The sequence below is a fragment of the Ixodes scapularis genome, unplaced genomic scaffold (assembly GCF_016920785.2).
Source record: "Ixodes scapularis isolate PalLabHiFi unplaced genomic scaffold, ASM1692078v2 PGA_scaffold10__122_contigs__length_95168666, whole genome shotgun sequence".
In the NCBI taxonomy this organism is placed as follows: Eukaryota; Metazoa; Arthropoda; class Arachnida; order Ixodida; family Ixodidae; genus Ixodes; species Ixodes scapularis.
In genome coordinates this window covers 14,849,156-14,921,244 of record NW_024609836.1, presented here as the reverse complement: position 1 = coordinate 14,921,244, position 72,089 = coordinate 14,849,156, and the positions used below count along the sequence as shown (strand labels likewise).

Below are 72,089 nucleotides of genomic sequence, written 5' to 3'. Positions count from 1 at the left end.
AACCATTTTCGCGAAATTTGATCGCCTTTCCCCTCCATACATTCAAGAAATGGAATAGCGCGTATTTCGTATCACCTTATCCCAGACACTGTTGCGTGGCTAGTGCACGTCACGTGCGTATTGCAAGACGCGTAATGCCGCGCATATCACTGTCTCATTATGATGGGTAAAGTTCTTAAAAATTGAATTCCAAAAAAAGAAAATAACCATTTTCGCGAATTTTGATCGCCTTTCCCCTCCATACATGCAAGCAATGGAATAGCGCGTATTTCGTATCACCTTATCCCAGACACTGTTGCGTGGCTAGTGCACGTCGCGTGCGTATTGCAAGACGCGTAATGCCGCGCATATCACTGTCTCATTATGATGGGTAAAGTTCTTAAAAATTGAATTCCAAAAAAAGAAAATAACCATTTTCGCGAATTTTGATCGCCTTTCCCCTCCATACATGCAAGAAATGGAATAGCGCGTATTTCGTATCACCTTATCCCAAACACTGTTGCGTGGCTAGTGCACGTCACGTGCGTATTGCAAGACGCGTAATGCCGCGCATATCACTGTCTCATTATGATGGGTAAAGTTCTTAAAAATTGAATTCCAAAAAAAGAAAATAACCATTTTCGCGAATTTTGATCGCCTTTCCCCTCCATACATGCAAGAAATGGAATAGCGCGTATTTCGTATCACCTTATCCCAGACACTGTTGCGTGGCTAGTGCACGTCACGTGCGTATTGCAAGACGCGTAATGCCGCGCATATCACTGTCTCATTATGATGGGTAAAGTTCTTAAAAATTGAATTCCAAAAAAATAAAATAACCATTTTCGCGAAATTTGATCGCCTTTCCCCTCCATACATTCAAGAAATGAAATAGAGCGTATTTCGTATCACCTTATCCCAGACACTGTTGCGTGGCTAGTGCACGTCACGTGCGTATTGCAAGACGCGTAATGCCGCGCATATCACTGTCTCATTATGATGGGTAAAGTTCTTAAAAATTGAATTCCAAAAAAAGAAAATAACCATTTTCGCGAATTTTGATCGCCTTTCCCCTCCATACATGCAAGAAATGGAATAGCGCGTATTTCGTATCACCTTATCCCAAACACTGTTGCGTGGCTAGTGCACGTCACGTGCGTATTGCAAGACGCGTAATGCCGCGCATATCACTGTCTCATTATGATGGGTAAAGTTCTTAAAAATTGAATTCCAAAAAAAGAAAATAACCATTTTCGCGAAATTTGATCGCCTTTCCCCTCCATACATTCAAGAAATGGAATAGCGCGTATTTCGTATCACCTTATCCCAGACACTGTTGCGTGGCTAGTGCACGTCACGTGCGTATTGCAAGACGCGTAATGCCGCGCATATCACTGTCTCATTATGATGGGTAAAGTTCTTAAAAATTGAATTCCAAAAAAAGAAAATAACCATTTTCGCGAATTTTGATCGCCTTTCCCCTCCATACATGCAAGCAATGGAATAGCGCGTATTTCGTATCACCTTATCCCAGACACTGTTGCGTGGCTAGTGCACGTCGCGTGCGTATTGCAAGACGCGTAATGCCGCGCATATCACTGTCTCATTATGATGGGTAAAGTTCTTAAAAATTGAATTCCAAAAAAAGAAAATAACCATTTTCGCGAAATTTGATCGCCCTTCCCCTCCATACATGCAAGAAATGGAATAGCGCGTATTTCGTATCACCTTATCCCAAACACTGTTGCGTGGCTAGTGCACGTCACGTGCGTATTGCAAGACGCGTAATGCCGCGCATATCACTGTCTCATTATGATGGGTAAAGTTCTTAAAAATTGAATTCCAAAAAAAGAAAATAACCATTTTCGCGAAATTTGATCGCCTTTCCGCTCCATACATTCAAGAAATGGAATAGAGCGTATTTCGTATCACCTTATCCCAGACACTGTTGCGTGGCTAGTGCACGTCACGTGCGTATTGCAAGACGCGTAATGCCGCGCATATCACTGTCTCATTATGATGGGTAAAGTTCTTAAAAATTGAATTCCAAAAAAAGAAAATAACCATTTTCGCGAAATTTGATCGCCTTTCCCCTCCATACATTCAAGAAATGGAATAGCGCGTATTTCGTATCACCTTATTCCAGACACTGTTGCGTGGCTAGTGCACGTCACGTGCGTATTGCAAGACGCGTAATGCCGCGCATATCACTGTCTCATTATGATGGGTAAAGTTCTTAAAAATTGAATTCCAAAAAAAGAAAATAACCATTTTCGCGAAATTTGATCGCCTTTCCCCTCCATGCATGCAAGAAATGGAATAGCGCGTATTTCGTATCACCTTATCCCAGACACTGTTGCGTGGCTAGTGCACGTCACGTGCGTATTGCAAGACGCGTAATGCCGCGCATATCTCTGTCTCATTATGATGGGTAAAGTTCTTAAAAATTGAATTCCAAAAAAAGAAAATAACCATTTTCGCAAAATTTGATCGCCTTTCCCCTCCATACATTCAAGAAATGGAATAGTGCGTATTTCGTATCACCTTATCCCAGACACTGTTGCGTGGCTAGTGCACGTCACGTGCGTATTGCAAGACGCGTAATGCCGCGCATATCACTGTCTCATTATGATGGGTAAAGTTCTTAAAAATTGAATTCCAAAAAAAGAAAATAACCATTTTCGCGAATTTTGATCGCCTTTCCCCTCCATACATGCAAGAAATGGAATAGCGCGTATTTCGTATCACCTTATCCCAAACACTGTTGCGTGGCTAGTGCACGTCACGTGCGTATTGCAAGACGCGTAATGCCGCGCATATCACTGTCTCATTATGATGGGTAAAGTTCTTAAAAATTGAATTCCAAAAAAAGAAAATAACCATTTTCGCGAAATTTGATCGCCTTTCCCCTCCATACATTCAAGAAATGGAATAGAGCGTATTTCGTATCACCTTATCCCAGACACTGTTGCGTGGCTAGTGCACGTCACGTGCGTATTGCAAGACGCGTAATGCCGCGCATATCACTGTCTCATTATGATGGGTAAAGTTCTTAAAAATTGAATTCCAAAAAAAGAAAATAACCATTTTCGCGAATTTTGATCGCCTTTCCTCTCCATACATGCAAGAAATGGAATAGCGCGTATTTCGTATCACCTTATCCCAAACACTGTTGCGTGGCTAGTGCACGTCACGTGCGTATTGCAAGACGCGTAATGCCGCGCATATCACTGTCTCATTATGATGGGTAAAGTTCTTAAAAATTGAATTCCAAAAAAAGAAAATAACCATTTTCGCGAAATTTGATCGCCTTTCCCCTCCATACATGCAAGAAATGGAATAGCGCGTATTTCGTATCACCTTATCCCAAACACTGTTGCGTGGCTAGTGCACGTCACGTGCGTATTGCAAGACGCGTAATGCCGCGCATATCACTGTCTCATTATGATGGGTAAAGTTCTTAAAAATTGAATTCCAAAAAAAGAAAATAACCATTTTTCGCGAAATTTGATCGCCTTTCCCCTCCATACATTCAAGAAATGGAATAGAGCGTATTTCGTATCACCTTATCCCAGACACTGTTGCGTGGCTAGTGCACGTCACGTGCGTATTGCAAGACGCGTAATGCCGCGCATATCACTGTCTCATTATGATGGGTAAAGTTCTTAAAAATTGAATTCCAAAAAAAGAAAATAACCATTTTCGCAAAATTTGATCGCCTTTCCCCTCCATACATTCAAGAAATGGAATAGAGCGTATTTCGTATCACCTTATCCCAGACACTGTTGCGTGGCTAGTGCACGTCACGTGCGTATTGCAAGACGCGTAATGCCGCGCATATCAGTGTCTCATTATGATGGGTAAATTTCTTAAAAATTGAATTCCAAAAAAAGAAAATAACCATTTTTGCGAATTTTGATCGCCTTTCCCCTCCATACATGCAAGAAATGGAATAGCGCGTATTTCGTATCACCTTATCCCAAACACTGTTGCGTGGCTAGTGCACGTCACGTGCGTATTGCAAGACGCGTAATGCCGCGCATATCACTGTCTCATTATGATGGGTAAAGTTCTTAAAAATTGAATTCCAAAAAAAGAAAATAACCATTTTCGCGAAATTTGATCGCCTTTCCCCTCCATACATGCAAGAAATAGAATAGCGCGTATTTCGTATCACCTTATCCCAGACACTGTTGCGTGGCTAGTGCACGTCACGTGCGTATTGCAAGACGCGTAATGCCGCGCATATCACTGTCCCATTACGATGGGTAAAGTTCTTAAAAATTAAATTCCAAAAAAAGAAAATAACCATTTTCGCGAATTTTGATCGCCTTTCCCCTCCATACATGCAAGAAATGGAATAGCGCGTATTTCGTATCACCTTATCCCAAACACTGTTGCGTGGCTAGTGCACGTCACGTGCGTATTGCAAGACGCGTAATGCCGCGCATATCACTGTCTCATTATGATGGGTAAAGTTCTTAAAAATTGAATTCCAAAAAAAGAAAATAACCATTTTCGCGAAATTTGATCGCCTTTCCCCTCCATACATGCAAGAAATAGAATAGCGCGTATTTCGTATCACCTTATCCCAGACACTGTTGCGTGGCTAGTGCACGTCACGTGCGTATTCCAAGACGCGTAATGCCGCGCATATCACTGTCTCATTATGATGGGTAAAGTTCTTAAAAATTGAATTCCAAAAAAAGAAAATAACCATTTTCGCGAAATTTGATCGCCTTTCCCCTCCATACATTCAAGAAATGGAATAGAGCGTATTTCGTATCACCTTATCCCAGACACTGTTGCGTGGCTAGTGCACGTCACGTGCGTATTGCAAGACGCGTAATGCCGCGCATATCACTGTCTCATTATGATGGGTAAAGTTCTTAAAAATTGAATTCCAAAAAAAGAAAATATCCATTTTCGCGAAATTTGATCGCCTTTCCCCTCCATACATTCAAGAAATGGAATAGAGCGTATTTCGTATCACCTTATCCCAGACACTGTTGCGTGGCTAGTGCACGTCACGTGCGTATTGCAAGACGCGTAATGCCGCGCATATCACTGTCTCATTATGATGGGTAAAGTTCTTAAAAATTGAATTCCAAAAAAAGAAAATATCCATTTTCGCGAAATTTGATCGCCTTTCCCCTCCATACATTCAAGAAATGGAATAGAGCGTATTTCGTATCACCTTATCCCAGACACTGTTGCGTGGCTAGTGCACGTCACGTGCGTATTGCAAGACGCGTAATGCCGCGCATATCACTGTCTCATTATGATGGGTAAAGTTCTTAAAAATTGAATTCCAAAAAAAGAAAATAACCATTTTCGCGAATTTTGATCGCCTTTCCCCTCCATACATGCAAGAAATGGAATAGCGCGTATTTCGTATCACCTTATCCCAAACACTGTTGCGTGGCTAGTGCACGTCACGTGCGTATTGCAAGACGCGTAATGCCGCGCATATCACTGTCTCATTATGATGGGTAAAGTTCTTAAAAATTGAATTCCAAAAAAAGAAAATAACCATTTTCGCGAATTTTGATCGCCTTTCCCCTCCATACATGCAAGAAATGGAATAGCGCGTATTTCGTATCACCTTATCCCAGACACTGTTGCGTGGCTAGTGCACGTCACGTGCGTATTGCAAGACGCGTAATGCCGCGCATATCACTGTCTCATTATGATGGGTAAAGTTCTTAAAAATTAAATTCCAAAAAAAGAAAATAACCATTTTCGCGAAATTTGATCGCCTTTCCCCTCCATACATTCAAGAAATGGAATAGAGCGTATTTCGTATCACCTTATCCCAGACACTGTTGCGTGGCTAGTGCACGTCACGTGCGTATTGCAAGACGCGTAATGCCGCGCATATCACTGTCTCATTATGATGGGTAAAGTTCTTAAAAATTGAATTCCAAAAAAAGAAAATAACCATTTTCGCGAAATTTGATCGCCTTTCCCCTCCATACATTCAAGAAATGGAATAGAGCGTATTTCGTATCACCTTATCCCAGACACTGTTGCGTGGCTAGTGCACGTCACGTGCGTATTGCAAGACGCGTAATGCCGCGCATATCACTGTCTCATTATGATGGGTAAAGTTCTTAAAAATTGAATTCCAAAAAAAGAAAATAACCATTTTCGCGAATTTTGATCGCCTTTCCCCTCCATACATGCAAGAAATGGAATAGCGCGTATTTCGTATCACCTTATCCCAAACACTGTTGCGTGGCTAGTGCACGTCACGTGCGTATTGCAAGACGCGTAATGCCGCGCATATCACTGTCTCATTATGATGGGTAAAGTTCTTAAAAATTGAATTCCAAAAAAAGAAAATAACCATTTTCGCGAATTTTGATCGCCTTTCCCCTCCATACATGCAAGAAATGGAATAGCGCGTATTTCGTATCACCTTATCCCAAACACTGTTGCGTGGCTAGTGCACGTCACGTGCGTATTGCAAGACGCGTAATGCCGCGCATATCACTGTCTCATTATGATGGGTAAAGTTCTTAAAAATTGAATTCCAAAAAAAGAAAATAACCATTTTCGCGAAATTTGATCGCCTTTCCCCTCCATACATGCAAGAAATAGAATAGCGCGTATTTCGTATCACCTTATCCCAGACACTGTTGCGTGGCTAGTGCACGTCACGTGCGTATTCCAAGACGCGTAATGCCGCGAATATCACTGTCTCATTATGATGGGTAAAGTTCTTAAAAATTGAATTCCAAAAAAAGAAAATAACCATTTTCGCGAAATTTGATCGCCTTTCCCCTCCATACATTCAAGAAATGGAATAGAGCGTATTTCGTATCACCTTATCCCAGACACTGTTGCGTGGCTAGTGCACGTCACGTGCGTATTGCAAGACGCGTAATGCCGCGCATATCACTGTCTCATTATGATGGGTAAAGTTCTTAAAAATTGAATTCCAAAAAAAGAAAATAACCATTTTCGCGAAATTTGATCGCCTTTCCCCTCCATAATTCAAGAAATGGAATAGAGCGTATTTCGTATCACCTTATCCCAGACACTGTTGCGTGGCTAGTGCACGTCACGTGCGTATTGCAAGACGCGTAATGCCGCGCATATCACTGTCTCATTATGATGGGTAAAGTTCTTAAAAATTGAATTCCAAAAAAAGAAAATAACCATTTTCGCGAATTTTGATCGCCTTTCCCCTCCATACATGCAAGAAATGGAATAGCGCGTATTTCGTATCACCTTATCCCAAACACTGTTGCGTGGCTAGTGCACGTCACGTGCGTATTGCAAGACGCGTAATGCCGCGCATATCACTGTCTCATTATGATGGGTAAAGTTCTTAAAAATTGAATTCCAAAAAAAGAAAATAACCATTTTCGCGAATTTTGATCGCCTTTCCCCTCCATATATGCAAGAAATGGAATAGCGCGTATTTCGTATCACCTTATCCCAGACACTGTTGCGTGGCTAGTGCACGTCACGTGCGTATTGCAAGACGCGTAATGCCGCGCATATCACTGTCTCATTATGATGGGTAAAGTTCTTAAAAATTGAATTCCAAAAAAAGAAAATAACCATTTTCGCGAAATTTGATCGCCTTTCCCCTCCATACATTCAAGAAATGGAATAGAGCGTATTTCGTATCACCTTATCCCAGACACTGTTGCGTGGCTAGTGCACGTCACGTGCGTATTGCAAGACGCGTAATGCCGCGCATATCACTGTCTCATTATGATGGGTAAAGTTCTTAAAAATTGAATTCCAAAAAAAGAAAATAACCATTTTCGCGAAATTTGATCGCTTTCCCCTCCATACATTCAAGAAATGGAATAGAGCGTATTTCGTATCACCTTATCCCAGACACTGTTGCGTGGCTAGTGCACGTCACGTGCGTATTGCAAGACGCGTAATGCCGCGCATATTACTCTCTCATTATGATGGGTAAAGTTCTTAAAAATTGAATTCCAAAAAAAGAAAATAACTATTTTCGCGAATTTTGATCGCCTTTCCCCTCCATACATTCAAGAAATGGAATAGAGCGTATTTCGTATCACCTTATCCCAGACACTGTTGCGTGGCTAGTGCACGTCACGTGCGTATTGCAAGACGCGTAATGCCGCGCATATCACTGTCTCATTATGATGGGTAAAGTTCTTAAAAATTGAATTCCAAAAAAAGAAAATAACCATTTTCGCGAATTTTGATCGCCTTTCCCCTCCATACATGCAAGAAATGGAATAGCGCGTATTTCGTATCACCTTATCCCAAACACTGTTGCGTGGCTAGTGCACGTCACGTGCGTATTGCAAGACGCGTAATGCCGCGCATATCACTGTCTCATTATGATGGGTAAAGTTCTTAAAAATTGAATTCCAAAAAAAGAAAATAACCATTTTCGCGAATTTTGATCGCCTTTCCCCTCCATACATGCAAGAAATGGAATAGCGCGTATTTCGTATCACCTTATCCCAGACACTGTTGCGTGGCTAGTGCACGTCACGTGCGTATTGCAAGACGCGTAATGCCGCGCATATCACTGTCTCATTATGATGGGTAAAGTTCTTAAAAATTGAATTCCAAAAAAATAAAATAACCATTTTCGCGAAATTTGATCGCCTTTCCCCTCCATACATTCAAGAAATGAAATAGAGCGTATTTCGTATCACCTTATCCCAGACACTGTTGCGTGGCTAGTGCACGTCACGTGCGTATTGCAAGACGCGTAATGCCGCGCATATCACTGTCTCATTATGATGGGTAAAGTTCTTAAAAATTGAATTCCAAAAAAAGAAAATAACCATTTTCGCGAATTTTGATCGCCTTTCCACTCCATACATGCAAGAAATGGAATAGCGCGTATTTCGTATCACCTTATCCCAAACACTGTTGCGTGGCTAGTGCACGTCACGTGCGTATTGCAAGACGCGTAATGCCGCGCATATCACTGTCTCATTGTGATGGGTAAAGTTCTTAAAAATTGAATTCCAAAAAAAGAAAATAACCATTTTCGCGAAATTTGATCGCCTTTCCCCTCCATACATGCAAGCAATGGAATAGCGCGTATTTCGTATCACCTTATCCCAGACACTGTTGCGTGGCTAGTGCACGTCGCGTGCGTATTGCAAGACGCGTAATGCCGCGCATATCACTGTCTCATTATGATGGGTAAAGTTCTTAAAAATTGAATTCCAAAAAAAGAAAATAACCATTTTCGCGAAATTTGATCGCCTTTCCCCTCCATACATGCAAGAAATGGAATAGCGCGTATTTCGTATCACCTTATCCCAAACACTGTTGCGTGGCTAGTGCACGTCACGTGCGTATTGCAAGACGCGTAATGCCGCGCATATCACTGTCTCATTATGATGGGTAAAGTTCTTAAAAATTGAATTCCAAAAAAAGAAAATAACCATTTTCGCGAAATTTGATCGCCTTTCCCCTCCATACATTCAAGGAATGGAATAGAGCGTATTTCGTATCACCTTATCCCAGACACTGTTGCGTGGCTAGTGCACGTCACGTGCGTATTGCAAGACGCGTAATGCCGCGCATATCACTGTCTCATTATGATGGGTAAAGTTCTTAAAAATTGAATTCCAAAAAAAGAAAATAACCATTTTCGCGAAATTTGATCGCCTTTCCCCTCCATACATGCAAGAAATGGAATAGCGCGTATTTCGTATCACCTTATCCCAGACACTGTTGCGTGGCTAGTGCACGTCACGTGCGTATTGCAAGACGCGTAATGCCGCGCATATCTCTGTCTCATTATGATTGGTAAAGTTCTTAAAAATTGAATTCCAAAAAAAGAAAATAACCATTTTCGCGAAATTTGATCGCCTTTCCCCTCCATACATTCAAGAAATGGAATAGCGCGTATTTCGTATCACCTTATCCCAGACACTGTTGCGTGGCTAGTGCACGTCACGTGCGTATTGCAAGACGCGTAATGCCGTGCACATCACTGTCTCATTATGATGGGTAAAGTTCTTAAAAATTGAATTCCAAAAAAAGAAAATAACCATTTTCGCGAAATTTGATTGCCTTTCCCCTCCATACATTCAAGAAATGGAATAGCGCGTATTTCGTATCACCTTATCCCAGACACTGTTGCGTGGCAAGTGCACGTCACGCGCGTATTGCAAGACGCGTAATGCTGCGCATATCACTGTCTCATTATGATGGGTAAAGTTCTTAAAAATTGAATTCCAATAAAAGAAAATATCCATTTTCGCGAAATTCGATCGCCTTTCCCCTCCATACATGCAAGAAATGGAATAGCGCGTATTTCGTATCACCTTATCCCAGACACTGTTGCGTGGCTAGTGCACGTCACGTGCGTATTGCAAGACGCGTAATGCCGCGCATATCTCTGTCTCATTATGATGGGTAAAGTTCTTAAAAATTGAATTCCAATAAAAGAAAATATCCATTTTCACGAAATTTGATCGCCTTTCCCCTCCATACATGCAAGAAATGGAATAGCGCGTATTTCGTATCACCTTATCCCAGACACTGTTGCGTGGCTAGTGCACGTCACGTGCGTATTGCAAGACGCGTAATGCCGCGCATATCTCTGTCTCATTATGATGGGTAAAGTTCTTAAAAATTGAATTCCAAAAAAAGAAAATAAGCATTTTCGCGAAATTTGATCGCCTTTTCCCTCCATACATGCAAAAAATGGAATAGCGCGTATTTCGTATCACCTTATCCCAGACACTGTTGCGTGGCTAGTGCACGTCACGTGCGTATTGCAAGACGCGTAATGCCGCGCACATCATTGTCTCATTATGATGGGTAAAGTTCTTAAAAATTGAATTCCAAAAAAAGAAAATAACCATTTTCGCGAAATTTGATAGCCTTTCCCCTCCATACATTCAAGAAATGGAATAGCGCGTATTTCGTATCACCTTATCCCAGACACTGTTGCGTGGCTAGTGCACGTCACGTGCGTATTGCAAGACGCGTAATGCCGCGCACATCACTGTCTCATTATGATGGGTAAAGTTCTTAAAAATTGAATTCCAAAAAAAGAAAATAACCATTTTCGCGAAATTTGATCGCCTTTCCCCTCCATACATTCAAGAAATGGAATAGCGCGTATTTCGTATCACCTTATCCCAGACACTGTTGCGTGGCTAGTGCACGTCACGTGCGTATTGCAAGACGCGTAATGCCGCGCACATCACTGTCTCATTATGATGGGTAAAGTTCTTAAAAATTAAATTCCAATAAAAGAAAATATCCATTTTCGCGAAATTTGATCGCCTTTCCCCTCCATACATGCAAGAAATCGAATAGCGCGTATTTCGTATCACGTTATCCCAGACACTGTTGCGTGGCTAGTGCACGTCACGTGCGTATTGCAAGACGCGTAATGCCGCGCATATCTCTGTCTCATTATGATGGGTAAAGTTCTTAAAAATTGAATTCCAATAAAAGAAAATATCCATTTTCGCGAAATTTGATCGCCTTTCCCCTCCATACATGCAAGAAATGGAATAGCGCGTATTTCGTATCACCTTATCCCAGACACTGTTGCGTGGCTAGTGCACGTCACGTGCGTATTGCAAGACGCGTAATGCCGCGCATATCTCTGTCTCATTATGATGGGTAAAGTTCTTAAAAATTGAATTCCAATAAAAGAAAATATCCATTTTCGCGAAATTTGATCGCCTTTCCCCTCCATACATGCAAGAAATGGAATAGCGCGTATTTCGTATCACCTTATCCCAGACACTGTTGCGTGGCTAGTGCACGTCACGTGCGTATTGCAAGACGCGTAATGCCGCGCATATCTCTGTCTCATTATGATGGGTAAAGTTCTTAAAAATTGAATTCCAAAAAAAAGAAAATAACCATTTTCGCGAAATTTGATCGCCTTTCCCCTCCATACATGCAAAAAATGGAATAGCGCGTATTTAGTATCACCTTATCCCTGACACTGTTGCGTGGCTAGTGCACGTCACGTGCGTATTGCAAGACGCGTAATGCCGCGCATATCTCTGTCTCATTATGATGGGTAAAGTTCTTAAAAATTGAATTCCAATAAAAGAAAATATCCATTTTCGCGATATTTGATCGCCTTTCCCCTCCATACATGCAAAAAATGGAATAGCGCGTATTTCGTATCACCTTATCCCAGACACTGTTGCGTGGCTAGTGCACGTCACGTGCGTATTGCAAGACGCGTAATGCCGCGCATATCTCTGTCTCATTATGATGGGTAAAGTTCTTAAAAATTGAATTGCAAAAAAAGAAAATAACCATTTTCGCGAAATTTGATCGCCTTTCCCCTCCATACATGCAAAAAATGGAATAGCGCGTATTTCGTATCACCTTATCCCAGACACTGTTGCGTGGCTAGTGCACGTCACGTGCGTATTGCAAGACGCGTAATGCCGCGCACATCACTGTCTCATTATGATGGGTAAAGTTCTTAAAAATTGAATTCCAAAAAAAAGAAAATAACCATTTTCGCGAAATTTGATCGCCTTTCCCCTCCATACATTCAAGAAATGGAATAGCGCGTATTTCGTATCACCTTATCCCAGACACTGTTGCGTGGCTAGTGCACGTCACGTGCGTATTGCAAGACGCGTAATGCCGCGCACATCACTGTCTCATTATGATGAGTAAAGTTCTTAAAAATTGAATTCCAAAAAAAGAAAATAACCATTTTCGCGAAATTTGATCGCCTTTCCCCTCCATACATTCAAGAAATGGAATAGCGCGTATTTCGTATCACCTTATCCCAGACACTGTTGCGTGGCTAGTGCACGTCACGTGCGTATTGCAAGACGCGTAATGCCGCGCATATCTCTGTCTCATTATGATGGGTAAAGTTCTTAAAAATTGAATTCCAAAAAAAGAAAATAACCATTTTCGCGAAATTTGATCGCCTTTCCCCTCCATACATGCAAAAAATGGAATAGCGCGTATTTCGTATCACCTTATCCCAGACACTGTTGCGTGGCTAGTGCACGTCACGTGCGTATTGCAAGACGCGTAATGCCGCGCACATCACTGTCTCATTATGATGGGTAAAGTTCTTAAAAAATGAATTCCAAAAAAAGAAAATAACCATTTTCGCGAAATTTGATCGCATTTCCCCTCCATACATGCAAAAAATGGAATAGCGCGTATTTCGTATCACCTTATCCCAGACACTGTTGCGTGGCTAGTGCACGTCACGTGCGTATTACAAGACGCGTAATGCCGCGCACATCACTGTCTCATTATGATGGGTAAATTTATTAAAACTTGAATTCCAAAAAAAGAAAATAACCATTTTCGCGAAATTTGATCGCCTTTCCCCTCCATACATGCAAAAATGGAATAGCGCGTAATTCGTATCACCTTATCCCAGACACTGTTGCGTGGCTAGTGCACGTCACGTGCGTATTGCAAGACGCGTAATGCCGCGCACATCACTGTCTCATTATGATGGGTAAAGTTCTTAAAAATTGAATTCCAAAAAAAGAAAATAACCATTTTCGCGAAATTTAATCGCCTTTCCCCTCCATACATGCAAAAAATGGAATAGCGCGTATTTCGTATCACCTTATCCCAGACACTGTTGCGTGGCTAGTGCACGTCACGTGCGTATTGCAAGACGCGTAATGCCGCGCATATCTCTGTCTCATTATGATGGGTAAAGTTCTTAAAAATTGAATTCCAAAAAAAGAAAATAACCATTTTCGCGAAATTTGATCGCCTTTCCCCTCCATACATTCAAGAAATGGAATAGCGCGTATTTCGTATCACCTTATCCCAGACACTGTTGCGTGGCTAGTGCACGTCACGTGCGTATTGCAAGACGCGTAATGCCGCGCATATCTCTGTCTCATTATGATGGGTAAAGTTCTTAAAAATTGAATTCCAATAAAAGAAAATAACCATTTTCGTGAAATTTGATCGCCTTTCCCCTCCATACATTCAAGAAATGGAATAGCGCGTATTTCGTATCACCTTATCCCAGACACTGTTGCGTGGCTAGTGCACGTCACGTGCGTATTGCAAGACGCGTAATGCCGCGCACATCACTGTTTAATATGATGGGTAAAGTTCTTAAAAATTGAATTCCAAAAAAAGAAAATAACCATTTTCGCGAAATGTGATCGCCTTTCCCCTCCATACATGCAAAAAATGGAATAGCGCGTATTTCGTATCACCTTATCCCAGACACTGTTGCGTGGCTAGTGCACGTCACGTGCGTATTGCAAGACGCGTAATGCCGCGCATATCTCTGTCTCATTATGATGGGTAAAGTTCTTAAAAATTGAATTCCAAAAAAAGAAAATAACCATTTTCGCGAAATTTGATCGCCTTTCCCCTCCATACATGCAAAAAATGGAATAGCGCGTATTTCGTATCACCTTATCCCAGACACTGTTGCGTGGCTAGTGCAGGTCACGTGCGTATTGCAAGACGCGTAATGCCGCGCACATCCCTGTCTCATTATGATGGGTAAAGTTCTTAAAAATTGAATTCCAAAAAAAGAAAATAACCATTTTCGCGAAATTTGATCGCCTTTCCCCTCCATACATGCAAAAAATGGAATAGCGCGTATTTCGTATCACCTCATCCCAGACACTGTTCCGTGGCTAGTGCACGTCACGTGCGTATTGCAAGACGCGTAATGCCGCGCATATCTCTGTCTCATTATGATGGGTAAAGTTCTTAAAAATTGAATTCCAAAAAAAGAAAATAACCATTTTCGCGAAATTTGATCGCCTTTCCCCTCCATACATTCAAGAAATGGAATAGCGCGTATTTCGTATCACCTTATCCCAGACACTGTTGCGTGGCTAGTGCACGTCACGTACGTATTGCAAGACGCGTAATGCCGCGCATATCTCTGTCTCATTATGATGGGTAAAGTTCTTAAAAATTGAATTCCAAAAAAAGAAAATAACCATTTTCGCGAAATTTGATCGCCTTTCCCCTCCATACATGCAAAAAATGAAATAGCGCGTATTTCGTATCACCTTATCCCAGACACTGTTGCGTGGCTAGTGCACGTCACGTGCGTATTGCAAGACGCGTAATGCCGCGCACATCACTATCTCATTATGATGGGTAAAGTTCTTAAAAATTGAATTCCAAAAAAAGAAAATAACCATTTTCGCGAAATTTGATCGCCTTTCCCCTCCATACATGCAAAAAATGGAATAGCGCGTATTTCGTATCACCTTATCCCAGACACTGTTGCGTGGCTAGTGCACGTCACGTGCGTATTGCAAGACGCGTAATGCCGCGCATATCTCTGTCTCATTATGATGGGTAAAGTTCTTAAAAATTGAATTCCAAAAAAAAGAAAATAACCATTTTCGCGAAATTTGATCGCCTTTCCCCTCCATACATTCAAGAAATGGAATAGCGCGTATTTCGTATCACCTTATCCCAGACACTGTTGCGTGGCTAGTGCACGTCACGTGCGTATTGCAAGACGCGTAATGCCGCGCATATCTCTGTCTCATTATGATGGGTAAAGTTCTTAAAAATTGAATTCCAAAAAAAGAAAATAACCATTTTCGCGAAATTTGATCGCCTTTCCCCTCCATACATTCAAGAAATGGAATAGCGCGTATTTCGTATCACCTTATCCCAGACACTGTTGCGTGGCTAGTGCACGTCACGTGCGTATTGCAAGACGCGTAATGCCGCGCATATCTCTGTCTCATTATGATGGGTAAAGTTCTTAAAAATTGAATTCCAAAAAAAGAAAATAACCATTTTCGCGAAATTTGATCGCCTTTCCCCTCCATACATGCAAAAAATGGAATAGCGCGTATTTCGTATCACCTTATCCCAGACACTGTTGCGTGGCTAGTGCACGTCACGTGCGTATTGCAAGACGCGTAATGCCGCGCATATCTCTGTCTCATTATGATGGGTAAAGTTCTTAAAAATTGAATTCCAAAAAAAGAAAATAACCATTTTCGCGAAATTTGATCGCCTTTCCCCTCCATACATTCAAGAAATGGAATAGCGCGTATTTCGGATCACCTTATCCCAGACACTGTTGCGTGGCTAGTGCACGTCACGTGCGTATTGCAAGACGCGTAATGCCGTGCATATCTCTGTCTCATTATGATGGGTAAAGTTCTTAAAAATTGAATTCCAAAAAAAGAAAATAACCATTTTCGCGAAATTTGATCCCCTTTCCCCTCCATACATTCAAGAAATGGAATAGCGCGTATTTCGTATCACCTTATCCCAGACACTGTTGCGTGGCTAGTGCACGTCACGTGCGTATTGCAAGACGCGTAATGCCGCGCATATCTCTGTCTCATTATGATGGGTAAAGTTCTTAAAAATTGAATTCCAAAAAAAGAAAATAACCATTTTCGCGAAATTTGATCGCCTTTCCCCTCCATACATTCAAGAAATGGAATAGCGCGTATTTCGTATCACCTTATCCCAGACACTGTTGCGTGGCTAGTGCACGTCACGTGCGTATTGCAAGACGCGTAATGCCGCGCATATCTCTGTCTCATTATGATGGGTAAAGTTCTTAAAAATTGAATTCCAAAAAAAGAAAATAACCATTTTCGCGAAATTTGATCGCCTTTCCCCTCCATACATGCAAAAAATGGAATAGCGCGTATTTCGTATCACCTTATCCCAGACACTGTTGCGTGGCTAGTGCACGTCACGTGCGTATTGCAAGACGCGTAATGCCGCGCATATCTCTGTCTCATTATGATGGGTAAAGTTCTTAAAAATTGAATTCCAAAAAAAGAAAATAACCATTTTCGCGAAATTTGATCGCCTTTCCCCTCCATACATTCAAGAAATGGAATAGCGCGTATTTCGGATCACCTTATCCCAGACACTGTTGCGTGGCTAGTGCACGTCACGTGCGTATTGCAAGACGCGTAATGCCGCGCATATCTCTGTCTCATTATGATGGGTAAAGTTCTTAAAAATTGAATTCCAAAAAAAGAAAATAACCATTTTCGCGAAATTTGATCGCCTTTCCCCTCCATACATTCAAGAAATGGAATAGCGCGTATTTCGTATCACCTTATCCCAGACACTGTTGCGTGGCTAGTGCACGTCACGTGCGTATTGCAAGACGCGTAATGCCGCGCATATCTCTGTCTCATTATGATGGGTAAAGTTCTTAAAAATTGAATTCCAAAAAAAGAAAATAACCATTTTCGCGAAATTTGATCGCCTTTCCCCTCCATACATGCAAAAAATGGAATAGCGCGTATTTCGTATCACCTTATCCCAGACACTGTTGCGTGGCTAGTGCACGTCACGTGCGTATTGCAAGACGCGTAATGCCGCGCACATCACTATCTCATTATGATGGGTAAAGTTCTTAAAAATTGAATTCCAAAAAAAGAAAATAACCATTTTCGCGAAATTCGATCGCCTTTCCCCTCCATACATGCAAAAAATGGAATAGCGCGTATTTCGTATCACCTTATCCCAGACACTGTTGCGTGGCTAGTGCACGTCACGTGCGTATTGCAAGACGCGTGATGCCGCGCATATCTCTGTCTCATTATGATGGGTAAAGTTCTTAAAAATTGAATTCCAAAAAAAGAAAATAACCATTTTCGCGAAATTTGATCGCCTTTCCCCTCCATACATTCAAGAAATGGAATAGCGCGTATTTCGTATCACCTTATCCCAGACACTGTTGCGTGGCTAGTGCACGTCACGTGCGTATTGCAAGACGCGTAATGCCGCGCATATCTCTGTCTCATTATGATGGGTAAAGTTCTTAAAAATTGAATTCCAATAAAAGAAAATAACCATTTTCGCGAAATTTGATCGCCTTTCCCTTCCATACATTCAAGAAATGGAATAGCGCGTATTTCGTATCACCTTATCCCAGACACTGTTGCGTGGCTAGTGCACGTCATGTGCGTATTGCAAGACGCGTAATGCCGCGCACATCACTGTCTCATTATGATGGGTAAAGTTCTTAAAAATTGAATTCCAAAAAAAGAAAATAACCATTTTCGCGAAATTTGATCGCCTTTCCCCTCCATACATGCAAAAAATGGAATAGCGCGTATTTCGTATCACCTTATCCCAGACACTGTTGCGTGGCTAGTGCACGTCACGTGCGTATTGCAAGACGCGTAATGCCGCGCATATCTCTGTCTCATTATGATGGGTAAAGTTCTTAAAAATTGAATTCCAAAAAAAGAAAATAACCATTTTCGCGAAATTTGATCGCCTTTCCCCTCCATACATGCAAGAAATGGAATAGCGCGTATTTCGTATCACCTTATCCCAGACACTGTTGCGTGGCTAGTGCACGTCACGTGCGTATTGCAAGACGCGTAATGCCGCGCATATCTCTGTCTCATTATGATGGGTAAAGTTCTTAAAAATTGAATTCCAAAAAAAGAAAATAACCATTTTCGCGAAATTTGATCGCCTTTCCCCTCCATACATGCAAAAAATGGAATAGCGCGTATTTCGTATCACCTTATCCCAGACACTGTTGCGTGGCTAGTGCACGTCACGTGCGTATTGCAAGACGCGTAATGCCGCGCATATCTCTGTCTCATTATGATGGGTAAAGTTCTTAAAAATTGAATTCCAAAAAAAGAAAATAACCATTTTCGCGAAATTTGATCGCCTTTCCCCTCCATACATGCAAGAAATGGAATAGCGCGTATTTCGTATCACCTTATCCCAGACACTGTTGCGTGGCTAGTGCACGTCACGTGCGTATTGCAAGACGCGTAATGCCGCGCATATCTCTGTCTCATTATGATGGGTAAAGTTCTTAAAAATTGAATTCCAAAAAAAGAAAATAACCATTTTCGCGAAATTTAATCGCCTTTCCCCTCCATACATGCAAAAAATGGAATAGCGCGTATTTCGTATCACCTTATCCCAGACACTGTTGCGTGGCTAGTGCACGTCACGTGCGTATTGCAAGACGCGTTATGCCGCGCACATCACTGTCTCATTATGATGGGTAAAGTTCTTAAAAATTGAATTCCAAAAAAAGAAAATAACCATTTTCGCAAAATTTGATCGCCTTTCCCCTCCATACATGCAAAAAATGGAATAGCGCGTATTTCGTATCACCTTATCCCAGACACTGTTGCGTGGCTAGTGCACGTCACGTGCGTATTGCAAGACGCGTAATGCCGCGCATATCTCTGTCTCATTATGATGGGTAAAGTTCTTAAAAATTGAATTCCAAAAAAAGAAAATAACCATTTTCGCGAAATTTGATCGCCTTTCCCCTCCATACATGCAAAAAATGGAATAGCGCGTATTTCGTATCACCTTATCCCAGACACTGTTGCGTGGCTAGTGCACGTCACGTGCGTATTGCAAGACGCGTAATGCCGCGCACATCACTGTCTCATTATGATGAGTAAAGTTCTTAAAAATTGAATTCCAAAAAAAGAAAATAACCATTTTCGCGAAATTTGATCGCCTTTCCCCTCCATACATGCAAAAAATGGAATAGCGCGTATTTCGTATCACCTTATCCCAGACACTGTTGCGTGGCTAGTGCACGTCACGTGCGTATTGCAAGACGCGTAATGCCGCGCACATCACTGTCTCATTATGATGGGTAAAGTTCTTAAAAATTGAATTCCAAAAAAAGAAAATAACCATTTTCGCGAAATTTGATCGCCTTTCCCCTCCATACATGCAAAAAATGGAATAGCGCGTATTTCGTATCACCTTATCCCAGCCACTGTTGCGTGGCTAGTGCACGTCACGTGCGTATTGCAAGACGCGTAATGCCGCGCATATCTCTGTCTCATTATGATGGGTAAAGTTCTTAAAATTGAATTCCAATAAAAGAAAATAACCATTTTCGCGAAATTTGATCGCCTTTCCCCTCCATACATGCAAAAAATGGAATAGCGCGTATTTCGTATCACCTTATCCCAGATACTGTTGCGTGGCTAGTGCACGTCACGTGCGTATTGCAAGACGCGTAATGCCGCGCACATCACTGTCTCATTATGATGGGTAAAGTTCTTAAAAATTGAATTCCAAAAAAAGAAAATAACCATTTTCGCGAAATTTGATCGCCTTTCCCCTCCATACATGCAAAAAATGGAATAGCGCGTATTTCGTATCACCTTATCCCAGACACTGTTGCGTGGCTAGTGCACGTCACGTGCGTATTGCAAGACGCGTAATGCCGCGCATATCTCTGTCTCATTATGATGGGTAAAGTTCTTAAAATTGAATTCCAATAAAAGAAAATAACCATTTTCGCGAAATTTGATCGCCTTTCCCCTCCATACATGCAAAAAATGGAATAGCGCGTATTTCGTATCACCTTATCCCAGATACTGTTGCGTGGCTAGTGCACGTCACGTGCGTATTGCAAGACGCGTAATGCCGCGCACATCACTGTCTCATTATGATGGGTAAAGTTCTTAAAAATTGAATTCCAAAAAAAGAAAATAACCATTTTCGCGAAATTTGATCGCCTTTCCCCTCCATACATGCAAAAAATGGAATAGCGCGTATTTCGTATCACCTTATCCCAGACACTGTTGCGTGGCTAGTGCACGTCACGTGCGTATTGCAAGACGCGTAATGCCGCGCATATCTCTGTCTCATTATGATGGGTAAAGTTCTTAAAAATTAAATTCCAAAAAAAGAAAATAACCATTTTCGCGAAATTTGATCGCCTTTCCCGTCCATACATGCAAAAAATGGAATAGCGCGTATTTCGTATCACCTTATCCCAGACACTGTTGCGTGGCTAGTGCACGTCACGTGCGTATTGCAAGACGCGTAATGCCGCGCACATCACTGTCTCATTATGATGGGTAAAGTTCTTAAAAATTGAATTCCAAAAAAAGAAAATAACCATTTTCGCGAAATTTGATCGCCTTTCCCCTCCATACATTCAAGAAATGGAATAGCGCGTATTTCGTATCACCTTATCCCAGACACTGTTGCGTGGCTAGTGCACGTCACGTGCGTATTGCAAGACGCGTAATGCCGCGCACATCACTGTCTCATTATGATGGGTAAAGTTCTTAAAAATTGAATTCCAAAAAAAGAAAATAACCATTTTCGCGAAATTTGATCGCCTTTCCCCTCCATACATGCAAAAAATGGAATAGCGCGTATTTCGTATCACCTTATCCCAGACACTGTTGCGTGGCTAGTGCACGTCACGTGCGTATTGCAAGACGCGTAATGCCGCGCACATCACTGTCTCATTATGATGGGTAAAGTTCTTAAAAATTGAATTCCAAAAAAAGAAAATAACCATTTTCGCGAAATTTGATCGCCTTTCCCCTCCATACATTCAAGAAATGGAATAGCGCGTATTTCGTATCACCTTATCCAAGACACTGTTGCGTGGCTAGTGCACGTCACGTGCGTATTGCAAGACGCGTAATGCCGCGCATATCTCTGTCTCATTATGATGGGTAAAGTTCTTAAAAATTAAATTCCAAAAAAAGAAAATAACCATTTTCGCGAAATTTGATCGCCTTTCCCGTCCATACATGCAAAAAATGGAATAGCGCGTATTTCGTATCACCTTATCCCAGACACTGTTGCGTGGCTAGTGCACGTCACGTGCGTATTGCAAGACGCGTAATGCCGCGCACATCACTGTCTCATTATGATGGGTAAAGTTCTTAAAAATTGAATTCCAAAAAAAGAAAATAACCATTTTCGCGAAATTTGATCGCCTTTCCCCTCCATACATTCAAGAAATGGAATAGCGCGTATTTCGTATCACCTTATCCCAGACACTGTTGCGTGGCTAGTGCACGTCACGTGCGTATTGCAAGACGCGTAATGCCGCGCACATCACTGTCTCATTATGATGGGTAAAGTTCTTAAAAATTGAATTCCAAAAAAAGAAAATAACCATTTTCGCGAAATTTGATCGCCTTTCCCCTCCATACATGCAAAAAATGGAATAGCGCGTATTTCGTATCACCTTATCCCAGACACTGTTGCGTGGCTAGTGCACGTCACGTGCGTATTGCAAGACGCGTAATGCCGCGCACATCACTGTCTCATTATGATGGGTAAAGTTCTTAAAAATTGAATTCCAAAAAAAGAAAATAACCATTTTCGCGAAATTTGATCGCCTTTCCCCTCCATACATGCAAAAAATGGAATAGCGCGTATTTCGTATCACCTTATCCCAGACACTGTTGCGTGGCTAGTGCACGTCACGTGCGTATTGCAAGACGCGTAATGCCGCGCACATCACTGTCTCATTATGATGGGTAAAGTTCTTAAAATTGAATTCCAAAAAAAGAAAATAACTATTTTCGCGAAATTTGATCGCCTTTCCCCTCCATACATTCAAGAAATGGAATAGCGCGTATTTCGTATCACCTTATCCCAGACACTGTTGCGTGGCTAGTGCACGTCACGTGCGTATTGCAAGACGCGTAATGCCGCGCACATCACTGTCTCATTATGATGGGTAAAGTTCTTAAAAATTGAATTCCAAAAAAAGAAAATAACCATTTTCGCGAAATTTGATCGCCTTTCCCCTCCATACATGCAAAAAATGGAACAGCGCGTATTTCGTATCACCTTATCCCAGACACTGTTGCGTGGCTAGTGCACGTCACGTGCGTATTGCAAGACGCGTAATGCCGCGCATATCTCTGTCTCATTATGATGGGTAAAGTTCTTAAAAATTGAATTCCAATAAAAGAAAATAACCATTTTCGCGAAATTTGATCGCCTTTCCCCTCCATACATTCAAGAAATGGAATAGCGCGTATTTCGTATCACCTTATCCCAGACACTGTTGCGTGGCTAGTGCACGTCACGTGCGTGTTGCAAGACGCGTAATGCCGCGCACATCACTGTCTCATTATGATGGGTAAAGTTCTTAAAAATTGAATTCCAAAAAAAGAAAATAACCATTTTCGCGAAATTTGATCGCCTTTCCCCTCCATACATGCAAAAAATGGAATAGCGCGTATTTCGTATCACCTTATCCCAGACACTGTTGCGTGGCTAGTGCACGTCACGTGCGTATTGCAAGACGCGTAATGCCGCGCATATCTCTGTCTCATTATGATGGGTAAAGTTCTTAAAAATTGAATTCCAAAAAAAGAAAATAACCATTTTCGCGAAATTTGATCGCCTTTCCCCTCCATACATGCAAAAAATGGAATAGCGCGTATTTCGTATCACCTTATCCCAGACACTGTTGCGTGGCTAGTGCAGGTCACGTGCGTATTGCAAGACGCGTAATGCCGCGCACATCACTGTCTCATTATGATGGGTAAAGTTCTTAAAAATTGAATTCCAAAAAAAGAAAATAACCATTTTCGCGAAATTTGATCGCCTTTCCCCTCCATACATGCAAAAAATGGAATAGCGCGTATTTCGTATCACCTCATCCCAGACACTGTTGCGTGGCTAGTGCACGTCACGTGCGTATTGCAAGACGCGTAATGCCGCGCATATCTCTGTCTCATTATGATGGGTAAAGTTCTTAAAAATTGAATTCCAGAAAAAGAAAATAACCATTTTCGCGAAATTTGATCGCCTTTCCCCTCCATACATTCAAGAAATGGAATAGCGCGTATTTCGTATCACCTTATCCCAGACACTGTTGCGTGGCTAGTGCACGTCACGTGCGTATTGCAAGACGCGTAATGCCGCGCATATCTCTGTCTCATTATGATGGGTAAAGTTCTTAAAAATTGAATTCCAAAAAAAGAAAATAACCATTTTCGCGAAATTTGATCGCCTTTCCCCTCCATACATGCAAAAAATGGAATAGCGCGAATTTCGTATCACCTTATTCCAGACACTGTTGCGTGGCTAGTGCACGTCACGTGCGTATTGCAAGACGCGTAATGCCGCGCACATCACTATCTCATTATGATGGGTAAAGTTCTTAAAAATTGAATTCCAAAAAAAGAAAATAACCATTTTCGCGAAATTTGATCGCCTTTCCCCTCCATACATGCAAAAAATGGAATAGCGCGTATTTCGTATCACCTTATCCCAGACACTGTTGCGTGGCTAGTGCACGTCACGTGCGTATTGCAAGACGCGTAATGCCGCGCATATCTCTGTCTCATTATGATGGGTAAAGTTCTTAAAAATTGAATTCCAAAAAAAGAAAATAACCATTTTCGCGAAATTTGATCGCCTTTCCCCTCCATACATTCAAGAAATGGAATAGCGCGTATTTCGTATCACCTTATCCCAGACACTGTTGCGTGGCTAGTGCACGTCACGTGCGTATTGCAAGACGCGTAATGCCGCGCATATCTCTGTCTCGTTATGATGGGTAAAGTTCTTAAAAATTGAATTCCAAAAAAAGAAAATAACCATTTTCGCGAAATTTGATCGCCTTTCCCCTCCATACATTCAAGAAATGGAATAGCGCGTATTTCGTATCACCTTATCCCAGACACTGTTGCGTGGCTAGTGCACGTCACGTGCGTATTGCAAGACGCGTAATGCCGCGCATATCTCTGTCTCATTATGATGGGTAAAGTTCTTAAAAATTGAATTCCAAAAAAAGAAAATAACCATTTTCGCGAAATTTAATCGCCTTTCCCCTCCATACATGCAAAAAATGGAATAGCGCGTATTTCGTATCACCTTATCCCAGACACTGTTGCGTGGCTAGTGCACGTCACGTGCGTATTGCAAGACGCGTAATGCCGCGCATATCTCTGTCTCATTATGATGGGTAAAGTTCTTAAAAATTGAATTCCAAAAAAAGAAAATAACCATTTTCGCGAAATTTGATCGCCTTTCCCCTCCATACATTCAAGAAATGGAATAGCGCGTATTTCGTATCACCTTATCCCAGACACTGTTGCGTGGCTAGTGCACGTCACGTGCGTATTGCAAGACGCGTAATGCCGCGCATATCTCTGTCTCATTATTATGGGTAAAGTTCTTAAAAATTGAATTCCAAAAAAAGAAAATAACCATTTTCGCGAAATTTGATCGCCTTTCCCCTCCATACATTCAAGAAATGGAATAGCGCGTATTTCGTATCACCTTATCCCAGACACTGTTGCGTGGCTAGTGCACGTCACGTGCGTATTGCAAGACGCGTAATGCCGCGCATATCTCTGTCTCATTATGATGGGTAAAGTTCTTAAAAATTGAATTCCAAAAAAAGAAAATAACCACTTTCGCGAAATTTGATCGCCTTTCCCCTCCATACATGCAAAAAATGGAATAGCGCGTATTTCGTATCACCTTATCCCAGACACTGTTTCGTGGCTAGTGCACGTCACGTGCGTATTGCAAGACGCGTAATGCCGCGCACATCACTATCTCATTATGATGGGTAAAGTTCTTAAAAATTGAATTCCAAAAAAAGAAAATAACCATTTTCGCGAAATTTGATCGCCTTTCCCCTCCATACATGCAAAAAATGGAATAGCGCGTATTTCGTATCACCTTATCCCAGACACTGTTGCGTGGCTAGTGCACGTCACGTGCGTATTGCAAGACGCGTAATGCCGCGCATATCTCTGTCTCATTATGATGGGTAAAGTTCTTAAAAATTGAATTCCAAAAAAAGAAAATAACCATTTTCGCGAAATTTGATCGCCTTTCCCCTCCATACATTCAAGAAATGGAATAGCGCGTATTTCGTATCACCTTATCCCAGACACTGTTGCGTGGCTAGTGCACGTCACGTGCGTATTGCAAGACGCGTAATGCCGCGCATATCTCTGTCTCATTATGATGGGTAAAGTTCTTAAAAATTGAATTCCAATAAAAGAAAATAACCATTTTCGCGAAATTTGATCGCCTTTCCCTTCCATACATTCAAGAAATGGAATAGCGCGTATTTCGTATCACCTTATCCCAGACACTGTTGCGTGGCTAGTGCACGTCACGTGCGTATTGCAAGACGCGTAATGCCGCGCACATCACTGTCTCATTATGATGGGTAAAGTTCTTAAAAATTGAATTCCAAAAAAAGAAAATAACCATTTTCGCGAAATTTGATCGCCTTTCCCCTCCATACATGCAAAAAATGGAATAGCGCGTATTTCGTATCACCTTATCCCAGACACTGTTGCGTGGCTAGTGCACGTCACGTGCGTATTGCAAGACGCGTAATGCCGCGCATATCTCTGTCTCATTATGATGGGTAAAGTTCTTAAAAATTGAATTCCAAAAAAAGAAAATAACCATTTTCGCGAAATTTGATCGCCTTTCCCCTCCATACATGCAAGAAATGGAATAGCGCGTATTTCGTATCACCTTATCCCAGACACTGTTGCGTGGCTAGTGCACGTCACGTGCGTATTGCAAGACGCGTAATGCCGCGCATATCTCTGTCTCATTATGATGGGTAAAGTTCTTAAAAATTGAATTCCAAAAAAAGAAAATAACCATTTTCGCGAAATTTGATCGCCTTTCCCCTCCATACATGCAAAAAATGGAATAGCGCGTATTTCGTATCACCTTATCCCAGACACTGTTGCGTGGCTAGTGCACGTCACGTGCGTATTGCAAGACGCGTAATGCCGCGCATATCTCTGTCTCATTATGATGGGTAAAGTTCTTAAAAATTGAATTCCAAAAAAAGAAAATAACCATTTTCGCGAAATTTGATCGCCTTTCCCCTCCATACATGCAAGAAATGGAATAGCGCGTATTTCGTATCACCTTATCCCAGACACTGTTGCGTGGCTAGTGCACGTCACGTGCGTATTGCAAGACGCGTAATGCCGCGCATATCTCTGTCTCATTATGATGGGTAAAGTTCTTAAAAATTGAATTCCAAAAAAAGAAAATAACCATTTTCGCGAAATTTAATCGCCTTTCCCCTCCATACATGCAAAAAATGGAATAGCGCGTATTTCGTATCACCTTATCCCAGACACTGTTGCGTGGCTAGTGCACGTCACGTGCGTATTGCAAGACGCGTTATGCCGCGCACATCACTGTCTCATTATGATGGGTAAAGTTCTTAAAAATTGAATTCCAAAAAAAGAAAATAACCATTTTCGCGAAATTTGATCGCCTTTCCCCTCCATACATGCAAAAAATGGAATAGCGCGTATTTCGTATCACCTTATCCCAGACACTGTTGCGTGGCTAGTGCACGTCACGTGCGTATTGCAAGACGCGTAATGCCGCGCATATCTCTGTCTCATTATGATGGGTAAAGTTCTTAAAAATTGAATTCCAAAAAAAGAAAATAACCATTTTCGCGAAATTTGATCGCCTTTCCCCTCCATACATGCAAAAAATGGAATAGCGCGTATTTCGTATCACCTTATCCCAGACACTGTTGCGTGGCTAGTGCACGTCACGTGCGTATTGCAAGACGCGTAATGCCGCGCACATCACTGTCTCATTATGATGGGTAAAGTTCTTAAAAATTGAATTCCAAAAAAAGAAAATAACCATTTTCGCGAAATTTGATCGCCTTTCCCCTCCATACATGCAAAAAATGGAATAGCGCGTATTTCGTATCACCTTATCCCAGCCACTGTTGCGTGGCTAGTGCACGTCACGTGCGTATTGCAAGACGCGTAATGCCGCGCATATCTCTGTCTCATTATGATGGGTAAAGTTCTTAAAATTGAATTCCAATAAAAGAAAATAACCATTTTCGCGAAATTTGATCGCTTTTCCCCTCCATACATGCAAAAAATGGAATAGCGCGTATTTCGTATCACCTTATCCCAGACACTGTTGCGTGGCTAGTGCACGTCACGTGCGTATTGCAAGACGCGTAATGCCGCGCACATCACTGTCTCGTTATGATGGGTAAAGTTCTTAAAAATTGAATTCCAAAAAAAGAAAATAACCATTTTCGCGAAATTTGATCGCCTTTCCCCTCCATACATGCAAAAAATGGAATAGCGCGTATTTCGTATCACCTTATCCCAGACACTGTTGCGTGGCTAGTGCACGTCACGTGCGTATTGCAAGACGCGTAATGCCGCGCATATCTCTGTCTCATTATGATGGGTAAAGTTCTTAAAAATTGAATTCCAAAAAAAGAAAATAACCATTTTCGCGAAATTTGATCGCCTTTCCCCTCCATACATTCAAGAAATGGAATAGCGCGTATTTCGTATCACCTTATCCCAGACACTGTTGCGTGGCTAGTGCACGTCACGTGCGTATTGCAAGACGCGTAATGCCGCGCATATCTCTGTCTCATTATGATGGGTAAAGTTCTTAAAAATTGAATTCCAATAAAAGAAAATAACCATTTTCGCGAAATTTGATCGCCTTTCCCCTCCATACATTCAAGAAATGGAATAGCGCGTATTTCGTATCACCTTATCCAAGACACTGTTGCGTGGCTAGTGCACGTCACGTGCGTATTGCAAGACGCGTAATGCCGCGCATATCTCTGTCTCATTATGATGGGTAAAGTTCTTAAAAATTGAATTCCAAAAAAAGAAAATAACCATTTTCGCGAAATTTGATCGCCTTTCCCCTCCATACATGCAAAAAATGGAATAGCGCGTATTTCGTATCACCTTATCCCAGACACTGTTGCGTGGCTAGTGCACGTCACGTGCGTATTGCAAGACGCGTAATGCCGCGCACATCACTGTCTCATTATGATGGGTAAAGTTCTTAAAAATTGAATTCCAAAAAAAGAAAATAACCATTTTCGCGAAATTTGATCGCCTTTCCCCTCCATACATTCAAGAAATGGAATAGCGCGTATTTCGTATCACCTTATCCCAGACACTGTTGCGTGGCTAGTGCACGTCACGTGCGTATTGCAAGACGCGTAATGCCGCGCACATCACTGTCTCATTATGATGGGTAAAGTTCTTAAAAATTGAATTCCAAAAAAAGAAAATAACCATTTTCGCGAAATTTGATCGCCTTTCCCCTCCATACATGCAAAAAATGGAATAGCGCGTATTTCGTATCACCTTATCCCAGACACTGTTGCGTGGCTAGTGCACGTCACGTGCGTATTGCAAGACGCGTAATGCCGCGCACATCACTGTCTCATTATGATGGGTAAAGTTCTTAAAAATTGAATTCCAAAAAAAGAAAATAACCATTTTCGCGAAATTTGATCGCCTTTCCCCTCCATACATGCAAAAAATGGAATAGCGCGTATTTCGTATCACCTTATCCCAGACACTGTTGCGTGGCTAGTGCACGTCACGTGCGTATTGCAAGACGCGTAATGCCGCGCACATCACTGTCTCATTATGATGGGTAAAGTTCTTAAAAATTGAATTCCAAAAAAAGAAAATAACTATTTTCGCGAAATTTGATCGCCTTTCCCCTCCATACATTCAAGAAATGGAATAGCGCGTATTTCGTATCACCTTATCCCAGACACTGTTGCGTGGCTAGTGCACGTCACGTGCGTATTGCAAGACGCGTAATGCCGCGCACATCACTGTCTCATTATGATGGGTAAAGTTCTTAAAAATTGAATTCCAAAAAAAGAAAATAACCATTTTCGCGAAATTTGATCGCCTTTCCCATTCAAGAAATGGAATAGCGCGTATTTCGTATCACCTTATCCCAGACACTGTTGCGTGGCAAGTGCACGTCACGTGCGTATTCCAAGACGCGTAATGCCGCGCACATCACTGTTTCATTATGACGGGTAAATTTCTTTAAAATTGAATTCTCCCATATAAATAAATATATATATATATATATACATATATATATATTTGTCGTTTTTTGTTTTTTATAATTTTTCTTGTTCGAATTTCGCTGAGGCCATGTTCCAGATTTGTGAAGTAGATACTGCGACACCTTGAACGAGCCATTGCCTTCGATGTTTCCCTTCAATTACGAAAGCTAATTTTTTTAACAATACGTAGCGCAATAGGCGATACTGCCCATATTTAGCACCTACCCTAATACGACCTAGCTTGTAGTTACTGAACACCACAACGTGAAGATCTCAAAAGAAGATATACGTTTTGTTTTATCAGTGATAATTTCGGATGAAGGGCACATGACACTGCTTTATTTATCGCAGTCGCCTTTACAAAAGTTGCTTCTCTTGTTATTCCTCTTTGCACCATTTCTCGATAATTTTAGCTTTCCTCCTCTCCAAGTCGTCAGCCCACTTTTGGAAGTGATCTTGCTCTTCTTTAGTGCAGGGATACTGAAAAATAGAATACAATTTTGATTTTCTAAGAATCAAAACATAAATATCAGCGTTCGAACAACTTCATTTGATGGTAGTCGTTTTTAGGGGCGTAGCTCTTTAGGGTCTAGCCTTGTCCGTCCGTGCGTCCGTCCGTCCGGCGTCCGTGCTCACATAAAAAGAAAAAAATGTTTGCGCAGTCGACAGGATTTTAACCTGTGTTGGGAGACCCCGATGGATTTCTAGTCCATTGCCTTAACCACTCGGCCACGACTGCGGCACGAGTAGGGGGCTCTGAGATGTGGTAGTAACTCAAGACCTGCGGTCTCTGTCATGGATGAAACGTTGCATGTAGCCGCCCAACGTCTATACAGGAGAGGGCACTGCGGGTAAATGCGTAAATAACCGCATTAAACTTTGCATGAATTGGCTCAATGTTTCCAGACGAGAGGGCGCTGCGGTCAAATGCTCAAATACCTATATAACCACGTTCCACACCACACATTCTCTTTCTGACTTAACCGTTGACTTAAACGGTGGAGATCCGTTCCCACGGCTTCTAGCGGATCCAAGCTGATCCGGTAGAACCACTGGCTCTGTATTTCACCGACCATAAAGCAGTAATAATGAAGTTGAAATGCAGCCCGGAGCTCAGCACTATGTATGAGCAATAAAAAAAACCAGCACCATCAGCACTACATACGAACAATAAAATCAGTGCCATCAGCACCACCAGAGCTTCGCCCCAGTCAGCATCATTCACCACGGGGAGATGCGGTCATTTTTTTTTATAATGATTTGTCATGGAACAGTCATCTCTCACAGCTCTGCAGAAGACTGCGGAGTGTGTCCCGTTTGCTGTACAATAGACGATCGTTAATACCTAGTTCGACAAAAAAAAACAATAGCTCAAGCATTAGTATACGAAATTTTGCAGTATGGAATAACAATTTTTGGACATAGCTCTGGAGTCTGGTACAAAACGAAATCGATACAATTTTGAAAGGCATTTTTAGAAGCATTGTCTATGGACCAGCGTTTCAAACCGAAGAGGAAAAACTCGCCCACTTAGGTTTGCCATTCTTCAGGGCTTTTTTCGGATCAGACTGCGCTCCTCAATTATTTTTGGAGCGATATGTAAAAAATTTAGAATGCAACAAAATGCAAAGGTGCAAGCGAGCTGGACAAGAATGATGAAAATAATCCCTGGATAAGGGGAACAAGAGGGACAAAGGACAAATATAGATCTCCAAACACAGCTAGGTGACTGGTGCGCGACCGAAAAAATCCGCCTGGTCCGGGTATCGAACCCGACATCTCTCCATTACAGGTGGAGCGCTCTACCGATTCAGCTAACCAGGGGTAAACATCAGTACAGCAAACGGGTTTTATCAGCTGCCACCAGTCTAACACCAACAAGGGTGAAGCTTGCAAATTTTTAAGGTTATAATTAGAATGCAATTAAATGCAGAGGTGCAAGCGAGCTGGACAAGAATGATGAAAATAATCCCTGGAGAAGGGGAATAATCCCTTCTCCAGGGATTATTTTCATCATGTAAAATTTACCCTATGTAGCTACCAGATCACTTAGACACGCAGAACATTTTAAGGTAGCTTTTGTCATAACAAAATATGGGAAGAAGGTTCGGGACTTCTATGTGCCAACGATTTTCAACAGCCTACCAGACGACGTTTATGTTGCGGACTCCCTGAAGAAACTGAAACGAGCACTCCAATATTTCAGCAAAACTTCATGAATTTGTGTGCCTGTGTGCGTGCGTGACCTTGTGTGTTTTGCGTGATTACTAACAAACGTGATTTTTTTTCTCTTCTTTAATCATCGTCGTCAGTACCATAGCGTGGTAACAGTTGCTTGAGTCGGGAACTACAAATCAGGGGGACACATTTTGAACTCATGAAGTAAAGGGTGCTGTCCCACAAGTCATCCAACTGGCTTTGACAGACCCGTATTTCTATCAAGTATGATACATGCAAAAAATAAATATTATTATTATTATTATATTATTATCATTATTATTGAATGTGTTTTCTCTTTCGACTCTAAAACTAAGGTTAAAAGATGGCTCTGTTATTTTATGGTCGATTCAGTGTAGGTAGTCATGGGTGTGTAGAAGACCAGTGTTAGATACGTAGGTTGGGTGTGTGTGTGTGTGTTTTTTCTCTTCTTTCTTTTCTGTTTATTTTTTTTCGCGCTTTTGTTAACATGCTGATGGTGAGGTTGAAGGGTTCCAGTCCCACAAGCCATTTAGCCTTTGAGTGACCCAATTTTTTACTGTAATGTGGATGTTACAAATAAAATTATTATTATTATTATTATTATTAATATTATTATTACTATTAGCAGCAGCAGCTCTTCTGGAAGGCCCTTTCAAAAGGAAAAGAGTAGCAATATCGCTTTGTTTGAGTAAAGAATGCAAACATCTACGCTAAAAAGAGGGAAGGTGCCCCTCTCGTGCGCGTGAATTGCATCAGTTCCTATGGCCTTCACGTTTTCTGACTGCCAAGATCTCACTTCCATTTCATGTCACTTTGAATCCACAGTTAGTGGGTTTACTCTCTATCACACTAATATTCGTTGTGTTAGGAAGTATTGGGATAAATTTTGCATTGTCACCAACTCTCTGAAAAATCTTGCTGACGTTTGGGTCCTAACTGGGGTAAATGTGCCAACTATATCCGTTGATCAATTTTACCTTCCTGAATATCGAGAATTTTTCCGTACCCGTTTGTGCAGGACAGGCGGTGGTTTCGCAGTATTCGTCAAAGAATCATGGGTTACAGAACTAGTGAATGTTAAATTTGCTCACGCAAAATGTATCCCTACTGAAAAAAACCATTTGAAATTCAAACGGGTGGCAAACTGGTAAATCAAACGGGTGCAAACTTGTCGACCCGTTTGGATCAAACGTGATTATGGGATACGGGTAGCCGTTTGAAACGGTACCCGCTCGAAACGGTACCCATTTGATACAGGCGCCCGTTTGGAACGGGTGCCCGTTTGATGCAGGTGCCCGTTCGACCTTGCACGTGACCACACGTTTGAACGTGCCTTTCGAATCGGGAAATTATGCGCTAACCATAAACGGGGATCGTCTGGTAGGTTGGTTATCTTAAACTTATTTAAGACGTTCCGAAACTCATAAACCTATTTATCACATGGAGGAAGCACGTAGAACAAATGTGCTCACGTAGGTGCTTGCAAATGGACAGGAAAACAGACACAAAAGATTGTTTTCAATTCTCTTCAATGTTTATTACTTACTCTGTAGACAAGTACAAACGTGCAAGCGATCTGTGAAATGTGAGAGGCGCTTTAAGCTTTTATACAACTGAGAAGATAGCAAACCAAACAAGAACCGAGGTAATTCTAGACTATGAAGATAGACTTTCGGGAGATTATTCGCCCGCCTGCCGCGAGAATAGTGGCTCCATAATTATATCGGTAATCTGGAAGAGTCCGAGTAGAAGAACGGTCAATCGTTGCCAAGAAGTAAGGTTGCAGTGCACTTACCATAAAAATAGCGGACTTGAAAGATGTAATCCGCGATATTTGTCGACACGGTCAAAGCAGGACAACCACACAAACACAAATGAGAGGGAACGGCTTCTTGGACGTTTCAACATGATTTGGCGCACAAGCTGTCAGTTGCCGAACCCAACCAAACCGCGAGAATTACTGACTTCTTTGAAGAATCGCTTGTTGCCGATATAGGCGTAGGACTTTTCGAACACTGATAGCTTTTGTGCACATCCAATACGTTGTCGAGAGACATCCTAATAAGACCGCGGGGTTAGGCGACAGATCGAAGCAGATGGACGCGCGAAGGTCGAGCTGGAACTGACAACAAGCAGACAAAGAAAAAAGCGGCTGCTAGGCGCACCCTTCCGGATCTCGATGCTTATCAGCGTGTAGCTCGCGCGCGGCTGCAGGTCACGTGACGGGTGACAAGAGAGGAGGTAGGGGGCGAGGACCACAGGGACGGCCCCTCTCCCTCTCCCCAGGCATTCCAGTGAGATGTGTTTTTGTAAACTCGAAAAAAAAAAACACGCGCGCGCGCATTTTAGCACGCTCGAACCTTGGAAATGGGGGCGGGGCGGCCAGAAGCCGGCTTGCGCCCGAGCGAAGAAAGTATTTAGCGCGAGCTCGTAGTTTGACTGCTGCAACGGCGGGCGTGCCCTCGCAATGCTCGATGTTCTTGCAGCCGCGTGTACGCGTGATACCTTCGCTGCGTCTTGAATTAAAGTGAAATGGAGTCTAAACGTACATTCTTTCACGCGGTCGCGTCTTGTGCGAGAGAGATTCGAGCTGAATAAGTAAATTGAGGCAACAAAGAAGGACAAAGTTTTAAAGTTCTGTCAAAAATATCGGCTCACCGACGTCGCGCGTTTACGTAAAACAACAACAAAAAAAGGTGTTAGTTTTAGTTGCAGTATAACCGAACATCGGCGCATTTGAAATGTAAATATAGTTACTTGCGTTACGCGGACGATCTGAAATCGATGAACCGGCGCTCCCAGCCTTCCGGAAACATTGGCTGCCACGGATGAAACGCTAGGCGTGCCCACGCCGCCGATCTGTACGTTCAGTATCAAACGGGCTCCTGAGAGCCGTTTGATTAAACCGGTACAGTTTGCAACATGGTCACCGGTTTGAGCAAACGTGCGACAGCTTTGCCCAAACGAGTCGCCCATTTGCCCAAACGAGTCGCCCATTTGCCCAAACGAGTCGCCCATTTGCCCAGACGAGCGACCCATTTGCCCAGACGAGCGACCCATTAGCCCAACGGGCGACCCGTTTGACAAAGGAGTGACCTGTTTGTCCAAATAGGTGAGCGTTATGGCTCATACGGGAGACCCATTTGAGCCATACGGGCGACCCCTTTGACAAACTGGTGACCGGTATGGTTAAACTGTTACCGGTATGGACCCGTTTGTTTTCATATAGGCGCCAAATGGTTTTTTTCAGTAGGGATGGCCTTAAAATTTCCAACTGATCATACTTGGTTACGTTACCTGCCGTCTACCGCCCTTCCATCTTATGTTGTTACGTCTCTCTTAGATGAGCTGAGATCAAGTCTTGCTGACTTCAATGTCGCAGAACTGCTCTGCGTACTCAGCGACATAAACATTGACACTCTAAACCTGCAACGACAACCGCGTGTGACTACCTTAATAATCTGTCAGATTTCGGTCTTGACAGTACTTTACAAGCTCCTACCAAAGAATATTCTTAATGGACACTTTGTTTCGGCTTGTCTTGATCACATCAATGTGCGGGCTTACGGACTTCAAGTTAAATCTGCTGTAATTTCACAAAAACATGCCGATTATTGCTTCACAGCCGTTCAGTTAGTTTCAAATACTCCTCGTAAAAACGCTGGCCCTGAAACACGACAAATAGAAGTTGTCGATCGGATCTTATTCGACAAATTAATATCTGGTTATGAGTGGGAAATCTTAATGCGATCTTCCAGTCAAGAGGAGCTTTACTCTAAATTCATACACGTATGGCAAAATTTTACACGGCTTAGTAAAAGATTTGTTACCGTAAAAAAGTGTCATGCTGAACACTTGTAGTTTAACAATGACATAATCGCCGCAATTAGGTACAAAGAACATTAGTGGATGCGTTGCCGCCGCTCTCCCGATAACGTGAATGGTCAAATCAAATTCAAAAGTGAACGAAACCGGGTTACCGCACTCATTCGCTCGGCCAGGCGAAACTCTGTTAAAGAAAAGCTGGTTGACGCGCGTTCCGATTCCCGCGTTGCCTGGTCTGTCGTTAACGAACTGCGCGGTGAGCACGACGCGAAATATTCTGTCGATGAAAAGATTGCAAAGTATTTTCCTGGTAGCAAATATTCCACGGCTAATTCATTTAATGTTCATTTCGAGAAATACGTCAAGTTTCTCGCGAGATCACCATTTTCACTCAGCGACAACATCGAGAAACGCTTAATCTGCCTTTCTTCCTGAAATAACTGAGGAAGGACTATATAATATGCTGTGTAGTTTGAAGCCTGGCTTGTCTTCCGGTATTTATAATGTGCGGATGGCTGATATGCGTAGAAATTATAAGTCACTGTAGAGTCTAAACCTGAATATATTAAACGGTATTATAACATCCGGTAATACTCCTAAAGACCTTAAAATGGCAATCATCAGGCCCCTATATAAAAATGGAGACCTTGGTAACGTTGACAGTTATCGTCCCATCTCCATCTTGCCTTCATTGGCGAAACTCTTAGAAAAACACCTTTTTTTGATAATGACAGCTTCTTTAGATAAAATTTATATTATGTCGTTACAGCAGTACGGGTTTATTACGGGAAAGGGCACACTCTTGCTTGAAGATTTTTCCGATTTGCTTCCTAGTGCGCTCAAACACAACCTCTTCAGATGTGCGCTTTTTTGGACGTGTCTAAGGCTTTCGACTCCGTGTCTCATAAAATTATTTTAAGTAAACTATACAGTCTTGGCTTCAGAGGCCCTTTTTTCGCATTGCTCGAGAACTTTTTGTTAGATCGTACGCAGCTCGTCTCCATATATAAAATTCATAGTGCAAAAATGTCCCTTAGGGTTGGCGTTCCTCCGGGCTCCATATTGTCCCCTCTTTTGTTTAACATTTATGTCAACGACCTTCCCCAGGCGGTAATTTTCTGTAAATAATTTCAATACGCAGATTATACAAATTTTTTTGTCCAGTCACATACGTTACCGTGATGCCGTTGCCATGCTCCAATTAGATGTAATACGGGTGATGGACTGGCCTTCAAAGAATTTCATTCCGATCAATGCAAAAAAAAACGCAACTGATATGATTTCGTAGTCCGCTGAAATCGATTCTCTTGGACAAGCCACTTTTTTTGCACGGGTCAAACTGTGTGTCTTGCAACTGCGCGCCAATCAACAATGTCAACACCACAAAGCATTTAGGAATCCATTTTGATTGTGATCGATCATGGAACTCTCACCTTTGCTACATCTTTAAAAAGTTACGAGCCGCTTCCTGCACCCTCTACAACCAACGCATATTTCTTCCGATGTCAACGACAAGACTTTTGGTGCACGGGCTCATGTACAGCCTACTTCGATACGGGATGACTGTGTTGGGACAATGTACGGACCGATTGGACTCTAAGGTGAGCCCTTTACTTAAGGGCGTTTGGCGAAACGTGGCATATGGCTCGAGCCTTCAACTACCTGATAACCTCTTTAATGAACTCTCTCTACCAACATTTCGAACACTATTTTGGCAAACTGTACTAATCAGACAATATTGGGATAACACTTTTAAAAACCCCAAGAATGTATGTGGGGCCCTTCGAGATCCGACACCGTTTACACCGATGCGCATCAACAGACATTTTGGGAAATGCATTTGCCTATATTACGTATCTCACATATTTAATAACCTTCCCTCTGCGCTAATTGATGTCACACATCGAGGAGCTTCGAAACGTCAACTGAGTGTTCTTTGTTCAGGCATATAATGCTGTATTTACGTGTCGATACAATTTTATTTCGCTCTTTTCACTTTCCGGGAACTCTGCGCATTGTGCCCTGGTGCTCTGCCCGTACATATTCCCTTTTTTCACGCGTTTCTGGCTCGCTGCTTGTTCATATTATCTCTTATCATGCGTTCCGGCTCTCGGCCTTTTCTTATTTTAATCGAGGTGTGTATTGAATTTAATATTTTAGGGACTAGTCTCAGAAGCCTTGATGGCTCTGATGGTCCCGCTATTCTGCATTGCTGTACAGTCGCCGGCCATATGAGCTCCCCGGCCGAACGCCGACAGGAGCAGCCAAAATCCCGCATGCGGCGCGTCAAGCGTTGCCGCGTTCTGGGAGCCGGGCTATTGGGACCAAACCATTCCGCTATCAAAGGGGTGGACGCAGGAAGTTTAATAGCATTTCGCGTTTTGGAACGTGGATCTGAAGCACGGCCGATTACAATACCGCCTCCGGTTGTAGGTAAACGCAGACGGTTTATCGAAATTCTTCGCTGCATACTATCTCTGACGTGTTATATGCTACTTTTTTTATTTGCAAAACCGGTTTGTCATTTTAAATATTGCCTACCCGAACAGTAATCCTACGCACAAAATATCTTACAATCTTTCTTAAACCTAGACTAGACAGTGAGAAGCGATTTTGAAATCATTTATTTAATCTATAGGGATATGCTATAGATAACAAAAAGAAAAAGATTTGTGTCGAAGCGGAATAAAGATTCAGGCACTTTTTATGAACGCATTTTATCGAAGAGGCTCTATTGTTCTGCGCTCAGTGGCGTGTTGCTTCGCCAAGGGTGATTATCTACACGATGACTTTGCAGATGGCTTCCTGGTCGGCCCCTTCTCGCTTGCCGAGGGATCATTGTTGTCATGCCTAATATCATATCAAACATAGGGTATTTACATTTGTAAGCATCGATCGCACACTGCTGCTTTATATAAGCCTAAAGCAAGCTCCAGTTTATCAGCAGTTATACCGTCATCTCCGAACACTTGGGGCCAACACCCGAAGACGGCAATTCTAATCGGCCATGTTTTTGTGATTCACACTTCTAAAGCCTGAAATCCCGATAAAAGCTGTGCGCCCACCCCTTTGATAACGGAATGGTTTGGTTCTAATAGCCTAATTCCCAAAACGCGGCTACGCTCGACGTGCCGCGTGCGGGATTTTCGCTGATCCGGTAGGCGTTCGGCCGGGGGAGCTCATATGGCCGGCGACTGTACTTAAATCACCTGGAATAAATATATGATTACTTTTATTATTATTATTACTCTTAATATTATTATTATTATTATTATTATTATTATATTTTATTTCTTATAATTATTATTATTATTATTATTATTATTATTATTATTTCTGCACGCTTCACACTGTGCTTCTTGTGAATGTGTGCCAGTAGATTACGTGAACACTACAAAATACTTAGGAATTTATTTTGGCTCTGATTTATCGTGGAACTCCCATCTTTTCTACATCATGAAGAAGCTGCGAGCAGCATCCTGCACCCTCTACAATATAAGAACATTTATCCCCATGTCAACCCGAAGACTCATTGTGCACGCACTCGTTTATAGTCTCCTTCGATATGGAATTACCTTGTTCGGGCAATGCACAAACCTACTAGAAACTAAAGTAAATTCTCTCTTAAAGGGCATCTTGCGTAGCGTGGCATATGGCTCCAATATTCAAACATCCGACAACATCTTTGATGATCTCTCTTTGCCATCCTTTCGAGCCCTATTTCTGCATACCGTTATACTCCGACATTACTGGGATAATACCTTTAAGGTTCCCAACGTGGTTTGTCCTGACCTTCGGAAAGTGGCACCATATGCCACGCCGCGAATCAGTACTCATTTGGGACATGCATTCGGAATTATTATGTTCCAAACACCTTTAACAAACTCCCACCTGTGCTGAGTTACATTACTTCTCGTGGAAGCTTAAAAAGAAAACTGAAGACTATGTGCTCGCCCATAGGAAAATAGCGTCAACCTTCAAGACTTTTCGTAATGAGTTTGTACTGTGCAATTCGTCTTTAACGATATTTGCCTTGTCGCGTCTCTGAATCTCTGTAACTTCTTTGTTTTGTGTTTTTTTGGTTTTCTTTGTGTGTGTGTGTTTTTTTTTTTCATTGTTATGCGTGCTTTTGTTGATATTTTGTTGGGATCAGTCCTACAAGTCTTTAGGACTTTGACGGTCCCGAAATGATACTCTGAAGACGTTTAAGCACCTGCAATAAATTTATTATTATTATTATTATTATTAATATTAACCCGACGGCTTTTAATAAAACCCGACGGCTTTTATCACGTTATACTGCTCGCTATCCAGGTCACAGTTAGAATATGCCTCAGTTGTTTGGAATGGAATTTCTAAAAGTCACTCCTTGGAGATCGAACGTGTGCAAAAAAAGTTTGTCTCTATCTTTAAACATCGCTACATAAAGGAGGATGTTCACTGTTTAACATATGAGTCTGCGTTAGAGCGTGTTGGTTTGCTTAGCTTGCACCGGCGTCGGGAGAACGCGGACTTACTATTTTTGTTTAAAACGCTGCATGGACTCATCAATTCTCCGAGCCTATCTGAACTGTGCCTTAGGGTCCCACGTGTGCCTACTCGTCTTCTGTCATCTTTTTATGTTTCTAGAATGTTTAGTCCGGTAAACCCAATTGTGAGAATGGCTCAGCGTTTGAATCATTACTCTGAAAAACTTGATATTTTCAACCCTTGCTACAGGACGTTTGTCCTTTCTATTAGAAACTTGCCCGTGCAGGATGAGCATTGCTGAATTGCTTTGTTATGTCTGAATGTCGTCATCTCCATGTCGTGTTTTCTGGTGGTGCAGTTGTTGTCCTTCGGTCTTGTGTTCCGTCTCTACTGTTACTGCCTCGTTTTTATTTCATTGTACTAATTACTCGTGCACGGCCTAGTATTATGCTAAAAATGTATCTTATTTTCTGCGGAGATGTGTATAGTGTGTTTTTTTGTTTTTTGTTTTTTTTATCCACCAGTATACCAGCACCAAGACCTCAGGGTTGTTCCTGGGCACTGTATAATAAAGATTGATTGATTGATTGATTGATTGATCATCATTATTATTATTATTACTATTATTATTATTATCTTACCGTGCATTGGCGAGATATTGCAAAAACACATGTCAAATATAATGACTAGTTTTGTTGACACCTCTGAAATTTTATCAGAGAACCAATACCGTTTCGCAGCTGGACGAGGCACTCAGTCGTTACATGAGGATTTCACGGATCTCATACACGCTGCATTTGATAATAACCTATTTACGTGTGCCCTTTTCCTAGATCTTGCTAAAGCATTCGATACGGTCAGCCATAAGTTGCTTTTTCAGAAACTTTATAACTTTGGCTTCCGCGGTCCATTTTTTGCATTAATAGAAAACTTATTTTCTGATCGATCGCAAATTGCAAGTGTTGGAAATTTTCAAAGTTCGCGCGTAATATTAAAAGCGGGAGTTCCTCAGGGATCAGTTCTGTCACCCCTACTTTTTAATTTGAATGTGAACGACATCTCAACCAGGGTATCCAACTGCAGAATATTTCAGTATGCAGACGATACTGTTCTCATCTCTTGTCATCTGAATTATGACGAAGCAATACATCTATTGACAGAGGACGCGACGCTGCTAATGGAGTGGTTTGACGAAAATCTAATTAGAATTAACATGTCCAAGACACAATTTGTCTGCTTTAGAAATCCACTAAAAAAATTGAATCTGCGCTCGTCGGTGTCTTACACAAATCAAACTGTCGCAACTGCAAATGTCTGCCATTAGAATGTGTTAATAATGTGAAGTATTTGGGGATACATTTCGACTCGAATATATCCTGGAAAACGCATCTCTCACAAATATGTAACAAACTTCGGAGTGTTGTTTACTCTTTAATCAAAAAGTGTTTATGCCATTTACTATTAGAAATTCAGTCGCGCACGCTCTAGGCTACAGTATACTCATACGGCATCACTCTGTTTGCTAATTGCACAGAACTATGGCATGACAAGATCAATCGTAGTCTAAAAGGCTTATTGAAAAGCGTTGAATACCAAATGAATTTCACATCCGACATGGAACTCTTGGAAACTCTGCAATTACCAACTTTTTATTCTCAATTTGTACAAAGCGATGTGCGTCGCCACTTCTGGAGCGATGACTTTAAGCGTCCCTTCATCTCTTAAAGGAATTTTCGCCACGTAATTCGCCTTGAAACCCCGGGATGCTACACGCGTTACGGTAAGAGAGTTTGCTCATATTACGTTCTTCTCATTTTCAATAAGCTTTCAGAGCGTATTCTCAGGGCTACGACGAGAAGAAATGTGAAGAAAATGTTAACTAATTTCAACATTCCATAATTTAGTATACTTCTCATTGTAATCAATAATTGTTTTTACATATCATTTTACGGAAATGTGATTGCTCCTACTCAAGAAGAGTTATATACCCTACGACATTTCTTCCGGTCTACTTCAGCCCATTTGTGCCTGTGAGTGTGTGTGTGTCTGTGTCTGTGTGGGCGTCTCCCGGCCTGTCTTCAAACTGCAATCACTCCGGAGGCAACGACCTGGCACTGCTTCACTGTGGTTTAACGGTGCAACAAGAATGACATTTGTGCGTGTATATGGGTGTGTAGATACGTATGTGGAAGCAATAATGTATTGCAAGCAAGTGATAATCTAAACATTTTAATAGACAACTTAGCCTACTGGGTCTGGGTCCATAAGCCCATGCAGGTTTGTCCAGTCCCGCTAATTGAACTTCTTTAAACTTCTCCCCATCGCCAATAAAATTATTATTATTATTATTATTATTACAGGGCGGAGAGAAGAAAAAGAAGTCCAACAGGGCGGTTGTTCGCTTCAAGAGATCTTCATATTTTCCCCTGTAATTAATACTTCTAAAGCATCAATACGACGGGCAAGCTATTCATGCTGCCTATCAAGCACCATGTCACTCCGGGGTCAGTCATTTCCCACGCCAAGGCCCCTATCGTCTTGATATATACATCGACTTCACAGGCAAGCATCCACCACATCCCTTGGCGTCACGCTCTACGGCACTTCTCTCCGACTGGAGCTCTTCTTGTTGAAGCTTCACGCCCGAGTTCGACCTGAGTGGCAAGAATATCTGGTGGTGAGAAGTACGGCAACAACCGTTCTGATTACGGCTGGCAGAATCTATGAGGACCGCAAGCCCGTTCCTTTAGGTATCACCTATTGATTCTCTGTGTCGCGCAGTTTCACGGGTGAGCAACTGCGCTCGAGCTCAGCACAAAACTGCCACGTGGACTGTTCGTATACAACCTTGACTCATCTCGCTCTACACTTGTTCGAGAAGTGCGTATTGACTGGTGTCTGTGTTGCCTTACCGCTGTGTACTCGCCTTCCCTAATAATGGATTGTGCCAAATGTGCTCGCGCTCTGCCGGCAGATGGCAGATCCCTGACATGTGCATCTTGCCGAAGGGGTTACCATCTTGGTAAGTCCTGTTCCGGTGTCGCAGATGGGACGTACGCGGGGATGGGCGCTGTCAGGCGAGAAACTGGGAAGTGTTCCACTTGCCGTACCGGCGCCACCCTCAGACCATCCGACCTTAGCGGTGACGTTTCAGTAGATAACTCCTCTCGTACCGACGGCAGCAGGGAGGAGATTGTAGGTTATGCACCCTTCACCAGTCAGCTGGCATCAATTAATGCCACTCTTAACCAGCTCCTTTCATTGAGGACAAGTGTGGAGACGCTGTTGCCTCTTCCATCTAAGGTTGATCAGTTATTGGCCTTAAAACCAGCTGTCGAAGAGCTTTGCAACACGGTCCAAGGATTACAAACGACCGTTGACTCTTTTAGCTTGAAGTACGATTCCGTGCTCGCTCTGGCTATGACAAATGAAGAGGCAGTTAAACAACTTCAAAAGGAGGTTAACGCGGTTAAGGCAACAATGAGAGAGCAGTCGAAGACCATTGAGAGACTGAAAGACGAACTTAATGACATACAACAATACAGCCGTCGTTCCAACATGGAACTGCATGGTTTTCCGCTGTCTCATGGTGAGGATCTAATGAAGGTCATAAGCGATCTCGCTAGGCCCCTTAACCTTCCAACACCTCAGTCGTCAGATATCCTGGCAATTCACCGTCTGAACAAAAAGCCGGACTCAGTTCCCGTTATTTTGATTCGCTTCGCCTGTCACCCTAAAAGAAGCTTGGATGGCGGCACCTAGTAGACTTCACAGGCTGTGCCAATCAGAAAACCAACCAAAGTTATTCTTCAACGACAACCTTACATATGCGAATAAGGAGCTTTTTGGCTGACGAGGACGGGGGTTAAAGAAAAAAGATAGAGTAAGATTTTTGCTAGGAAATCCGAAGGCGCACCAGCCATTCGAATCAACACAAAAAACGAGCTTCTGCTACTGGTGTAAAACATGACAATTTGTTTTTCTGTTCCAGACATTAGTTCATTTATTCAGCTTTTGGGCCCTCTTTCTAATAACTCTTTAACACTTATTCATGTAAATATTCGAAGTTTGCGTAAACATTGGGATGAGTTTCGTGCAGTAATTAATACCTTTACCGCGTCGATAGATGTTTTCGTTCTAACTGAAATTGGTGTGTCATCTTTGCAATGCAATCAATTTATTCTCGATGGATATAAGGAGTCATTTTACACCCGTGATCATAATAGAGGTGGTGGGATTGCTATATACGTTAAAGATAAATGGTTACTATCACCTCTGAGCATATCTCTTGTCCATGCAGAAACACTGGCTGTTGAAATTTCTTTGTCAGGTTTTTCTTCATTTTTGTTAGCGGTTTACAGGCCTCCCTCAGAAAATGTTTCGTTCTTTCTTGCTGAACTAGATGCTGTGTTTAATCAGTTTCGTTCGGAAGGACAATTTTGCGTCATTGGCGATTTAAATATTGATACTCTTAAACCTAATAAATCAATAGTTTTTGATTATCTGACCCTACTCTCAAAATATGGCATTGAACATATTATCACCTTACCCACAAGAGAAGAACTTTTGGTTCAAAAATTAGTAGTGTCCTGTATTGACAATATCAGTATTCGTGCTCCGGATATGTCTGTAAAATCCGTCGTAATTACTCAGAAACTATCCGATCATTACTTTGTCGGATGTTGTTTAGACGCTCAGGTACCCGAAGAGCAAGGAACCAGGCGCGATTGTTCGTGGATTTCAATAACGGATACGGTACAATTCGATGCTTTGGTCGCTGCCTTTGATTGGAACGAACTCCTGGTGTCCATAGAACCTTCCAATGTTTATAAAGCTTTCGTCGAGGTATTTCAATCCTTTTATTGTGCCGCCAAGAAAAAGGTTAATTTCAAACGACGGTCTTATAAGCCATGGTTTAATTCTGATACTATGAGTGCAATCAGAGAAAAAGATACGTTGTGGTCACGTTCCCGTCGTTCACCAAACAATTTGCAGTTAAAGGCAGAGTATCGAAGCGATCGGAACAAAGCTAATGCAATTATACGGTCTGCCAAACGATGCTACTTTCAGCGAAGATTCTTTGAGGCAATATCGAATCCACGTGAAACATGGAAGTTGATTAATTCTTTTACAGGGCGCGGAGAAAAGGCTTCGCTTCTTGACTCCCTTAAAAAACACTTCGGCACAGATCTGATATCAGTAGTGAACGACTTTAACAAACTTTTTGCATCGTCATCGGGCTTTGCGCGAGACAGCGATTTCAAACCGCTTGCCTCGAGCGCAAGTATTAGTTTATCAAACTCGGCGTTTCTTCCTCTTCTCACAATAGAAGAATTATAATCCATTTTGTTTTCTTTAAAACGCAATAAATCTCCTGGTGTTGATACAATTCGTATTAATGATCTCTGCCGAAACTTTAGACATGTTCAGCACGTACTTCTCACCATGATAAATGAGTTCTTGGTCCCTGACGTTATTCCAATTGAACTCAAAACCGCACTTGTGAAGCCTGTTTCCAAGGGAGGATCGCCTAACAAGCCTGAGTGCTATCGCCCTATTTCTATATTACCTTGCATTGGAGAAATTTTGGAAAAGCATTTGTATCTTGTACTGTCCAGCTTCATTGAAACTTAGAACATCCTGTTGCCTAACCAGTATGGTTTTGTTGCTGGAAAGGGCACTCAACCACTGCTGGAAGATTTTTCTGACCTACTACACAGTGCTTTTGATCGAAACTTATGTTCATGTGCAATTTTTCTTGATGTCGCCAAGGCCTTTGACACGGTCAGTCATAAGATGCTTCTTTTTAAACTGCAGAATTACGGTTTCCGTGGACCATTTATTCCATTGCTTAAAAAATTATTTCTTGACCGCTCCCAAATCGTATCTGTAGGAAATTTCAAAAGTGCTCGGCTGATGCTAAAAGCCGGTGTGCCCCAGGGATCGGTTTTGTCTCCATTGTTATTTAATCTTTTTGTTAATGATATCTCAACAAGGCTCACTAGTTGCAAAATGTTTTAGTATGCGGATGATACTTGTCTCTAGTCACATTAATTACCGCCAAGCTGTGCAGTTGTTGCAACATGATTCTGCATGTCTAATGGACTGGTTTTATGACAATTATATTACTATTAACACATCCAAAACCAGACTTGTTTGCTTCAGGAATCCGCTGAAAAGTGTAGAATTGGACTCATCATTTGTGTTACACAGATCCAGCTGCCTTGATTGTACATGTAGCTCCCTGAAATATGTTGACACTGTTAAGTACTTCCGCATATTCTTTGATTCAGATTTGTCGTGGTCAACGCATTTAACCCATGTTTCTGGCAAGCTTCGCAGTGTGTGCTGCTTACTTTACAATGATAGGGTATTTATGCCATTTGCTGTTAGAAAATCAATTGCTACTGCTCTTGCTTCTAGTATACTAAGGTATGGCATCACATTATTTGGTAACTGTGCAGAAATATGGCAAACTAAAATTGACAGCATCCTTAGGAATTTGTTAAGAAGTGTTGGCTATCATTATGATCTTGCACCAGAAGCTGACATTTTTGAGGCTCTACAACTACCTAACTTCCATTCACTTTTTTTGCAATGTGCTGTTCTTTCTCATTTCTGGTGTAGCGATTTTAAACATCCCTTTGTGCCCCGCAGAGATGTGCGTGCCTGTGATCGCTTCATAATCCGCCGATGTTTCACAAGATATGGTAAGCGAGAGCGCTTTTGTTATGTGCCATACATATTTAACAGACTCCCCGACCACTTCTTTGAAGCTACAAATAGGAGAAAATTTAAAAATCTATTGAACAGTTTTACGCTTTAATTCATTGTACAATTTCAATAATGTATTGTTGTGTTATATGTTGTATCTAATATGTTCGCTGGGATATTGTGAGTGATTATTTTTTGGTTCTCACATAGTGCGATACATGTTTTAAATGTGTGCTCTACGGACTTCTTCTGTGCTATCTGTGACATTCCATTTGCTGGGTTCTGTCCTTCAAACCTCTACGGGCTTCGACCGACCCGTCACCTTATAATGTTATGAAGGTATCTAAATAAATAAAATGAAATTATTATTATATAGCGTCCCACCCAATGTCAGAAGTTCGTCCTCGTATTGGCCTGCGGCCAGTGATCATTTCAACCCCAGCCCCGGGCTATACTACGTTGGAGGTCAGTTACCCAGCGACCTCCGTTCATTGTGGCCCGGCAACTGGTCGCCCCTAAACCACTGAGCTTCTTCTGGCCCGCGTCAAGCTGGTGTCGATTCAGTGCTTGGTTTGCCTGGCCTGCCTGCTACTGCTCGCGTTTCTTTTCCTCTGCGCCTTGTGCCCACTGCGATCCGCGGTCATGTCCCTAACCTGCGGCGCGTGTCTAAAGCCCATCTCGCCTGACGGTCGCCTCATGACGTGCTCAACTTGCGCTCATAAATACCGTCTCGGAAAGGTATGTTCCGGCATCGCCGATTCGACATTTGCCACGATGAGTCAGGAGAAAAAAGAAAAATGGCGATGTAGAGCTTGTCGATCGAAAGGCAACAGCTCCACTCCGGACGGAGCCAACGAGAGTAGTGACGTTATCTCCGAGAGCGATTCCCCTACGCTCACGGGACAAATCTTCGAAATCAATAGAGAATTAGACTTTTTGCTTTCCCTGAAGACTAGCGTAGATTTACTAATGGAGCTGCCAGGGAAGGTGAATGAGCTACTTTCGAAGCCCTCAATAGAGCTTATGAAGGCATCTGTTGAAGAAGTGCAGACTTCCATCACCTTCTTAGCGCAGAAGTATGATAGCCCTTTAGAAGCAACATCAGTGCACGAAAAAGAAATCAAAGGTATTCACTCTGAGATGGAAGCTCTGCGGGTCACGGTGTCTGAGCAGGCCAACACTATCCACGCCTTGCAATCAGAGATAAATGAGACTGAGCAACAGAGCCGCCTTTCCACCATAGAAATTCAGGGAATGCAAGTTTCTACCGGCGAGGCACTTGCTCCTATTTTAGTGGGGCTTGCAGATAAGCTTGGACTCAAAGGACACCTACCATTCGATGTCCTCTCGACACAGAGGATACAATCCAAGCGAGATCAGAATCCAACCATTCTGGTGAAATTTCCGTCAGTTTCCATCAAAGACCGATGGATGCAGGCACGTGGCAAGCTTAGGCACTTGGCTAGTCAGGGCACACCGCGCAAAGTCTATTTCAATGAGAACCTCACACCATCTAACAGAAAACTTTTCTGGCTCGTTCGCTCGCGCGGAAGGCAACGTGGATATAAATTCGTCTGGGTAAAGAAGGGGAGAATTTTCGCTCGAAAAGAAGAGGGCGTCCCTCCTGTGAGAATCTCTCGAAAACGCGATCTCGATCTTATCACTTAACCGTCATGACAAGTTTTTCCCAGTGTGCCGACTTTACTTCGTTTAGTGAAACACTCGCTTCGTCTTCCACAGATCGTTTCGCAGTTGTACACGTTAACATTCGTATCATTCGTAAATACTGGGACGAATTCAAGGTAATTAGTACTAAAAGCTGCGACCATGTTGATGCATTTATTTTGACCGAGATAAATGTAAGCGTTGAATGGCTACCACAATTCACAATACCAGGTTTTCATAGCTTCTTTTACAATCGCGTCAATACTAGAGGAGGCGGGATGGGTGTCTTTGTCAGGGACTGGTGGTCAGTAACTAAAATTGATGTCTCGTTTAAGAACTCAGAAAGTCTGGCTCTTAAGATTTCTAACTTAAGCCATGAAATATCATTGCTAGCAGTTTACAGGCCTCCTTCCTCAAACTGTAACAGCTTCTTAGATGAGCTGAGAGAACACTTGCGGGGACTAACTGATGAGGTGAATGTATGGTTAGTAGGCAATATCAATATTGACACGCTTAAGGTTTCCAAATCACACGTCTGCGAATATTTATCTCTTCTTTCGGATCATGGTATAACATCCACCATTCAAAGCCCAACGCGAGAGGAAGTGCTAAAGAGGAATCTTGTTTCTGCATGCCTTGACCATATTAATGTCCGCGCTTCTGATGCTTCCATTCAGTCCGCCGTAATTCTTCAAAAACTAGCCGACCACTACTTTGTCGCTTGTCAATGTATCTTTACTAAGGCAGTTGCTATGACTGAGGCAAGGTACCGCTTCGAGAAGCTTGACTTGAAAATGTTCGATCGGCTCATTGCCGGTTATGACTGGGCAGCTTTGTTGTCATGTGTCAACGGCGGAAATTTATATACAAATTTTACTAGTGTTATACAAAAATTTCGAGGCCAATGAATGAAGGTTGTGCATGTAAAGAAACGCAGGCTCACACTTCCCTGGGCGACTTCTGAAATACTTGAGGCCATAGTACTCAAAGAGCAACTGTGGAGAAAGAGTCGGCGTTCTCCCAACAATGCCGCTTTGAAGCTGGATTGTAAGATCCACAGGAAGCGTGTAAATGCTCTCATTCGTTCAGCGAAGCGGTCCTACTTTACTAAAAAGATCTCTGACGCTGGTTCTGATGTCAAGAAAACTTGGTCCATGATCAATGAATTTCGTGGCTGCCTGAAAACGAACGTAGCCGATAGTCTAATTAAACATTTCGGCACTGATCTCACTCTTACTGTGAAGAAGTTCAATCCCTTCTTCGCGGGCGCAGGCGTTGTCGCATCTCACTGTGCTGGGGATCGATTTCCCGCAGCCTCGTCAATCTCGGAATCTGCATTTCTTCCTTCTTTAACGGAGCCAGACTTGCGTTCTTATCCTTTTGGGTTTAAACGTTTCCGGTCGGCCGGTGTGGATGGCATTGCAGTAGGTGACCTATGCCGGAATTATGACTCGTTAAAGGACGTACTTCTCGTTCTGATAAATAACATTCTGGATTCTGACATTGTCTACAGCGACTTAAAGCAAGCTCTGGTAGTTCCGCTTTTTAAGGGTGGTGTACCAAACGAGATTTCCTCTTATAGGCCTATCTCTATAATGCCTTGTATTTTACAGATTCTGGCGAAACATCTCGTTGTCGTTATGTCAAGTTTTCTTGAGAAACACGCAATAATATCGCCAAACCAATACGGTTTTGTCGCTGGTCGTGGTACCACCGATCTTCTAGAAACCTTTTCAGACTTCCTTCACTCTTCTTTCGAACACAACATGCATGTGTGTGCACTCTTTATCGATGTCACTAAAGCGTTTGATACAGTAGACCATGACATCCTCCTAGACAAACTGTATAGATTGGGCTTTCGTGGTCCAATTCACGCACTGCTAAAATGTTTTCTTACAAATCGCACACAGGTTGTAGCGGTAGGCAATGTCCGTAGTGCAAAGGCCCTCCTAAGATCTGGAGTCCCCCAGGGTTCGATTTTGTCACCACTGTTATTTAACATATTTGTGAACGACATTTCATCATCCATTACCAATTCAATAATGTTTCAGTACGCTGATGACACTGTTTTGCTTTCTCGCCATCTAGTATACCAGCGTGCAGTGGAAATGCTCCAACTGGATGTAATTAGCGTCATGGACTGGTTTTCGGTAAACAAGCTTCGAGTAAATGCGTCTAAAACAGAGTTTATATGTTTCTGCAATCCCTTAAAGAATATAAAGCTGACCTATCCGCTATTTCTCCACAACTCCGGTTGCTTGTATACTCAGTGTGATCCTATAGAATACGTTAGTTCGATCAAATACCTAGACATTTACTTTGATGGCGATTTTTCTTGGACTACTCATATGACGCATCTTTATCAACGGCTGAGATCAGTGTTTTTATGCTATACAACATAAAAAGATTTCTACCTTTCTCTATCAGAAAAAGGGTTGTGCACGCTCTGGCCTACGGTATACTAAGGTACGGTTCACAATTTTTTTTTAACTGTCCACTCTTCTGGCATTCCAGAATTGACCGAATTCTAAACGCAATCCTCAAGGACGTCACCTATAACACACCATTTTCGTCAAGCACTAACTTGTTTGGTTCGCTTGAACCGCCCTCATTCCACTCCCTCTTTCTCCAAACGGTGATCTGGCGCCACTTCTGGGAGAGCGAATTTAAGGTCACATCAGATTCGTCGCGTGAACTTAGGGCTACCTCTCGTTTCGACATACCACGAATGAGAACGCAATATGGTGAAAGTACGCGCGCTTTTTATGTGCCAAAAGTGTTCAATGATTTACCAGACTCAATATTTTCCATTACAACAAACAAAAAATTAAAGAAAACTAAAAACCACAAAACAACATTTCCTGACGCATCGCGACAGTGACTGTGATCTTTATATGATATCGGTAAAACGATGACTATTCTGTTTGCGATATTATTTTCCTTTTCATTTCTCAATTTTGTCCTGAAGTAGATTGTTGTTTTATCTGCATCATCGTGAGGCCCTAAGACCTCCGCGAGTTTGCCCAGTGATTTTTTGTTTTCGTTGGTGCTCTTTTCCTTTTAGTGCCCTACACTATTTGTAACGACAGTCTTGGTCTGCCCGTCCCGACGTTCTGCTTCGCCTTTCTTCAATACGGACGTACAAGTGTGCGTGTGTGTGTGTGTGCGCGCCGATGAGTGCCGTTTCTTTTATTTAGTGCTCCGACTGATCTGCTGGCCCCGCGGCTAACTCCGTTGTTCGTCCTGCGGGAGCAACGACAATTTTTTGTGTAACTTTCTTCTCTTCTTTTATTTTTACATACTGTGTGACAATATGCGAGCTCGCCCTTTGATTCTTCTCTTGCTGCATCTGGTCCCACAAGCCCTTGCCGGCTTTGACCAGGTCCGAAGCTGAACTTGGTAATTCTTCTCTCATGAATAAATATTATTATTATTATTATTATTATTATTATTATTATTATTATTATTATTATTATTATTAACATATTAACAACACAAAGACACGTCTGGTATTTCCGGAATCCGTTAAAAGTTATTGTTCCAGATATGCCACTATTTTTACATCCATCAATTTGTCCCTCGTGTAAATGCACTCTAGTGGGTTATGTGGACCATGTGAAATATCTAGGTATTGAATTCGATAGTGACCTTTTATGGAATGCGCACATGGGAACTGTATGTAAAAAGCTTAGACGTGTTTCCTGTCTACTTTATAATATGAGATAACTTGTTCCACAATATGTTAAAAAGATGGTCATTAATGCTTTGGCATACAGTGTTCTTCGCTATGGAATAACCATTTATGGTGGCTGTTCTACGTTATGGCAAAAGAAAATTTACAATATTTTGACTGGATTGTTTAGAAGTATTATATACGGCACTGATACCGAAACAGAACAAGAAACAATTGATCATATTAATCTTCCATTATGTCATGCTTTGTTTACTGAGACGGTTGTTTTAAGACACTTTGGGGATGACCGATTTAAAGTTTCCCACATTGCACCTCGGGCACTCAGACATACCACTCGTTTTGAGGTGCCGAGAATGTCAACGAGGTATGGCAGAAGACAACGAATATTTCATGTACCGGACATTTTCAACAGTTTTCCTGAAAGAGTGTTGGACCTGGATTCGAAAAAAAAGTTGAAACAAGCCCTACGAGACCTATTTTAAATCAAGTGGGCCTGCACGAACCAGATTCATCTTCTGGGCGTCTTAAACTGTGCTCTAAATATTTTTTTTTCTTAGACCAGTGATGTGATCTTTATTACAACCCAAGTACTGAGGCAATTTGACATGACCTGTGCTTCATTTTTTTTAATATTTTGATGTATGTGTGTGTGTTATTCATGTAATGTGACTACCCACATATCAACAACTCTGTACACTAACTTTACCAATGTTTCAATGTTATTTTCTTAAAACGTGTGTGTGTGTGTGTGTGTGTGTGTGTTTTATGTGCTGATGCACTCTTCACAATGTTAAAATTAATTGATTTAAAACTTTAATACTGGTGGTTTAGCCACACAAGCCAATTCTGGCTTCGGCAGACGCGAATCATACTTCGCATCTGAAAAAATACACTTATTTTTATTATTATTATTATTATTATTATTATTATTATTATTATTATTATTATTGGAAAGATTTCAAAACTTCTTTTACACTCGTTCATCTACTCGAGGAGGCGGAATTGGTGTGTTTATAAAAGACACGTGGATGACAACTCAAATCGATATCCAATTTAACCACTCAGAAAGCTTGATGTTTAGTATTTCCAATTCTAAACACACAGTTTGCTTGCTAGCACTCTATCGACCTCCATCGTCGAACTGCACATACTTCTTAGAGGAGTTAAAACAAAGTCTAGGAAAACTATCAAACGAAGCACAGTTACTTTTGGTAGGAGATATAAATATTGACATCCTCAAGACATCCAAATCATTTGTTTGTGATTATCTATCACTACTTGCTGAATTCGGGATAATACCTACCATTAACCGTCCTACCCGAGAAGAAGTGTTAAACGGGAACCTCGTCTCTTCCTGCTTAGATCATATAAATATTAGATCTTCCGATTCTTCTATCCACTCCGCTGTCATTCTACAAAAGCTCGCGGATCACTACTTTATTGCTTGTAAATGCGTTTTTCATTCAAGAATAGTTCATAACATTGAGAGTACGTTTCGTTTGGAGAGACTTGATTTTGGTACTTTCGATCGGTTCATTAAGGACTATGACTGGAGCAAATTTATATCCTCCGTTAATAGCATGAACATGTATTTTCCGTTCGTGGACATCATTAGAAAATTTCGGAACTTATTGACAACGATTGTGCACGTTAAAAAACTTAGACCTTCATTGCCCTGGCTTACATCAGATATCCTTGCAGCTATAACTCGTAAAGAACAATTATGGAAAAGATTTCGGCGCTCTCCCAACGACATTAATCTTGAAATAGAATGTAAAATACAAAGAAATAGGGTTAATGCTCTAATTAGATCAGCAAAAAGAAACCATTATGCTAAAAAGATTTCTGACGCTCGTTCTGACTCTAAAAAAACTTGGTCGATTGTAAACGAGCTTCGTGGTCACATGCAGACGAGCGCGGCTGAATCATTAAAAAAGCATTTCGGAACAGACTTAACTTCTACTGTCAATGCCTTTAATGATTTTTTTGTAAACTCACTCACGCACTCATCTGATGATGATGATGTACTAACATCCCACATTCCGTTTACCTCTGAATCCGCTTTTCTTCCAATTCTTTCAGAGCCAGATTTGCGGTCATATCTGTTTGGTTTCAAACGATCTAGGTCGGCGGGTGTTGATGGCCTGACAGTTCGTGACTTATGTCGAAATTATGACTCCCTGAAAAACGTTCTCCTTGTTCTTATAAATAATATCCTAAAAACAGCTCATGTACCTGATGAATTAAAGAGGGCCTTGGTTGTTCCTCTCTTCAAGGGTGGTGCACCAAGCCAAGTTTCTTCATACAGGCCTATTTCAATATTGTCTTGCATATCCCAGATATTAGAGAAACATGTTTTTGTCGTTATGTCCGGGTTTCTTGAGAAGTACAACATAATCTCGCCGCATCAATACGGGTTCGTAGCTGGTCGCGGTACCACTCATCTTCTTGAGACTTTTTCTGACATGATACACTCGTCCTTTGAAAACAACATGTATACGTGCGCCATCTTCATTGATGTCGCCAAGGCATTCGATACCGTTAACCACACCATCCTTTTACACAAGCTTCATAGGGTGGGCTTTCGTGGTCCGTTCCATGATTTACTAAAAAGTTTTCTCACGAATCGTTCCCAAGTTGTATCGATAGATAACGTCCGCAGTTCTCATGCTTCCTTAACCTCTGGTGTTCCACAGGGCTCCATTTTGTCTCCACTATTATTTAACATTTTTGTAAACGATATTTCCACAGTAATGACCACTTCCAATTTATTCCAATACGCGGATGATACTCTCATATTCTCACAGCATCTTATATACCAGCGTGCAATAGAAATGCTCCAAGCCGATGTAACTAAAATAATGGACTGGTTCTTAGCAAATAAGCTTCGTGTAAATGCTTCCAAAACCAAGCTGATATGCTTTCACAATCCATTAAAAAATGTCAGTTTGACTTCTCCACTGTTTCTACACGACTCCAGCTGTTCATGTGATAATTGTAAACCTGTTGAGTATGTGGACTCAGTGAAATACCTAGGCCTTAACTTTGACTGTGATCTTTCGTAGAACACACACATGTCTTATATATGCCAACGATTGAGAACTGTTTCTTGCTTGCTTTACCATATAAAAGGATTTCTACCATTGTCACTTAAAAAAAGCATTACGCACGCGTTAGCCTAGAGCATACTCAGATACGGCATCACTGTTTTTTTTAACTCTCCTCAGTTCTGGCATCTGAGAGTTGATCGTATTCTAAAAGGAATTTTGAAAAGTGTCGCATATAGCAAAGACTTTCTATCCTGTGACAACTTGTTTGCCACTCTCGAGTTACCTTGTTTCCACTCACTATTTCTCCAAACTGTTATCTGGCGACACTTCTGGGGAAGTGAGTTCAAAGTGTCGTCAAGTCCACTACGTGATCTGAGATCTGCTCCGCGTTTTCAAATTCCACGGATAAGAACTCATTATGGTGAAAGTATTCGCTCATTCTATGTCCCAAAAATATTTAATGAAGTCCCTGATTCTTTGCTTCTCCTTACTTCAAACAAGACATTAAAGAAATTTCTGAGGAGCTCGATCTCCGACGTGTATAGACAGTGAACTTTACTGCTTTTAACTCTTGTTTCTTTGTCCTTACATATTGCATATTCCCTTGTGTCATTCTTTTTTCTTTTCTTTTCTACTAAAGCACTTTTCTTTATTATTTTTTTTTGGACACACAACGTGACTAGTGGATGTATTGTGTGAAATTTTCTATTTGTTCCTGTGCATTTTGTTTTTTTTGTGTGAACACACCCTGAGTGAATTTGCCTGACTCAGCAAGATACATTCGTGTCTCCAATACGATATTTATTGTTGCATTTTTGCGTAATTTCGTGCGCGAAAGTGTGTGCCATCCAGTGCTTTTTTTTTTATGACTCATCTTTATGCTACATACAAACACGACTAAAACACCAACTCTGACTTTTCGCCTGTACTCTGATGAAACATTGAATGTGTGTGTGTGTGTGTGTGTGTGTTTTTTCCCCTATGTTCACGGCAATGTGAGTCCGTGTGAATATCCGGTCTGCCACACCAAATGCTGGATCTGGTCCCAGAAGCCTCTGCTGCTTTGACCAGACCCGAGACTCAAGTGGTTATATTTTCAATGTTGAATAAAAAATTATTATCATTATTATTATTATTATTATTATTATTATTATTATTGTTATTATTATTATTATTATCATTATTCTTATTATTATCATTATTCTTATTATTATAACAGTGCAAAGGGTGGAGCGCGCGAGCGTCTTGAGACACGGCTTGCTCAGCGCGGGTTGAGACGGTCCCGCTGGTTTCGTGCGCTGGATTCGGCAGTGTTTTTTTTTTCCAAAGTCTGAGCTGAGACGCTGTTTCTAGTGAGTACGCTCTGGTTGGGAACGCACGTTCGTTTATTCTACCGTTGAATAAGGACGTGACGACAAGTTTTCAGTCACCTTCTTACTCGAGCGACGCTAAAACGGCTTAAATTAATCGAGTCACATTTTTAAAGCTGATGATCACCGCTAGGGACATTTTCGCGGCCTGCGGTTGGCCCCGAGATGCTCGCCTATTCAAACCATGTATGGCCAAACTCTCTCAATATACTGCTCTGCATGGCGCCGATTATATGCCACCCGAAATTCATCACAGCCGTGCGCTGGAGTTGGCAAGCCCATCGCTTTGCCAACTCCAGTGCACGGCTACAGTCGTTATTAGGGGTCGGCTGTTCCCGTCGCTCCAGTGATTTGACTTCAATCACCACCCGAATACTTCTCAAAGCATTGACTCTCATGAGACCAAGCCGTGTGCTCCCGCAGTACTCGTGCGCAATCTAGGAGATGCATTTGAATATAGTTACTAAAGATAATCCCGCGACTGCGACAACAATACGATACCCGTAACTACGTCATTATGTTTGGCGAGGGGGAAGTTAGAAAAAGTTGAAACATATTGTCGGAATTACACAGCGACAAAGACGCTTCATGGTGAGTGGCATTGCGTTCAGGTACAAAACGATAGCACAAATACAGGTATATTTGCGTAAAAAGAAAAACGTCACAACCTAATGTCGTTCCTCTGGAGGTGAGCGCGTTGGTTTAGTATAAAGTCTTGAGAAAGAATGAAAAACCTAACAGAACACGACTAGCACATTCGTAAAAAAATGTACTTTATGTCTTATCTCCCCATATAATTGCTTCCCTATCGTTCCAAGGCATTTTAAATAATAATATTACTACTGGCTACTTTCGCTAATGTTGCTATGACTGCTAATAATCTTGCGTCTATTCCTGCTCCTATTTTTGATAAATATACAATCACCTTTAGTACTTCTAATATTATGTATTACAATTAAACGAACACACTTTAGACTGGTTACGCGTAGAAATGCAAAAGCATTACTACACGAAGTGCATTAGTGCAAGCAGCGCGCCACGTCTTCGTTTTTCACACGGCGCTCCGGCGGTGACATCCCGCTACCCCACTGCGCAGGCGCGGCTTCACGGGTTCCGTGGCGCTCCATCTGCGTTCCTGTGCTTTTCTTTGTGTTATATTTGTGAGGCGCGTCCATTTAACCTTGAGCGATCCGCCGGCTTCCGTGACCAGGCATCTGCGTTGCTGTGCTCTGCTTTCTATTTCATTTTTTTTTTCAGAGGCCCTTCCGCTTTGTAGCGAATAGGAATTTGAGTGCAGTTTCGTTCATTTAAAAGGAATCTATTGGCCGTTTCGCTCAGCCAATGGGAATTTATATGCCGTTTCTCACTGCTACAAACATCAGATAACACCGACTTCGTTCCATGGGGCAGTTAATGCTTTCACAATTATATTTTGATGTTTCAGTAATTATTGCAGCAAACCAACTGGGAGGACCGGTCGTAAATATTAAGCAGGAATATGCCTCATCACCTGGCTGAACGACGGACGGTATTGCACGTGGCCATTGACTCCGCATTTATGTCCACCAGTCATGGTCAAGATGGTTGTTTGTCTAAACGCAACACTAAGAGGCTTTACTAATTGTGGCTGGATCGTTAGTTTTCTGTTCCTACCAGCCCCTTTAGTAGTTGACATGATCATATGGATCATGCGCATTACTGCCCTAGTACCTGTGGTGACCATGGACTCGTTCTTAGTTCGGAGTTGGGTATAATATAAGAGGTGTTATCGTTGTTGTTGCTGTTGCACGTTAAAATTGTTTTGTGCTATGTGCCTTCAGTGCACAGGATTCAGGAAAATATCTGATTATCTGAATATATATATTAAAGATGACTGACTACGTCTTTCCCAGGGAATTCCATGGAATGACGCATGGTCTTGCAAATGTAAAAAATGGTTCGTGTACTAGCACTGCAGTAAATGAAAGCCAATATGTACGTTCTGTGTTATTACTAAACAACATAATTGTCTAATGGCCTTAGTAAAGTACAATTCACAGACAAATACCTTTTTCAAAAATATATAAACCAGGGCATCTGTCTTATAACTAATACTTGCAAAATAACAAAAAAAAAAGCGCGAAGGCAGCCAAAAACATTTTCTTGTGACTTACGTGCATTTTACCGTTGAGCAAAGCTTCCTCTGGCAAACTCGTGAACTGATGCTTCATGCATCCGAGATAGCGGTAGGGAAATATCACACCAGCATTGCCCTGGAATGCATGGACACATAATGTCACAAAAAAGGCTCGAGGTACGCCTAACCACTTCTTATGAGTTGTGAATGCCAAATCATGTACATCATTCTTCCACTCTCTCATTTCCTCTGCAGTGTATTTGCGCTGACGGCATCGACTAGAGTTCCTGGATAGGCTCCTTACAGGACCCCGTGTTGCGCGTCTGTTGTCCACGCGGCGCCGCGCAACTATTCGCTGAGATCCGATCACGTGATGAGCTGGACCAAGTGCCGCACAAGAGAGTGGACTTTGCGCGTGCCCCCGCGCACGTTCCCCTGCTTTTGAACGCGCCGTGCGCCTCGACCGCGCGGCGCCGCTATTCGCCGAATTCAGTCACGTGACAAGGGGGATCAACATGCCGTGCAGGAAAGACAGCGCTACGGGGATGAACGCACACCTCTGGCTCCCGTCGACTAGAGTTCCTGTATATAGGTACCTACGGTACCAGAGTTGCGCATTCAGCCTCGGCGGTTGGCAGTAGCGCCGACTTTCCTGCACGCCCTGGATGCTTTGCTCCTCACGTGCCTAAATTTGGCGAATAGCGGCGCCGCGCGCGCCGCCGCACATGGAAAGCAGGAGAGGGGAGAAGGAGCGCGAAAGCTGGGGAACAAACTCCAGGGCGCGAGCAATGTCGGCGGAGCGACCATGAAGGTGGCTTCCTTGCACGCCCGAATGCTTTGCTCCTCACGTGATGGGTCTCGGCAAATAGCGGCGTGGCGGCCCGGGGAAAACAAATGTGCAACTCTGGTCCCCGTTCGGGGGAGCATATCGAGGAACTCTACCGACGACGGACACGCAGCGCCGTGAGGTGGCCGGTCGTTGAAACTGACGCGCAGCGTCTTTGAAGGACCAGCCACTCGATGGCACTGCGTGTCCGGCCATTGGGAGTCTCGTCGACGCAGGCCAGCCAATGAGACCGAAGCCGAAAATTCATCCGCTTACTCCACTCTTTTGGGATCAGGGAATTTCGGTGCCGTTGGCTAGCTTTGCACGCGGTTTCATAGCTGGGAGCAGGCTTCACTTGGAGAGAGTATTTAAGGCGCCGTTTGGCGCGGTATCAGAGCTGAAAACATCGGCTCGCTTCATGAGACTTAATGCTTTTGCATCAAAACAAACTAAAATAAAGGTACATCCAATATAAAAGCGAGCAAATAAAACAAAAACACTGAAAAGGTGAATTTAAAGGCCTGCCCTCAAGCAGAGAAAAGAAACCCCCGACCTTCATTTTCCTTCTCTCCAACCCTCCCACAACATAGAAAGAGGAAATCACCATTCGTTTGCTCCTCTACATTTTCCGAAATTTTTGTTTTTGTTTTTGAACGCCTGCTGATTATTTTTGTGCAAGTCTGGGGTTGGTACAATAAAAGTTAAAAAGTAAATGAAAACAAAACAAAAATTAAAATTTTTTTTTTCTTTTTCTTTTCGCCGTGCCTTTTATTTTTAAAACGCGAACATTTATTTCTCAGTCAGCAGGGAACTCGCAAACAAAGACACGATTACTCATGGCTGAGGCCACTCCGAAGGCGTGCCCGATTCACGAGAAGCCCGTTAGGTTTTCTATGCGTCCGGCGAAACAGGCGCACGGCGTCCTGCGAAGAGAGGCTGCTCCTTAGGGATAGCAGCTCGAGGGCAGACAGAGATTCCGCGAGGAGAACTAAGTCCCGCAGCCTCACGTTCAGAAATCTGCCTGCGCACCTGGGTGCGGGCTTTAAAAAAAAAAAATACATAAAGCGATTCTTTTTTAGAAAAAAAACAACATTTTGCCGCCAATATCATAAAATTGTGATCATTTTTTTTTCAATTCGGTGCTCATAGGCTGCACAAAATAATTTCAGAGTACCACTGAAGCCCCCCGGAGCGTTACGTTATATAAGGAGTTTTCAAAATCTCCGCTCTCGCCTGTCAATGTTATGGACCCACACTCTCGCTATTTTCAAAAAAGGACAGAAAAAGACGTCGCGACTGGTGTGAGTTAGGGGGAACATACCTGGCAAAGCCTGCAATTGCACGTGCTGCCTACACCAGCGAAACGCGCTTGCAGGCCTAAAAAAATCCTTTTAAGACGTAACGACTAGTCAAGGTTTTTCATGTTTTCTCGCGTTTAATATTACCTTGGGGAAAAACGAACTGCCCTAGTACCTGTGTTGACCTTGGACTCGTTCGGACTAACCAAAGTTCGCAACGTCGCCACGGGTTGGCGCCACAACCGCACTGGCTGTGGAGACGGCCTAGGAAAGACATTCTGCAAGCGCCGACAGGTTTCGGGCGGGGTGCGGGTGCGGGTGCGTGTCTCTTAAAAATTAGGAGGAAAATTTTTAGGCCATAGTGGAGATTCGGAACAGCAAGTCTCAGTTAAGAAAAATGTTTATGCCACACAAAGAGATCGGTGGCTAGAGGGAATGGAGACAAAGACGGCTCTGGAAAGCTATAGATTAAACAAGACAGTTATTGCCAAAGAAAGCATTTGTGACCATTCTAGGGAAGCTCATTGTTGTTTGAGGCGAGGACGGGTGTTCTGCGAACCAGAACATACAGAGCGAAGTACCAGGAAATGAATACAGTGTGCACTCCTTGTAGAGAGGACGAGACTGCTGAGAACTTGATACTCTGCAGTAAAGGTCTTCACCCTATGCCGACCGACGACAACATAGATTTAATAAAGTCACTGGGTTTTAGAGACAGCGAAGGGAGAGTGGATTTCAAGACTGTAGAGGTTACCAAGCAAAGATTAAGTGAATGGTGGCAGAAAGCGAGAGAAAACAAGGTATTTTCTTATTAACTGATGGCAAGAGGGTTTTGTAGCCTCACTTTCTTTGCGGTGCGGAGTGAATATAGATTTCACATTTAAATATTCTAAGCTTAAATGCTAAAACAAAATGGCTAGGTGGCGTAAGCTACCGTCCGATCCAAAGGGATCAGCCGGATTCATCCATCCATCGTGCCTTGAACGCCATCGGCAGCTCCTGCTGCGGCTTTGGAGACGTCTGGACGCACACGGCCTGTGTTTCGCTTCCTCGACCTCCCGGGCCGCGCACAGACACTAACGAAGGCACGTCGCGCAACGGCACCGCTGTAGATTTAATCTATTACTCACCATGTACATAATATTCAAATATATGTGGCGGACTTCACGCTACACAGGCCGCTCATGTGCACATCTATCCGCCGCAGTAATAAAGACGTGTTCGCGGTGAATAAATACGCACAACGAAAGGGCTTTGTCCTTTCACGCGCACCACGTGCACATCTTTCATGCACACGGTAAGAGAACTTATCTGCTTGCACCAGCGGGAAGAGGGGCATTTGAGGAATGTTCAATCTGCGGAAAAGTTCTGAGATGCTGCAGTCACCATGTTTTGTTATATTTGACCGCTAAGCGAAATGCTCACGCATTTGTTCGAGAATCAGCTAGTGGCAGCGGCGATTTCGGCCCATTTTAGAGCGCAGCTCTTAGGCCTCATTATCACAGCCGGCGCCTCTCCCATCCCGGCACCGTCATGGGAGCACGCCGGAGTGGGGACGCGACAGCAGAGTGTCCAAACCGGCCGCGCAAGCGAAGCTCTCCCTACGACGCCCGGCACCAGGCACGGCACAGCTTTCCGGCGAAAACCGGGTCGAAAATCCTCTCCCCTGCCGGGAACGCCCCTCACGACGGTGCCGGGATGGGAGAAACGCCGGCTGTGTGAACGTTACCTTAGGCGCCTGTTTCCGGCTTGAGCGGCGTCGCCGTCGCCTTGGCTATCGCCGTCGCCGTCGGCGTCGGTTTAACCGTGAGGTCACGTGACCCCCCCCACACTGAGGTCACATGACATCACAGTGGTCATGTGACCTCAGGGGGGAGGTCACGCAGGATGACGACGTGAGGAGGAGGGAAGAGGGGTATACCCTGCCCTCAGTACCCTTCCCTCCTTCTCCTCGAAAGCTGCGCTCTAATTCGGCGTTACAGGGAGTTGTAAACGGCTTTCTTTTTTTCTCCTCTCTCCTCTGGCGTCTACGGCCTCCACTCGGGTGCGCTCAAGGCGACAATCGGAGACACATTGATCATATTCCGGCGTTGAGGTTCGTCTACGGACATTGTCGATCCTCTCAAAGCAGCCATTTTTCACAATGGGACACCGCGCGTCTTGCCACGGTGTCGACTGGCCAACAGAAAAACATGAAAGTGTCGCTTTATCGTTCTCCAGCCGTTGTGACAAAAAGCGAAATGCAGTAGCCATCACAGGCCTTTCTCGTTTCTGATATAGTGACGGTTGCGGGAAAAAAATGATGCATATGTTGTTTAAACTCTTCTCAAGCACCTGCTTAGTGCAGCCAGTATGATTTTGAAGAAGGAGGAAACTTGCTGATATAAAAAAAATACAAAAAATAAGAAAAACGTTCACTCTGATATGCCTTTGCCGATGCAAAAATAATCTTTCAGTATATTTCGAATGTACTCAGCTGCACACGCTCATCCGCAGCTAAAAATGCATTTTGCAGCGTTTATCGTGGAAAAAAAAGCTCAAAAGAAAATATTTGCTGTTGCTATTTTGGCGATATTATGCCTGGAAGTAAACGTGACCGATTAATCGATTAAATGACGTATTAAAAGCCACCGATTATTCGCGTTCGAAGTTTTAATCCAGGCCAGCCCCAATGAAAACTGTTCTCCGAACTTCCAGAAATAATCCACGTTGAGTTCATCTCAGTCATCACCACAATAGGTGTTCGGGTTGGGATGGGGTACGAACCACTCGCGTCCGTTACCTTGCATTGGTATTTCGAAAAATGAAAAAAAAGCCCTTTCTAAACATGCCTCAGGTACTCTTGGTGGTATTCTTGGATTCCGTCCGATCTTCGAGATGTGACCGTCGTCGACACTCTTGGGCTGGTTTATTTCAGATCTTTATTAAATAAACTCTTTTGGAATAACGCTGCACCTTGTGGTACGTACAATATATGTGGAAAGCAAGTCGTCTGCATCTTGCTCAGGAGTTGCGGCAGAGTCGGCCCAAGCATCGGTTCTAGCACTCTAGCCAGAGAGAGGGGGAAGGGGAGGGGCGATAATTTAGGCGGCGGGAGCGACCATGAAATCCGCGGCGGACGGAGCCCAGGATATTATGTCGCGCCCGTTGCCACCGTGTCAGATGGGGCCGTCAAAATCAAAAAGTCCTCAAAGGGACGGCCAACACTGTCCCCTAAAGCGAGATGACAGAACTTGAAATAATCTGTGAGGTGTGGCCAGTGTACTTTGTTAAAGTCAACTTGCCACTTCCTGTGAACAAGACTGCTCCTGCATTCTTCAAACAAAACAAAAGTACGACCGAAGAAGTTTTGGAGGAGACGATTTCTTCCCCGCCCCCCCCCCCCCCCCCCCTTCCCCCTTAGTGTCGTCTCTCGGTTGCGGTGACTTAAAAATACGCCGATTGGCTTTGATTTAAAGGATTGCACTCTACAAAAAGGGTGTATTATTACCCCCTTTGTCCCATATAAGACACCCCAAAACTTGAGTTCAACGTACAGCGCACTGACGTCGATCTGACGGTACTAACTTTCTGGAGAGGCTTGATAGCCGTGTGGTACAGCTTATTAGAATAGTTAAAGCACGTGTTACTGACTACAAAAAAAATAATCGGGGTTTTCTTAGCCCTACTGCCAAACTTCACTGTTTTCTTTTTTTTTTTTTTGTCTTTGATACGTCCTTTAACTCTTTAATAAGTTACATCGCACCGTTATCAAGCCCCTCGTAAAATGTGGGGCCGTCTGTTTGACTATAGGACGCAGTACGTCGAACTGAAGTTTTGGGGTGCATTCTGTGGGACAAAAAGTTGTAAGGTGATACCTTTTTTTCGGAGTGCTAGATGCCTTCAAGTTCACCCACACATTTTGCAATCACCAATAAGAGTTCGACGTTCTGACATCATCGCTACCCCAGTGCTAGAAGGAGACAAACCTGCGATTTGCATTGTTCGAATGGTCACACTTGCTAAATTTCATGTACGACTCCTGTCGTGGTGGACATCAATCACGTCATTTCCGGGCGACAAATATGCATGCCTCTCGGCTATCTTTCCTTGCAAAGATATTTTCGGCAGCTAAGCGCTTTGTCGATTCACGTGGCTGAGCGGGTGGCGGCATTTAACCTCATCGTAAAATAAAACAAACATTCCAGTAGCATTCGCTTTGTCACTAACGTAATAGTTAGAGTTTTCACGTAGACCGACGTCTTTCTCCAAGCTTTGAAGGGAGTGCAAAGATTCGATATCGATGTCACGAAAACTTGGTCACGGGAGTGACATCCCACCGACAACACCGGCCGCATAATGCGTTGTGCAGTAGGTATGCGCAGTAGACCATTTTAGCTCACATTCTCACCCCGTCATATCCGCACCCCCTTCAAAGGAACTCACGACCTTCACGTCGTCCTCGACGTAATCCTAAATATCGTCTTTGACGTCGTCCTCTAGGACGTCGTCCTTGAGGTGGTCCTTAAGATTGCCCTAGAGGTTGCTCTAGACGTCGTCCTTGAGATCGCCCTAGACGAATGCTATCGGAATTCTTAGACAACCAATAATAGTGGTTTTTGCAGCTATTTCTATCTGCTGGCTTGATCGCTTGCTTGCTTCATCGCGACGAGCTCCTTGCTGTCTGATTGAAACGGCGATAGATGCCGTGATTCCATAACCTACGCTCATCGCTCTGAACAGCGGCCGAGCTCGCGTCCTTGGCGGCACGGGCAGTTCACGCGAATCTCAATCGCGACCTCCCTCTCCCCCCCCCCCCCCCCCCACCCACAGCCTCATTTCTTGTACAACCCAGATGTAGTTCTACGGAAATTTATGCAGCATTATACACCTATGCACCTACGTTTTTTATGCGGTACAATGCTTTTTAAATGTGATCGGGAATATGCATACACCATTAGACACAAAAAAGAGCGGCGAAAGGCGAGAATCTAGCCACCAGCATTATCTGATACTGTGTCTACGCAGGCTTTACGTTTCGAAACCAAGTCCACTCGGTTAGGGTCAAGCCCATTGAGACATTAGCCTCAAACGGGCTCGAAAAAGGGTGTCTTTTTTGCGGCTTGGTGTTTCTTGGAGAGGTGTATGCTCCGGCACAGCAGCTCTAACGCAGTGCCCACACCACACCCGGGCTTGTTTGTCAGCAATGTGCTGGTGAGTTCTCTTTACAAACAACTTAGCATTTGCCAACACCAGGAGTGATAGCTGAGAGTGCGGAAACAACCAGATCCACGTCAGTGTCTGCGGATGTTCCGCGACGACAGAAGCGCCACCACGGCTGCGTGACGTCATAGCCGCCTGCTGGTGTATAGAACACGCGGCCCTGACGTTGCGCAGCTGCGGTGGCGCTGTCAACGGCACTGCGCATGTGGAGACGCCTCACTTCACGCGCATTCGGTTTCTGCGCACGCGCAGTGCCCACACCTGGTGTGGGCAAAGGGGGCTTGTTCTTAAAAAGCGTGTCGGTCGATAGGAAATGACCATTAGTGCGTGAGTTGATCAATGACGGTGGTGGTGAATAGCACCTAGAGCACTGTTAGATTGCGCCAGGTGTTAAGTAACCTTGGAATGTGCGATATTATGCTAGTGAAGGAAAAAGCCTCACCTTAGCGGAACGAAACGAATGAGCATCAAAAACCTCAGGTAATCGTTCGCGCTAAGAATTGTAAAATAATTTTACGCTTGGAAAAGTTTCCAAAAAAAAATCCTTCAGATTTTTTAAGTCCAGGATCTTTCCCAACTTGAATACCTACTGCTTTAGAGCTTGTCAAATTTCTTGTTCCCCCTGTCACCAGTAGAAATGACGACACAAAATATCGCCGTGTATTGGCCCCTTATGTGCCCCTGAGTTTACGCGATATGTCACTAACTTGGTGACATTCTGAGTGTTTCCTAAGATATTACGGGGTTTCATTCTAAAGGCAGTATTTCAGTACAAACAGTTATTAAATATTGAGTGTTCGCGTTACCAAAAAAAGACCCTTTGGATTATCTAAAAATATATTTGTTTTTGATTGTCCTCAAAACTTACTGGTACATCATATCCTGAGATTTGGCAATATGTTTTTGCAATGTGCCAAAGAATAGGATGGCAGCCATCTTTAACCCATTCAAAATCTGTAAAAAAAAATGTTATGAATGTACCGTTAGGGCAAGGAGAATATTGTGAGTTTTAGTATTGCGTATATGAGCAAACGCTAGCACTGAAAATAACCCCCGGAAAAGGGGAACAAACGGAGACAAAAGAAAACACTTAAATCTCAAAACAGAGCAAATCTTAAAACACAGTGTGGAGATTTGTGTTTGTTCGTTTTCCCCTTGCTCCCCTTGTCCGGTGATTCCTGTCGTTATTCTTGTCCAGCTCGCTCGCACCTTTGCAATAATTGCGTTATCATAGCATGCAATGTGCGTTTGCGTTAGCATTGCGTAAAATGCTGGCACCTTTCTAGAATTGCAGTCGCAAGTTTGCCTAATTAAACTTTGATATTAAGTTCTTCTTTTGTCATTTTTATTCGCAACAAAATTCACTTCAAATTAACCAATAAAACATTTTAATGTCAGATTTGCAAATCGGTTGACCTGCACAAAACATCCGATGATATCAATAAACATCATCATCCGTTATTTTTAGCACTAAACATTAGGTATATATTTAAGAACTGATTGCTTAACCCTCTCCACAGTTTTCAAACCCACGAAAGCTCGGGGGGTCGCGACAGCTTCATCTGCTACATCGAACATAATCCACTTCCTTGAACACTTGTATAGACATAATATTAGCAGTTTAAATGTGCAGCCTGTGTAAGACTCCTAAAGGTACCCTGAGCAGGTTTCTGAGATCGCATAAATAGGGCAATGACTCACTTTTGTTCTAAACATTCCAGGAATCTCTAAATAATTACGATACGCGGCCTATTTCCCCATTAAAAAAATTACCGCATCTCCACGTGGGGAATGATGCTGACTGGGGCGAAGCTCTGGTGGTGCTGATGATACTGATTTTATTGTTCATAGATAGGGCTGATTGTGCTGATTTTTTTATTGCTCATCGGTAGTGCTGAGTTCCGGGCTGCGTTTCGACTTCATTATTACTGATTTATGGTCGGTTAAATGCAGAGCCAGTGGTTCTTCTAGCGGATCAGCTTGGATCCGCTAGAAGCCGTGGGAACGCATCTCCACCGCTTAAGTCAACACCCCATGTCAGAAAGAGAATGTGTTTTATGGAACGTGGCTATATACGCATTGGAGCATTTTACCGCTGCGCCCTCTCGTGTATAAACGTTGAGCCAACGCATGCAAAGTTTAACGCGAATAAATACGCATTTGACCGCAGTGCCCTCTTCTGTATAGACGTTGAATGGCTACATGGAACGTTTCATCCATGACAGATACCCCAGCTCTTGAGTCACTGCCACATCTCAGAGCCCCCTACTCGTCCCGCAGTCGTGGTCGAGTAGTTAAGGCGATGGACTGCAAATCCAGTGGAGTCTCCTTACAGAGGTTCGAATCCTGTGGACTGCGAAAACATTTTTTTCTTTTTATGTGAGCACGGACTCCGGCCGGGCAGACCGACGGATGGATAGGCAAGGCTAGACACTAAGGAGCTTCGCCCCTAAAATACAATCAAATATCGAAACACACCGAGGTCGTGTTCGGCGATAGGAGGTGCATGTTCCGAAACAAAGACCACAGTCAGCCAATGGCAAGCGAAGGGTCCTGGCGCCTACCGACCGGTGGAACCGCGGAGTGATATCTCGAATGCGCGCCGCTTACTGCCTTTACAGCACCGACCACGATTCAACCCAGCGCGCGCGCTAGAGAGCTGACGACCGGACACATCACTCCCGCAGAAGACAAAAAAATAAAAATAAACAAACACGGTGCGCTCTTCATGATACGATTATTGCAATAAAACAGTCCCTCTCGGCGAAAAGCTAACATTTTTCGGCTACTCTCTTATTTGCGTTTATCATTGTCAAAGCATACAGATTTTGTAATAACAGCCTTTGCAATCTCAATGATATGTCACATTTTCATTGGTCGCGTGTCGTCCTGGCTTCCGGAATAATGCTCCTTCCATCACCAGACATGACTTCGTTTTGTTCAATCTTTGCTTTTTAAATTGGGAAAACGGGCGAGCATCGCTATGATTTACGAATTTCCAGGATGCTTAAAGACCGCAGTGTGAGTTATCGACGTATTGAGACGATCTCAGAAACCTTTTCAGAACACCTTTAAATGGTATGCGATGCACTGACTTCCTTTTGGTCAGGTGTGAATTAACACTACTTGTTCCAACCACGTCAAGCACCTGATGTTCTAAAGCATTGGTTGCAATATCAAACGACGCTCAGAGAGCAGCCGTGGTATTCATTGACAGGTGTTTCTTCAAGAAGTAAACCTGGCAAAATATGTTTCAAAATATATCGAACACGGATGTATAGAATTATTGCCTATGTCGAACGCTTATACCCCCCCCCCCCCCCTTGTAAACCGTCCCCTCTAAGCCGTCGCGCCATCCTTATCGTAATAAAGTGTAAGAACAACAACATTATCTTTATACGACTTACCGACTTCAGATGCCGCTAGACCAAGAACCACGGCGAAAAGTACGAACAACATATTGCTTATATTGCGACACATAATCACAGTCTAACGGGAAAGTCCTCCTAAAAGAGAAAGATTAACAAATATAACCGTGAAACTCGACAGCATCGACAGCTCAGTCTTTTTCTCAGAATGTAGAGTCAACATGCTCAAAGGAGAGCTGCTGCGAAATATCAATGGTCACCGATTTTTATAAAACATTCAGCGTGCACTAAATATTTACCCTTGAATATGTTTATGAAATATCACATTAAAATATTTACTTTGTGTTGAGAAAACACATTTTGAAGTTTACGCATCCGAATCACAATATTGCGCTCTACTCGCAACACTGAGCAATGGCGGCATTGATTTTGACGTCAAATGTTGCATCCAAACGTTTGCGCTTCGCCCTCGTTGTGTGTTGGGGCAGTCAAAAGTATGCGATACGACAGTGGCAATAACTGTTTTGCTTAAAGGAGTCATGAAACGCTTTTTCAACTTTTTTCTGTTTAGCTTTCCTCCTCAACTCATAAATCGCGCATTGTACCAAACAGTTCAAGAAGTCGGAAAGGGAGGAGTCCCCTCTCGCTCGGAATCTCGCTTGTGTAGCCGGACACAGCCATTGTCCCCCTAGAAGATTAGCCCGTCGCTCAAAATATCGACTAGTTGCTTTCCCCACCCCGTTCACCCCGAAGCTGACAGTGCTGCGGAAGCTACGTGCTCGTTGGGCCAGCCACACATTTTCCACATGATCACGCTCTCTCGCGCATACCGACCCGCAGAGAATGAGGTCAGGTGATGAAAGGGAGGCGGCTGATTGGTCCGGCAAGCACGTAGCTTCCACCCCAATGTCAGCTTAGGGGTAAAGGGATTAAGTGAGGTCCGGTGTCGTGTGACGTGCGCTTGGGTCCTGGTGACGCGCTGCGGGGGCCCGGTTATGGTGGCTAGTAGCCCGGTGACGTGCTGCGGGGTCCGCGGATGTATCACAATGAAAAGGCGCAGAGTTTACGAAGGGAAGGAGGTACGAAATAGTCCGCTATGTTTTGCAAATTTTCGTAGTGAAAGTCAAGCTTCTGACTTTCTACCTTTGTTCTTTTGGCCCACTGAACAATGTGCTATTAGTGAAATCCCAATAAAAATTGATTTACTCCAGCCCAAAATTTGTTTCATAGGTCCTTTAATCTATAGCTTTCCTGAGCCGTCTTTGTCTGCATTCCGTCTAGCAACCGATCTCTTTCTGGGGCCTTAACTTTCTTCTTAACTGAGACCTGCTCTTTCGTATCTCCACTATAGCCTAAAAACTTTCCTCTTAATTTCCTAGTGCTCTGTCTCCACTTTGTGTCTATACTCCTCATGTATAAATAGCTGAAAACCTTTCGTGCCAATTGGTCCCCATCCATTTGCCTCAACCGATCCTCCAATTCTATCTTGCTCACTGCTTCACTGCTCTCAAAAGACGCGCATCCAATGTCTCCTTGTACTCCCTGGTTTGGCGTTTTGCAGTGTGCCCCCAAAGCCAGCCTACCTACCCCGCGCTGTTTTATTTCTAGTCTTGCATGCACTTCGGATTTCATACATAGCACTGCATTTCCAAAAGTCAAGCCAGGGACCATGACCCCTTTCCAAATTTCTCTCACCACCCCATACCTGTTGTAATTCCAAAGTGCTCTATTTTTCATTACACCTGCATTTATGTTGCGCTTACCTATTATATACTTTTCATGCTCACTGAGAGAGAGAGAGAGAGATGAAACTTTATTATGCCCCAAAAATATGAGCAGGGGGCCTCAGTCCAGGCCCTCTCTGGTGGCGTACTCCAGAGAGGACTGGATGTACGCAGCCAGGTAAATTTGGTCCGATAATGTGGTGGCCGTAGTCAGCCACTCGGGGTTGGGGGGAAAGGGCAAGGAGGTGGGGTTGGGGAGGGGTGGAGGCGGGGGATGGCAGATCCATAAGATGTGTTGTGTATTTGGGCGGTCGCCACAGTGGATGCAGGGGGGAGGATCCTCAGGCAGTAGACCTCGTAGAAGGTGGATGCGGGCTGGGGTGGGAAGTGCGTTACCTTGGGCGTTGCGCAGCATGGTGCCTTGGTGGCGTGTGAGGGGAGTGTGAACGGGGGGAAAGACTCGACGGGCTCGTCTATATGACTCGAGGGAAGGTAAGGCCACGGGAAACGTCTGGGCAGATCTGGGGATGTCGGGTGCCCGGTGAAGCGTTTCGCGGGCGAGCAAGTGTGCTTTCTCGTTGCCCGGCATGCCCCCATGACCTGGTATCCAAACAACCTCAACGGGTGATAGTAGGTCGCGTTATAATTGTTCTGCGATGGCAAGTGGAAGCGAGTTGTGTATGAGTCGACGGCAGGCGGCCATAGAGTCGGTGAAGATGATGGGAATAGACGAGATATTCTGAGATATTCTGACTGAGATATTCTGAGATATTTAGCACCGTCACATATCCATAGTCCTAGATAAATAGATCCCGCGGCACTCTGCCGACCGGCTATGTGAACGGACTTCGCCACCTCACCGATGCAAAACGAGAAACACTGCCGTAGAACAAGAAGAAAACAGATTATTGCTCCTCAACGGCCACTGCCGCAGTCAACCCCTGAAGAAGAGACCGAGCTGGTCTCGAAACGTAGGGTTTTGCCTTTATACGAGGAGTTGGTTGG

At 43.0% G+C, this 72,089-nt stretch overlaps 1 protein-coding gene across 1 annotated transcript; it reads left to right on the top strand.

Annotated features, from left to right (window-relative positions):
* The first annotated feature begins 42,548 nt into the window (after nucleotides 1-42,548).
* LOC115322077 lies at nucleotides 42,549-43,914 on the top strand. The gene is made up of 2 exons (XM_029982402.2): nucleotides 42,549-42,561; nucleotides 42,852-43,914. Exons 1-2 carry the CDS (start codon nucleotides 42,549-42,551, stop codon nucleotides 43,817-43,819), a joined length of 981 nt encoding a protein of 326 aa, XP_029838262.2. The 3' UTR covers nucleotides 43,820-43,914.
* The last annotated feature ends 28,175 nt before the right edge of the window (nucleotides 43,915-72,089 follow it).